This window comes from Triticum dicoccoides, chromosome 1B, assembly GCF_002162155.2.
Source record: "Triticum dicoccoides isolate Atlit2015 ecotype Zavitan chromosome 1B, WEW_v2.0, whole genome shotgun sequence".
Classification (NCBI taxonomy): domain Eukaryota; kingdom Viridiplantae; phylum Streptophyta; class Magnoliopsida; order Poales; family Poaceae; genus Triticum; species Triticum dicoccoides.
In genome coordinates this window covers 254,909,396-254,981,484 of record NC_041381.1, presented here as the reverse complement: position 1 = coordinate 254,981,484, position 72,089 = coordinate 254,909,396, and positions in this window count along the sequence as shown.

Sequence of the window (72,089 nt, the reverse complement as noted above, 5' to 3'; positions counted from 1 at the left end):
AGTCCGAGTCGGAATAGCCGACAAGATCGAAAGAGGCCCTCTTAGGATACCAAACGCCAAAATTTGGTCTATGGATTAAGTATCTCACTATCCTTTTCACGGCCTTAAGATGACATTCTTTAGGAGCAGCTTGATATCGTGCACACATGCACACACTTAGCATGATATCGAGACGTGAAGCACATAGATATAATAATGAACCAATCATAGAGCGATAAACCTTTTGATCAACCGGTTCACTATCTTTGGTCAAGTCAATATGTCCACTAGTAGGCATGGGTGTAGACATACCTTTGCATTCTTGCATGTTGAACTTCTTGAACAAGTCCTTGGTGTACTTCGTTTGAGAAACAAAGGTACCTTCCTTAGTTTGCTTGATTTGCAACCCAAGGAAGAATTTGAGTTCACTCATCATAGACATCTCAAACTTCTCTGACATTAGCTTCCCAAACTTTTCACTAAAATGAGGGTTAGTTGAACCAAATATAATATCATCAACATAGATTTGGCACACAAATAGTTCTCCATTAATCCTTTTAGTAAAAAGAGTAGAATCAATTTTCCCAATTTCAAAGCCTTTTTCAATAAGGAACTTGGTCAAGCATTTATACCATGCTCTAGGAGCATAGTCCATACCTTCGTCTTGTGTGTAGCTTTGGGCGAGGAGACATGCTTTGTTGCGAACTACTTGTCCATCTTCATCTTGCTTGTTGCAGAACACCCATTTGGCACCGATGACGTTGTGGTTGTTGTCGGGCTTCTCATCCAATGTCCAAACTTGGTTCCTCTCAAAGTTATGTAGCTCTTCATGCATAGCATTTATCCAATCCGGATCTTCCAATGCTTCTTCAACCTTCATAGGTTCAATGCTAGAGATGAAAGAATAGTTTTCACAAAAGTTAGCTAAACGAGTTTTAGAGCGAGTGATTCTCCCGGTTTAAATGTCATTGTAGATTTGCTCGATGGGATGATCTTTAGCAATTTTTGCTCGAACTCGTGAAAGCTTTTGCTTGGGTCTTTGTTGAACATCTTCTTCATCTTGTTCTTCTTCTTGGCCTTCTTCATTGTTGGCGTTATCGTTCTCTTGTCGTGGTGGAGAAGGAGGTTGTTGACGTTCATCTTAATGCACTTCCTCGTTTTCTTCATCTTGGTGTGTCCCACTTGTGGATGCTTCCGTATCAACTATTGGTTCACCTTATCGTGAAGTTGAAGCTTCCACTTGGACGGACGAGGTACTCTCCTTCACCTCCGTTGGACGAACCTTGCCAATAGACAAGTCTTGGATTGCTTTCAAAGGATCTTTGTCACCTACATCAATTGGCAATTGCTCTACTTGTGAGCCGTTAGATTCATCAAACTTCACATCTACCGTCTCTTCAACCTTTCGGGTGAAATTGTTGTAGACACGGTAAGTGTGAGAGTTTGAGCCATAACCTAGTAGGAAACCTTCATGAGACTTGGGAGCAAATTTAGAGTGATGATGCTTATCAAGAATGTAGCACTTTGAGCCGAATACTCGAAAGTATCCAACTTGGGGTTTGTTATAGGTGAGGAGCTCGTATGCCGTCTTGCCGAATAGCTTGTGAAGATACAAGCGATTTGTTGCATGACAAGCTGTCTCAACCGCTTCTGCCCAAAACTGCTTCGGCGTCTTGTACTCATCAAGCATCGTTCTCGCCATTTCAATGAGCGTCTGGTTCTTCCTCTCAACAACTCCGTTTTGTTGAGGTGTGTACGTAGCCGAGAACTCATGTGAAATCCATTCTTCGTCAAGAAAGGTGTCCACATTTGCATTCTTGAACTCCGTTCCGTTGTCGCTGCGAACCTTCTTGATCTTCACTTCAAATTGATTTTGGGTCTTCCTAGCGAAATTTTTGAAGATCTTTTGGACCTGCGATTTATCATCAAGAAAGAACACCCACGTAAATCTTGAAAAATCATCAACTATGACTAGACCAAAAGAATTTCCACCGAGACTCTTGTAAGAGTTGGGACCAAAGAGATCCATGTGAAGTAGCTCAAGTGGCCTCCTTGTGGTCATGATGTTCTTCACGGGATGCCTTCCTCCAACCTGTTTACCTGCCTGACAAGCACTGCAAAGTCTATCCTTATCAAATATGACATCGTTAACACCAAGGATATGATTTCCTTTAATAAGCTTGTCAAAGTTTCGCATACCAACATGACTTAGTCGTCTATGCCATAACCAACCTTTTGAGGATTTAGCAATGAAGCAAGTTTTAGGTTGGGCCTTTTTAGTGAAATCAACAATGTATAGATCACCTCTACGCACACCGGTAAAGACCATTTTATGATTGTATCGATGAAACACTTGGTGATCTACTTCAGTAAATAAGACATTGAAACCGAAATCACCAAGTCTAGATACTGAAAGTAAGTTGTATCCAAGAGATTCAACGAGCATAACATTTTGTATGGAGCTATCATGTGATATGGCCACCTTACCGAGGCCAACCACCTTAACCTTTGAGTTGTCACTGAAAGTGACATACTTTTGAGGACTATCATTATCAGCAAGCTCACGAAACATGTCTTTATCTCCGGTCATGTGATCGGTACATCCACTATCAAGAACCCATTCCTTTCCTCCTGACATATATCCCCGAAGATTTGCCATAAGACAAAAATGTCTCATTGCATCATCAAGATCGAAGTCACTATCATCATCCTCATCATAGTATCCATGTTCAACATCGTCATGTGGTGGATCAAGTCCTAGAGAGGGTAATTCATTAGAATGAGTTTGACAATGATCTTGCTTATGAATTTTTATAGCTTCGGAAATAATATTACTAATAATACCAACATTTCCTTTGGCATGCATAAGGTTTGTAAGCTCAAATAGACGATCACCAAACATAGGATCACTAGAATTCATCTTACTCAAAGCAATAGACTTATGGAGAATTTCATCTAGATTTTTCAAGGAATAATCTAGAAATCGTTCCACAAGAAATTTCCATATGGTGTAGGCACACTTAAAAGTAGGCAAGCATCCAATCAAGTTTCTAGGCAATCCTCTAATGATAAGTTCGGTAGTTCTAAGATTCCTAATCATGTCAATTGACTCATCATGGGTAGGATGCATAGGATCAACATAAGGAGCACAAGGGCTAGCAATGTACTTGTTCAAATGATATTGATTGAAAATAACAAGCATCTCATTTTTTTCACTCATGAAAATACTCTCCATCAAGAATAGGCACTCTATGTCTCAGACTCCCAATAGTAGACTCATCCATCTTCCTCCAATGGTGATTAAACCAAAGCAAGGGAGACCAATGCTCTGATGCCACTTGTAGGACCTTGAGAAGAGGCGTCTAGAGGGGGGGTGATTAGACACTAAGTACCAAAGTTGCAGTTTTTAAGTTTTCTTAAGTTTAAGTGGAGATTAGTCACAAGTTTAACATTAACAATACATATCAAGCAAGCATGCAAAGAGTGTATGTGCAGCGGAAAGTAAAGCATGCAATTTGCAAGAATGTAAAGGGAAGGGTTTGGAGGATTCAAACGCAATTGGAGACATGGATGTTTTTGGCGTGGTTCCGATAGGTGGTGCTATCGTACATCCATGTTGATGGAGACTTCAACCCACGAAGGGTAACGGTTGCACGAGTCCACGGAGGGCTCCACCCACGAAGGGTCCATGAAGAAGCAACCTTGTCTATCCCACCATGGCCATCGCCCACGAAGGACTTGCCTCACTAGCGATAGATCTTCACGAAGTAGGCTATCTCCTTGCCCTTACAAACTCCTTGGTTCAACTCCACAATCTTGTTGGAGGCTCCCAAGTGACACCTAGCCAATCTATGAGACACCACTCTCCAAGAAGTAACAAATGGTGCATTGATGATGAACTCCTTGCTCTTGTGCTTCAAACGATAGTCTCCCCAACACTCAACTCTCTCTCATAGGTTTTGGATCTGGTGGAAAGAAGATTTGAGTGGAAAGCAACTTGGGGAAGGCTAGAGATCAAGATTCATATGGTAGGAATGGAATATCTTGGCCTCAACACATGAGTAGGTAGTTCTCTCTCAGAAAATGTATGATGGAAGTGTAGGTTCAGTCTGATGGCTCTCTCCACGAATGAAGAGGAGGTGGAGGGGTGTATATAGCCTCCACACGAAATCTAACCGTTACACACAATCTACCAAACTCGGTGGGACCGAATTGTTAAACTCGGTCAGACCGATTTAGCAAATAATGTTGACCATTAGGATTTTCAGTGGGACCAAAATGCAACTCGGTGAGACCGATATGGTTAGGGTTAGGGCATAACGTAATCTCGGTAAGACCGATTACACAAACTCGGTGAGACCGATTTTGGTAATAAGCTTTCCAGAGAGTTGGTCAGGCAAACTCGGTTTGACCGATTACACAAACTCGGTGAGACCAATTTTGGTAATAAGTTATCCAAAGAATTTGCATTGTAATCCCGGTAGTACCGATTGCTCAAACTCGGTGAGACCGATTTTGGTAATGGACATACACAGAGAGATTACAATCCCATCTTGGTGAGACCGAGATCCCTATCGGTGAGAACAATTTGCTTAGGGTTTGTGGCAGTGGCTATGACTTTTGGAATCGGTGGCGCTGGATAGGAAGAATCGGTGTGACCGATTTTGGATTTGGGTTTAGGTCATTTGTGGATGTGAGTAAGTAGTTGAGGGTTTTGGAGCATATCACTAAGCACGTGAAGCAAGAGGCTCATTAAGCAACACCTCATCCCTCCTTAATAGTATTGGCTTTTCCTATAGACTCAGTGTGGTCTTGGACCACTAAAATATGAAATGAAGAGTCTTGAGCTTGAAGCTTGAGCCAATCCTTTGTCCTTAGCATCTTGAAGGAGTTCCCACATCCTTTAGTCCATGCCACTCCATTGTTGAACTTATCTGAAACATACTAGATAATAGTGTTCGTCCAACAAGAGATATGTTGACATTAATTACCAAAACCACCTAGGGAGCACTTGTGCTTTCAGAAGGCACCGGCGAGAGGCATGACAATAGACCCAGCTAGGGCCTCCCATAAGGCAAATGTGGTTGCACTGGAGAAAGCTCGATTTGGTGGCACCATGACCCGATCCCATCGATGACGGAGGAGGTTTCTTATTAAGTCAGGTTATTAACTTCTCCACCATCATCAACATTATGAGCATATTTAACAAGGATGCAACAATGAACATGCATCTAACAAATGCATAAACAAATATAAAGCTTCTCAAGTGAACCATTATAGCATAAGAAACATTACAATACCAGATACTAGCTTATTAACGGTGTAACAGAATCATCATAGCATCAATACTACTGGCATGAAGCTAACCAAAACACAGGTATGATATTATCAACAACAATATAACTAGCTTGGCAAAAGTTATCATGAAAGGTAAGCATGAAGTGACAAACAATACTAGCATATAGCACAACTGAAATAACGACAGATGAAACAGACAAAAACTACTTCAACTAAGCACACACACAAGGTACCAGCAAAGTCAATGTGCAAGTTCGGGGCTCATGATAAGAGGTTGGCTTGCTTGGCGGTCGAGGAATACTCCAGAAATGAGTGAGGTCACTTCTCGGAAAAAATTGCGAGAGAGGGGTTCGCTCTTAGAGGGGTTGAATTAGGGAAAGGGAAAAATGGGTATTTTTAGAATGTTCAAACATAAATAAAATAATCCCATCGAAAAGAGCTTAACGAACAGAGAATGTGAGTGTTGTAAACACCTTAATCAGAGTTATGGTTGCAAAGTTGTGGCCGTTCACTTTTTTGGCAGAAAACTGGCTTAAACAGTGAACATTCACAAATTAGCCTTTTCGGCAGGCGGGGCTGAAAAACAGAAAGTGCACATGAGAAAATACGTTCGAGAGAATAGAAAGCGTGTTTCCAGGCAATATGTTTTCAGTTACAGAAAATGCACTACTGAGAATACGTCTCCCAAGAAACGAAAGTGCACTACGGGGGGTACGTTTCCAGTTACGCTGACTGGGTAGCTTCGGTCTATGGTAGGTGGGGTCGCGCAGGGGTGGGGCCCGCTCACTTATCCACGCTTGCAGGACCAGGTCAACGCCCCTTGATCGCTGCCAGGTGGGGCCCATGGCGGCTTCTCTCTCCTCCCAACCGGTCTTCTTCTTGCTCCCGACTGGAGGCAAAGGAGGGCGTGGCTGCCGGCGTAGCGGACGACTGGCAGCACGGGTGGGCTGGGCGGTGCATGCAGGAGCTCCGCCACTCCACACCGCGCCCGTGGGTGGTCTCGTAGTGCTTGGGGTGGACTACAGCACCGGGGCCATGGAGGTCGGTGGCGCCCGAGAGCTTCAATGGGGAGGCACGCCGGAGCGGCACTTCCGTCGGAGTTGGGAGGGGCTCATGGAGATGTGCGGCTCCAGGGAAGGCTATGGTCTCTGAAGAAACGAAGGGGGAGGGCCAGGTGGCTAGAATGGTCAAGGGGGATCAGCGGCGGCCATTCGGACATGGAGCGAACAGAGGAGCTCCAAGGTGAGAGGAAAGGCTACGGGAGGCTCGGGGAGGAGTGAAGGACTGCGAGCGAGCTCGAGGTCTACTTATAGACGCTGGAGAGAGCTCAAGAAGGGGGCGAGGTGGCACTCGGCTGGCGACGTGTCCGTGCTCTGGCGACGGGCACACACGACAAAGGCTCACGGGAAGCTGCAAGAAGGCGACGAGGGGGACGCGGACGAGCGCCAAGGGGTCACGGAGTCGAGCTGCGCTCGAAGACGAAAGGAAGAAGAGGACAGGAGCGAGGAAGACGACGGTGCTCACAGACACGCACTGTTCGGTCGTTGGCACGGCTTGTCGGAGAAGAAAATGGAGGGGGAAAGGGGTCCAGGCGCACAGCAACGACGAAGCTGAGCTGGGTGACAAGCTGGGACGAGCCAGGGCTGGTCGGAACAGCTCTACTATGGCCAACAGTGTGCAGACCACTGATTTGGTCGACTTCACTCGTGATCACCACAGGCACTGCACGCTCTGGCCTCCTACCTAGTGCCAAACCTTGTCAGCAGAGGAGTCCTTCCAAGGCTCATTAAGAATGAGGTGATGGCACAGGAAGAAGTGTACGGAGCAGAGGGAAACAGGCTCGACAAGTTTGATGTTGCAAACTTGGCCACATCTTGGTGATCAACACGATGAGCTTAAGGACTAAACTTGATGTCTGGGATGCTTAGGGAAGCAAAGACTATAGTCCTCAAAAGTTGGAAGGGATTTGGCCAAGTATTTAATATAGTTGTAGTGCAAGTGTCAAATATGGCCCAGAAAACAAATGAGGAGGAAGTACTCACTAGGAGTGTTGGATAGGGCTACCACTTGTAAAATCTCCATGATTTGGTCATATGTAGATGCTTCAAAAAGATCATACCAAATGGACTTGCCAAATTGGTACTTGCTTCACAAGCATCACATCTGACCAGAAACTTGGAAAAAATCTAGGAAAATATTGGCTACATGAAATGAGCCAAACTCTTGTGTAGGTGGGTTATATGTATAGGAGAAGGCTTGGAAATATTTTCAGCCATAATGAAGAAAGATAAAATATACTTGCTTCACAAACTGGAAATTTGGACAGAAAACAAGAATTGCTCCTGTCCTCACATAGATCAATGAAATGAGCTTAATTTAGGTGGAGGCTAATGATTTGGAATACTTGAGAGGATGGAAAAGTTTCATCCCATTTGGAAACTCGATGAAGGTACTTCCTTCACAAAATTGAAATCTAGTCAGAAACTTTGAAAAATTGCACAAGGAGCTAGGATGAAGTGATTGAGCTCATCGTTGTTATCCATGGGTTATTTATCAATGTTAATCACCCTGCAGAATGGCAGCTCAATTGGAATTAGGAATAAAGCACTTCCTTTGCAAATTTTAGAGAAGGCAGAAACTTGCATTGGATCATGTGCCCAACTTTTGATCTGTGGAACATGAGATAAGGATGGAACTAGTGATTATATAGCAAGGACAAGCTCCACAATTTATGTGGGAATTTTATCTGCTAGAAAAATAATAGTTCCTTTAGAAAATGGCAGAAATGCAATATTGGCATTAGATAGGAAAAGGCAATTTTCCATCTTTAATTATGGCCAATATATTTGCCAGGGCTTGGATTAGGCATAATTATCAACTCCACCAATCCTCATGAAATTAGGAGATGGCTAGCTATACCTTTGGATTTTATTCCTCGGAAATGCAAGAAAAGTAATAAATCATAATTCAAAAATATTGCATGGGACTTGGCAATATTTTTGCATATCCAAGGGTTAGGAGGATAGGAGGGTCTCTGGGAACAGATGGGATGATCAACAGATCAAGGAAAATTATAGCTCCTTTGTAATCACAAAGGCCACATTTAAATTCCAACAATTTGGAATCAGGGTTTGAAAGGGTTTGAGATGATGCAACTGAGGTCTTGCCCACTGACAAAGACATGAGCAAGGTTTTGAAAGGTTGGAAATGAAAAAAAATCTCAGAGTCACCCACCAAACTCAGCAGAAAGATTTTGAAATTGAGTGCAAGGAAGGAATAACAGCACAAAAATTGATAACCCAATTTTGGGGCTGTTACAGTCCCAGACGTTCTACCTCCATGGTGGTTATAATACAACAAAGTTTTCCCTTTTTTCTCTATAGAGAAGGACCAATTTGGAAACTCGGGATGAGGTAAGCTGTGCTAATACCTCTGCTATCTTCAAGAATGCTCGGTGGCAATATAAGAATTACCTGAAGAAATCGTACTTCACTTGCAAAGAAACTCATCAAATTCCCTTATGTTCTCCTGACACACATTTACAGGATGATAACTGGCAACACCTTGTTCTGTACTAGTTCCAAACTAAGAATGTGGTAAGGTCTATGAGCTCTTTTTTTATTTTTAAGTACTATATGCCTCCATCTTACTATACTCTGTTCGTGTAGAACAAGTGCTTAAACATGAAGAATAATTGTTCTCATTTAGGATTCCATTGCTATCGTGCATACTGCTTTGCTCTTGTATAACTGTATTTACTCATACAAAGTTACTTCTAAATTGAAGGATCCAATCGAAACTTCAATGGCACAACATGTATGTATAAGCATGTTTCTTTAACAGGTTTGCTCTTATAAATAGCTCTGTCGATTTCAATTTCAATTGTGTATAGACTTGACTTCTCATATCATGCACATTACTAGCATCACAACAGATCCAATAGTGTTGTTGTACATGTAGACCCATGGTACCCATCTGAAATCTTTTTGTGCTATGTAGTTTCCCACGCTTTGTATTCTTTCAATGTTGCTTTGTCTTGAACTGATATGATTTGAACCGTGTCTCTATTTTGATTTGGCAAGAAAATGCAGTGACCATAGGACATAGATATATGTTTGTTTGATGCTTTTATTATGTACTACTTGGTAATAGAAGACTTGTTAGTTTAATCATGTCCACCTTACTAATGAACTGGTTCACCAAAATGAGTTTCATATACTGCATGCTAAACCTGTTATGTGTCTGCTTGTTTCTTCTTTTAGAATGCTCATAGAATATTGGGGAAGAGTGCCTTATTAAGCAATGGTAAAGGAAGTAACGCAGATAAGGTTCAGGATAGTGAGACATCCTTGTTGGTCTCCAACAAAGCTGATAAAATAGCTAGGAAAACTATCTTGAAGACAACGAGACAACCCCAAAGTCCTGTCTTGGTGTAGTGTTCGAGTTACTGGCCACTACCGCTGGCACAAGCTATTCAAATTCTCTGTGTGAATCAGTCTGGTTTATTGAGTCTCAACTACAAGATGAAAGACACTGATCAGTTGTGTTGCGACAAGAAGCCGAAGGAACGCGGAAGTCCCTGGAGCATTCAGATGCATACTTTCTGGTGCAACATCAAGCATTGGAGGATTTTAGTGCCAAACAGGAGAAAGCTAATAAGCTTGCTAGGCTTATTACCAGCATGGTGGATACCCAGGATAATGTTTCTTGAGCTCTTCTGAACTTGTTTCAGTTATGGACTTGTTTTGCTGTCGTGTTTATCTGCACTGATGGCCAATTTAGACGGCTAGTGTATGTAATATGCTGCTTTGTTCCCTATATTTGCAATGGTGGCGAACTTTGATGCCTAGTGGATGTAATATGTGTAATAGCATAGCGTTAGTTGCTTGCTTATTTTTTTCCTTATTGTCTTGTTTAGTTGTTTGCTTGTAGTCACTGCGGTTCTTTTTCCATGTTTTTCTAGTGGCCACAATAACCTATTTTTATAACTAGGCCACAATAACTATGGCAACACATGGACTGTTGTAACCATGGTCCTGCTACCTACTGTAGTGACCATGGGCCTCCTACAGGCCGTAGGATCCATGGGCCTTCTACGGGCCATAGGATCCATGGGCCTTGTACGGGCCGTAGGATCCATGGGCCTTCTATGGGTCTATGGGCCTTCTATGGGCGGTCTAATCATTTCGCCAAACATGGGTCGTACTATTCGTGGACCAATACCGGTCCGCAAAATGGGTCGTAAATGGGCTAGAGTGGAAATTTTCTATCTTATGGCCCGACCATAATGGGCTATTAATAGGCCATATTTGATGACACTATGAAAACAGCCCAACGGGTTAACGGGACACAAATGAGCCGACTGCAACCACAGGCTGAATTTGGCCCACAAGTAGAACAGGCCAGTAACGGACCATAAGTAACCGAATACTAGAAATGAGCCCAAGAATAAATGGGCCCTTAGAAGGCCGAAAGTTAACACGGGTTGGAAACGGCCGACGGGATAACGGGTCGTTAATGGGTATAAAGCGATACACTGTTCATTATGGGCCAGTTTCCCCTCGTGTCTTTAATGGGCCCAGAGTTACAAAAGGCCTCGTATGGGCCAAAAGGCATCATGGGCCATACATGGGATGGAAGTTACAACGGGCAGGAATCATATTGGACGGCCCAGATGACGCTACTGGGCCTAATTCGGATAGGCCATAACGGGTCATGAGTTAGCGGGCTGTAAATGGGCTATATGCAAACATGTCGTTAACAGGCTTTTCATGGGCCGCCCGCTGCCTTTTGACCAAGTCAAATGGGTCGGCCTTTTCACCGGAATGGGCCTCTATTGGGTCGTGCCACTTGTCGACGTATAATAGGCGCCTTCGGTCCAATGAGTGGATGACATCTGTCCCAACGGTGAGCTGACACGTGGTTCCTCTAGCCATGGAGAATTTTACACGTGGAAAAGCCCCATTGGTCCTGGCTATCAACGGGTTATCGGATCCAATCCGGAACCTGATAGCTTAACAGCGACCCATTACGGTGGATGCCACGTGTCGATTACCCTTCACGAAAGCACTTCCATGACTCGCCATTTATCGTCATGGAAGTGGACACTTCCATGATGATAACTTTGGTATTGTCATGGAACACTTGTACCACAACACAGGTATGACTATCTTGATTCTATCATAAAATCGTCATGGATGTACATGCATGACAGAAAACATGACCTGCTGTGACAAACACGTATCATCACGGAAGTGTATTTTTTGTAGTGAGAAGACCACGATGAAAATGATGAGTGGCTTTCATATGCATTATTGTTGATCTAACAAGGAGCGCATATTACCTTGTCTTCTCCTTTGATTAAATGCTTGTAGATTCCAGCTTAGTCCAATGCACATGCATGCTTTTTATTATTCACACCGCTCGGTTGTGCAAGTGAAAGGCAATAATGATGATATGGGATGAAATGATCGTGATGAGGAAAAGCGGGTATGAATGACCTATTTTTTTCTAAATATGATTAGTTCATTGTTCTTGATTCAGCCCATTATGAATGAAACATGTTTGCAATGACAATTAGAGATTATAATTACTCATGCCATGCTTAATTAGCTAGGAGTCTATAATGGTTTACCGTGCGTGCCAACATGCTTTTAAAATGAATGGTTGTGATGTAGTATGATAGGATGGTATCCTCCTATGAATGATTCGAGTGGCTTGACTTGGCACATATTTGGGCATGTAGTTGAAACAAAATCAACATAGCCTTCACAATATTTATGTTCATGGTGATTTATATCCTACTCATGCTTGCACTCAATGTTGGTTAATCTCAATGCATGTTTCTGACTGTTGTCGCTCTCTAGTTGGTGGCTCCTCAATCTTTTACTAGCCTTCACTTGTACTAAGCGGGAATACTGCTTGTTCATCCAATTCCATAAACCCAAAGTTATTCCATATTAGTCCACCATACCTACCTATATGCGGTATTTACCTGTCGTTCCAAGCAAATTTGCATGTGCCGAACTCTTAACCTTCAAATGATATTCTGTTTTTGTATGCCCGATTTGCTCATGTAGCGACTGGGGGCTGTCAGTATCTTCCATTCTAGGTGGGTTATTCTCACGATGAGTGTTGTCATTCACGAGAAAGTGGCTGGTAATCAGAATGCCCAGTTCCATGCTCAAATCAAATCAAAATATAATTTCAAACAAAACTCCCCCAGGACTGTTGCTGGTATGGACGGTACCTGTTGTTTCGGACAAGCTATGGAGTGTGATTGTTGGTGGAGGGAGAGTAAAAACGTTACCATTCTGTTTGGGAACCGCCTATAATGTATCTAGTATGGAAGATACTAAGATCTCTTGGTTGTTATGTTGACAATGAAAGCATGCCGCTCAAAATTATATCCATCTCTATTTTAAAGCTAGAGCTGTGGCACCTCTGCAAATCCCTGCTTCCCTGTGCGAAGGGCCTATCTATTTACTTTTATTGTTGAGTCATCATCATCTTATAAAAAGCACCAGTTAGAGAGTACCACTGTCATTTGTGTGCTTTGCTATTAATTGATACCGAGTATGAATATGACTAGATCTCTTTTACCCTGAATTACAGTGTCTAATCAGTCCTTGATCTTCAGGGGTGCTCTGCATTTATGTTTTGCGGTCTCAGAAAGGGCTATGAGATACCATCTTGTTATATCATATCATGATTGTTTTGAAAAAGTGTTGTCATCCGAGATTTATTATTATTGCTCGCTAGTTGATTATGCCATTGATATGAGTAAATGTGAGACCTAAATGTTTTTGTGAATATGATTAGTTTATAATCTTTGCTGAAAACCTGAATGCTGGCTACACATATTTGCAACAACAAGATCAAACAGAGTTTGTAAAAGTTTTTCTTCATCATTTTCAATTTGTCAACTGAATTGCTTGAGGATAAGCAATGGGTTAAGCTTGGAGGAGTTGATACGTCTTCATTGTATCTACTTTTCCAAACTCTTTTGCCCTTCTTTTGGACTCTAATTTGCATGATTTGAACGTAACTAACCCGGACATGCACTATTATCAGCAGATTTGCCTTGGTGTTATTTTTGTGCAGAAAAAGAACTTCTCGGATTGACCTGAAAATTTATGGGGATTATATTTGGAATAAATAAATAATATTGGCGAAAGAATCAACCAGAGGGGACCCACCACGTGTCCACAAGGGTGGAGGGCGCGCCCCAGGGGGGCGCACCCCCTGCCTGTGGGTCCCCTGGACCTCCTCCGACCCTAACTCCAACTCTATATATTCACGTTCGGGGAGAAAAAAATCAGAGAGAAGGATTCATCGCGTTTTACGATACCGAGCCGCCGCCGCCTCCCGTTCTTCATCGGGAGGGCTGATCTGGAGTCCGTTCGGGGCTCCAGAGAGGGGGATCCATCATGATCATCATCAACCTTCCTCCATCACCAATTTCATGATGCTCATCGCCATGCATGATTAATTTTGTCATAGGCTTGCTGGACGGTGATCGGTTGGATGAGATTTATCATGTAATCGAGTTACTTTTGTTATGTTTGATCCCTAGTATCCACTATGTTCTGAGATTGATGTTGCTATGACTTTGCTATGCTTAATGCTTGTCACTAAGGCCCGAGTGCCATGAATTCAGATCTGAACCCTTTATGTTTCCACGAATATATTTGTGTTCTTGATACGATCTTGCAAGTTGTAGACACCTATTACGAGTTATGATCCGCATACCCCAAGGTGACAGTAATTGGGATTCCTTCCGGTAATTACCATAGTTTGAGGAGTTCATGTATTCACTAAGTTCTAATGCTTTGGTATGGTTCTCCACTAAAAGGAGGCCTTAACATCCCTTAGTTTCCTTATGGACCCCGTTGCCACGGAAGGGTAGGACAAAAGATGTCATGCAAGTTCTTTTCCATAAGCATGTATGACTATATTTGGAATACATGCCTACATTATATGGATGCATTGGAGCTAGTTCTGTGTCACCCTAGGTTATAACTGTTGAATGATGAATGCCATCCAACATAATTATCCATAACTCATCCATTGCCTATGAGCTTTTCACATATTGATCTTTGCTACATTACATTTCCGTTGCCATTCTTACAATTGCTACAAAACTGCTACTGTTACTTTTGCCACAGTTATCGTTACTTCCATACTACTTTGCTACTAAATACTTTGCTACAGATATTAAGTGTTTCGGGTGTGGTTGAATTGAAAATTCAGCTACTAATACTTGAGAATATTCTTTGGCTCCTCTTGTGTCAAATCAATAAATTTGGGTTGAATACTCTACCCTCGAAAACCGTTGTGATCCCCTATACTTGTGGGTTATCACGCCCCAGCAAGCCTTACCACACATGGTGGTTCATTGTGACCCTGTTGCGAAGAAGTTGAGCATTGCCATCCATATGTGGGGCTTACAGGGAAGAGTGGGACTGGCGCCCCTGCAACAACAATTGAGAAATTAAGAGAAGATAAGTTGGAGAACCCTCTTCCAATTTTGAGGGTCTTTTTTTAGGGTATCCTTTGCGACTCCTTTTGTTTAGACCCTGATGTTCTGTACGGGACATCCTATCGCGAAGGGAATCTTCTGTTGTTGGTTGGGTCCTCGTTTGTTTCAAAGTCCGCTCAACAGACCTGGCAGCCGCATCGATAATGTTGAAGGGTAACTTGTCGGTGGCACCTATGCAAGCAAGAACACTAAGGGCCTGTCCCCAAGGCAACATAGCTAGTGTTTGCCCCAGCAGGCTCCCAGCATGCATAAGATTTGCTATCATACAAGAATGATGGGCAAGATAAACTTAAAGGATAGCATTGGTCCACACAACTACTTAAGAGTACTATGACATCATGGAAAGTAGCAAGATCTGACATAAAGACGAAATATGTCTTTTTGTCTGGCAGCATTATAGCACGCGAAGCAGGAGAATTCAATCCTGGTGGCCTCCTTGGACCCGGGGAACTCAAAGAACTTTTTCGGCTAAGGGCCCGACAACTTGAGCGGCAGCAGAGGTATCCGTCCCTGGCGGCAGCCTCTTGAAAGCATCAGAGAGGTCGACGTGGATGGCGCTGCACATAATTAACAAGAAGAGTGAAGATGGCGTCCCAAGCAAATTTCCAAGACTCACTGGCGAAGCAAGCTGATCTGTCGTCTTCATACATCTTCAGCCCTTCAATGAGACCCTCAAAGAAATATATCAGCTTGACGCTCGGGACCTCATGCTCATTGACGGAGAAAGTCCAGATCTTCATGTTCATCTTGGCAATCTGGGAGGATATACACTCGACTATGTTCACCAGACTCTACGACCAGAGGTTGTACAGTTCAACCTGCTCCGTGAGCTTGTGCTCTGCATCCTTACGAAGAGTTCCGACAGTATTGACCTCTTCCGCCAAGGCCCTCTCACGGTTTTTGGCCTGTTCAAGGTCCTTCTCAAGGGTGGTGAGCTTGGTGTTCAGACCCTCGATGGTGTTGGAGGCAATATTCAGATCCTGGTCCTTGGATGTAAGCTACGATTGCAGCCCCTCCAACATGGAGGTTGTTTTCAGCGCCTCTTCCCAGAGAGCCTCGATCTCTTTCTTGTTCCTGGCAAGCTCTTTCTCCGGTTTCCCCATTACGGCCTCAAGCTCTGTCTTGGCTCTAGAGATTGTGGCGAGGCTGTCGGAGACCTCTTTGAGTTTCGCTGCCGCATCTTGAGCCTGCGAGTCGGTGGCCCTTTTGTGGCTGTCCTCCAGGTCCTTTGTGCGCTACTGAACAAGGTTTTCTAATTTGTCATCTTTGGCACAGAGGGCGTCGTATAGGGCCTAGTCACGAGTGGCAATATCTCTGGCTTAGGCATTGAGCTGCCTCTCGCACTCTGTTAGCCTGGCATCACGAGGTCTTGTCTCCCTCTCTCTCTGTGTGGCGGCCATCATTTTCTCCTCTAGAGCCCTGAGCTCGGTGGATCGAGCATTATACCAAGAGCGCAGTTCTTCTGCCTTATCTTTTAGTTGCTGGGTGGCTGCGACCTAGGCCCGGTGCTCATCTTGGACTGCCTGCCACATCCGGTCATACCTCTCCTGCACTTCCTTAATCCGAGTGGCCACTGTCTCCAAGAAGACCAGGTCCTTGGAGCTGTCATCGGGGTCACTCACTTTTTTGGCCCTCTGGGTCAGGGGAGCCAAGATGTGGCCGATTTCTTCATGAAAGTTTACCCCAGCAAGAACTGAGGGGCCGGGGGCTGTCGGGGTGGGATGAGCAACAATCATCTCAAAACTGCTTGCCGGAATAGTCACCTCCGCATACGAAGAGTCACTTTGAAGAGGTGCTTTCTCTTCAACTTCCATGATGGGGCCAGAGATGCTGCCGGGGATCCCCCATGTCCGTTTCGCGGCTATGTGGGTACCCCTGGGGGCTTTTGTGTGTCCCTCGTCAGTGGTGATCTTGAGGGCCTCCGCGGTGGAATCCTTCCCTATGTCAGCCACTTCCTCCAAGAGCTCCTTCTCTTTAAGCACGGGGGCTGCAAGGAAGATTGGAGGCAAGAAAGGCATAAGATCCAAAAGCTCGCTCCCAAAGAATCAAGAGAGCAAAGATTTTTCGAATAAATGCTCAAAAATAATTGATTTACCTGCCGGCGGTAGCTGGGAAGAAACTTCTCTTTCCCTGGCAGTGCTGGTTGGAGGGCGTCTACCGCCCTCTTCCCCTATGGGGGTGGCCTCCACGTGGGCAGACCCGGCAGAAGGAGGCCTTGCCGGAGACCCCCTTCGTTGGGTGTCGCTTGCAAAAGGAGTTGAAGTGGTCACCGCTTGCTGCCAAACTTCCCTCTGGGGGCTCCCGCCAGTTTCCTTGGCGGGAGACATGAGGACTTCAAAATGGCCACCGGCTGATGCGGTCTGACCCATGCCTTCGCTCAAAGGTCTAGCCCGGGGACTAGGTACGGGGTCACCTCCGACGTCCCTTGCTAGTTCAATGTTTGACACAGATCTTAACCCCTTCGTCGTCTTGGCCTGCTTGGCTCGTTGAGCTAGAGTCTCTTCGTCCTTGTCAGAGCCAACAGCGTAAGGTCAGTTGAGAATCAAATAAAAGCAGAAGAGAAATCGTAATTAAGAAAACAAGGTTCTTCCTTACTCTGGGTCATCCAGAATGGCGTCCATCTCCTATACTAGAGGCGGGGGTGATTCCCTGGCCCTTTTAAGTGGTGGAGAGGTTCGCCTCGCTAACAGTGTCGGGCTTGATGGTGGTGTGGGGTCACCACCCTTCACGACATGCTACCAAGAAGGTGGTGTCGGGGCTTGGGTGAGTCGAGCTGAATGACAACGGGTGGTCCCTCGCCTTGGCGCTCTTGGCGGTCGTCTTCTTCACCTTGGGCCCAGCCCATCACGAAGAAGCGACCATTGGCTTTCGGCTACCTCTCTTGTGGAGTCAGCGCTTCTGCTCTAGATCGTGTGGACCCTCCTCATGTCCTTCCTCCTCTTCAGGCATTGTGGCCCCCTCTGCCCCGACAGCCTCTTCCTCGGCAGCCTCGGTCCCGGCAGCCTCAGACCCGGCAGCTCTTGTCCCAGCAACCGTGCCTCCTAGAGCCACAAGCTCAGTGATCTCTTCATCAACATGCTCCTCCTCTAAGGAGTTCACCTCATCATCATCACCAGCTTTCGTGACAGCCTTGAGCCTTCGGGCTTCCTCAAGCCTACTGCGGATGTACTTCTGCTCCTCCTCGGTGGTGCCCTTGGTGAAATCCGTCTCCTTCCTAGTGGCCCTCTCCTCTAAGCTGGAGGCCCAGTTCATCTCATCCTCCAAGCTGGGCAGCTCCCAATCTTCCTTGACCCATTAGCATTGCAATCTGGCATCCACTTGATGATCTGGTCCAATGCAGAGTAGATGTGCAATGGAACAATCCTTGCTGGCAAGTGGAAGGTCTGTGCCTTGTGGAATAGTTGCTCGCACAGCTAGGCATGACTCATGACGGTTAGATTGTTGGCAACACCAGGATACAGCTGCATCCAGTCCGCGACATTCTTGTACCCCCAAGTAAAGCGACCTCGTTGCTACAACGAGGCAATGTAGCACTGGAGGAAATCTTCCCCCACATGTTCAATGGTGTGCCCGACAGCCTTGAGGAGGGCAAACCCTATTCAGCATGGTGCAAAGTCTCTCGCCAGTTTCTCCCATGTTACTCCAATCCTAGCCGTGCACCATGCACTTGGTCCGTGGCAGGCAAAACGGAGGGGCTTCTAGGTCCTTGATCCAGCACCAATCCCCTCTCCACTCGTTCCACTTGCCATGCAATTGCCCTCCAAGGTAATCCCAATCTTCTCTCCTCCCCCGTGGAATCCATGATATGTTTCACGAAAGGGATTTATCCTCGATACAAGGGATGTAGAAATGGTGGAACAGATCCACATTAGGGGCAACTCCGATGAAATTTTCGCAGAAATTGGCAAATACCGCCATGCACATCAGTGCATTGGGCATGAAATCTAGCAAGTGAAATCCAAAAGCATACATCATTGCACTGAAGAAATCGAAGAAAGGCGGAGAGAGCCCGTAGTAAAAATAGGTGTAGAAGAATGGATATGAGTCACTCGGAACCTTGGATCCATCGGGATGAGAATTGTGTCGGCGTTCTGGGAACGGGGGTCCCCAGACTTGCCTGCCTGCGGCGTGGCTCAAGTGGCGGCCCAGTACGGCCCATCTTCATCAACTCACACTCAAGGCCCTCGCGAGGGGCCAAGCCTCATAGGGCGGACGACGCAAGGCTTCCTCAGGAGCAGCCTCACCAGGCAGGCTCACGAGAAGGCGGAGAGATCAAGGCAGGGGTACCTCGCGAGGTGCTCGTGACGCAAGCCATGACGACCGAGACCAGGCGGGCGCCGGCCTGCACTGTGTCCTTGTTTCCTCTTTGGTGCAAAGGGGGCAAGCACAGGTGCGGAGTACCGAGGCATCAGGCACATGTTACCATTCCGGTGCAACAACACCAAGACCAGCAGAGTGGCAGGACAGAGGTCACCGTGGAGCCCAAGACGGCATCATCGCCAGTGCCTTTGGCAGCCGAAGACCAACTTTAGTCAGGATAACTTGTACTAGATGTTCCCCTTCAAAATGGCCGTTGTTGGCGCCCTTCCCGCTCAATATTTGGGAAGAGGACCAAGGCCTCTATAAATAGGGCTAGCCACCACAGTAGAAGGCATCTCATCTAGAGCCATCGAGAGCGGATCAAATCCTTCTCGAGCGACCGCCACCACAAGAACACCTCTTGCGAGGCTGTTCTTCCCTTGTGTTTTTCATCATCAGCCCCTGAGGCAATCCACCACACCACACATTGGAGTAGGGTATTACACCACAACGGTGGCCCGAACTAGTATAAATCTTGCGTCCCCTGCGTTGTTCATCGTTTAGCTTAGATTCTCAGCGAGGCGTTCAGACGTGGGTCAGTAGGGGAAAGATCTTCACGCGCACCCCAGAGTTCGAACCTTAAGGGTTTTGCCGGAACCCGATATCCGACAAACTGGTTCTCCATGGCCCTTGGTTCGCCTCCCCCACATATAGGCGTATCTTTGGATCAAGGCATTACCACGTTCTCTTGCCGCCACCAGACCAAAGCTTCCTCCTCCTTCTTCTTCTCTGCCCTCAGGTCTTCTAGATCGGCCGCTTGCTTTCCCTTCACGGCTCTCTTCTTGCACCCCATTTCCTATGGGCGGTGGGAAGGGGAAGATCTAGAGGTAAAGAGAAGAGGGAATCGCAGCGGAGGCAGTTTCCATCGGAAGGAAGAAGATGAAGCGAGAGGGGCGAAAGGTGTGAATGAGCAACGCTCCTTTGCGTCTGCCCTATTTTATTGGGACCACACGAGGAGGGGTTGGTTCTCCACTATTCCCCTACAAAACCGACTTTTTACAGGCGCACTCCCCCAATAACAGCTGCAAAACCATGATTGCACGACTCATAGTAACTGCGCGGAACGGATGTGCGATTGACACGACAGTAAGATCATTACATGTGGGCAGAGGATTTCTGCCGCGTGTCTGTGCACTGCTTGGGGCCTAAGCCAATGCACCTGCAGGCCCATTTTTGCTCAGGCCCGGGGGCTACTATCGATGTACACAAACAGGGGTGCTTGTTCCCCCTAACTCGTGCACAGACAGGCAGGGCCTCGAGGTAAACCGCCCTTGTTGGGCGTATTAAAACCCAAGAAGAACAGGATAGCAGAAGGCCACCTTAGGAAGGCCTCCCTTGCCGGGAAGGAGAGTCTGGCCAGGTCTAGGTCGCACCTAGGGACAAGTCCAGTTCGCCGTGGCAGGCTTGCCGGGACCACCCAGATCAGGACCCGCCAAGCCCCTTCGCCGGGGAACCTTCACCAAGACGCCACTGCTCCACATCGCACCTCGACCGATAATCCGTGCGGTGTCAAGGTATCAGGCGACCATGTGGATCCTATCAAGCATGTGGCATCATGATAAAGAAGAGATTAGCTTTATTGACACCCATCCAGAGGGCGTGTCACGCTGCTAAGAAGAGGCAGATAACCGGCGCGGCAAGCTTGTCGGGCTTTGACCTTCGCGCGACACCTAGTAGTGCATTAAATGCGCTTTACCCTAACTGTAGGAGTTAGGGATGATAGCACGGTTAGCTATCTAATCACACTCAAATGACTGTTTTGCCATTGTGGTCGCCCCTTCAGCTATAAAAGGAAGACCAAGGCAACCTAGCAAACGGTTCGAACCTTTCAACCCCCACACTTGTACACACGCAGTTGCACTCCCCTAGGCATCCTTGCCGGGCTAGCGCACCTCGTGTCTTCACCTTCCTCAAGCGTAATCCACCATAGCAGGAGCAGGGTTTTATGCTGCAGAGCGGCCTGAACCTGGGTAAAGAGAGCTGTCCATCGCCGAGTTGTCTCCTGCTATTTCTGCTCTTTGTGCAATGTGACCGTCCCCTTGCCGAACCACAAAGGGGCATCCATGCCCCATAGGTGATCGTGCTTCCACGCCAACATAGGGTCAACCAAGCTAGAGCACATAGTGACTTGTGGCTGCACAGGTAAGCTTCCCGTCAAGGTATATCCATTCGTCTCTTCGTGCCTGGGTAAAGCTTCCGGCAACATGTCATGGCGCCTCTTGATACGCCTCCATCATATCTACTTTTCCTAACGCTTTTGCTCTTGTTTTAGACTCTAATTTGCAGAATTTGAATGAAACTAACCTGGACTGACACTATTTTTAGCAGAACTACCATGGTGTTGTTTTTGTGCAGAAATAAAAATTCTCGGGATCGGACGAAACTTTTTGGAGAATTATTTTGGAGTAAATAAAAAATACTGGAACCAAGACCCACTAGAGGGGGGGCCTAGCTACCCACTAAGCACCAGGCACCCTGGTGAGTAGTGGGGCCCACGAGGCTCCGCTGACCCTGATTCCAACACTATAAATTCCTAATTCGGAGAAAAAATAAGAGAGGAAGTTTCATCGCGTTTTACGATACGAAAAGCCGCTGCCACCTCCTGCTCTTCATCAAGAGGCCAGATCTGGAGTCCGTTCGGGGCTCCAGCGAGGGGGATCTTCGGTCGTTGTCATCATCAACCATCCTCCATCACAAATTTCATGATGCTCACCATCAGGAGTGAATAATTCCTTCGTAGGCTTGCTGGACGGTGGTGGGTTGGATGAGATTCATCATGTAATCGAGTTAGTTTTGTTAGGGCTGGATCCCTAGTATGCACTATGTTCTGAGATTGATGTTGCTATGACATTGCTATGCTTAATGCTTGCCACTAGGGCCCGAGTGCCATGATTTCAAATATGAACCATTTATGTTTTCACCATTATATCGATGTACATGATCTGATCTTGCAAGTTATATGCAGCTATTATGTGTTATTGTCCATAAACCCCAAGGTGACAATAATTGTTATACTTTCCAGTGATGACCGTAGTTTGAGGAGTTCATGTATTCACTATGTGTTAATGCTTTATTCCGGTTCTCCACTAAAAGGAGGCCTTAACATCCCTTAGTTTCCTTATGGACCCCGCTGCCACGGGAGGGTAGGACAAAAGATGTCATGCAAGTTCTTTTCCATAAGCACGTATGACTATATATGGAATACATGCCTACATTATATTTATGAACTGGAGCTAGTTCTGTGTCTCCCTAGGCTATGACTGTTATATGATGAATATCATCCAACAAAATAACCGATCCAATGCCTACGAGATTTTCACATATTTTTCATGCTAAGTTACTGTTGCTATTGCTATAGTTACAACCGCTACAAAACTGTTACTGCTATTACCATTACCACTGCTATCATTACTACTACTATCAAACTATCATACTACCATGCTACTGATCACTTTGCTCCAGATATTAAATCTGCAGGTGTGGTTGAATTGACAACTCAACTGATAATACTTACAGATATTCTTTGGCTCCCCTTGTGTTGAATCAATAAATATGGGTCGAATACTCTACCCTGGAAAATTGTTGTGATCCTCTATACTTGTGGGTTATCAAGACCTTTTTCCGGCGCCGTTGCCGAGGAGCATAGCTATATTTGTTGATTCACTTGGGACTTATATATATTGCTCACTATGAGTAATATGAAAGATACCAGAACCAAGATCGTTCCCTCTAATACGAGGGGAGGTAAGGAATTGCCATGACACTCCGCACTTGATTCACCTTCTGTTTTGAGTTAGCTTGCAACACCACCACATGCTATTAACGTGATATGTCACAAGTAATTGATGATGATACTTTTGCTATGAATGATGCTTATGATGATGCTAGTACCTTGTGTGACGCCCACGATTCAATCGTACACTAATCATACATGCAAATGTGTACGATCAAGATCAGGGACTCACGGGAAGATATCACAACACAACTCTAGACACAAATCAAAATAATACAAGCTTCATATTACAAGCCAGGGGCCTCGAGGGCTCGAATACAAGCTCGAAACATAAGAGTCAACGGAAGCAACAATATCTTAGTACAGACATAAGTTAAACAAGGATGCCTTAAGAAGGAAAACACAAAAGCAACAACGATTGAAGATGCAAGGCCTCCTGCCTGGTACCTCATAACTACTCCTGGTCGTCGGTGGTCTCCACGTAGTAGTACCCGTCGGCGGAGGCATCTGGCTCCAGGGATCCACCATCTGGTTGCAGCAACCAGAAATAAGAGAGAAGGGGGGAAAGGGGTAGCAAAGCAACCGTGAGTACTCATCCAAAGTACTCGCAAGCATGAGATCTATACTAAAAATGCATTGGTATTAAATGGAAGGGTTGTATATGTGGACTGAACTGCAGAATGTCAGAATAGAGGGGGAAGGCCTAGCCTATCGAAGACTAGCATCTTCAAACGGCTCCAAGCATCTTGCAGCATGTAGAAGAGTAAAGAGTAGCATTTTAATATTTAACAAGCATGTTGTAGAATCAATGCCCAGAGATCCTTCTCCAACTCCCTGCGGAAAAGCAATCTCGGAGCCACATATCCATCACATATCTCAAGTATCCATTTCTAGTTATATAAGATCAGGTTTAAGTCTGAATATCCATTACCTTGGACACGGTATTCGAATATATAACTTCCATGCAAGGGTGTACCACATTACCCAACACGCTTGATTACTCTGGTCGGACACACTTTACTGGGTCAATGCCTGGCCTCAGAAGATCAACACGTTGCAGCCCTACCTAGGCTCAACAGAGAGGTCCCCGCCAGTCTACATCCTAAGTGCTCTCGGGCCTCGGGCCCATTGCCTGAAGCACTCCGGGTCGTTGCGAGCAGGGTGGATACCAGCACCGCCTCGGATGGCCAGCACGATCCGACCGTGCCGCACTGCTGAACTAGACATCTGACAAAGCTTCGGCTAATACTGCAACATCGAGGCCCATAACTATTTTCGCGTGGTGGTTAGTGTGTAAAGGCCGGAGGCCAACTCAGAACAAATACCCAAATCTGTTAGTGCATTGGGGGCTCGCGGAAACGAGCAGACTCACGATAATGTGACCCCGTCGCCCCGTCTCATGGACTTACGGCAAGGGCCCAGACTGCCCGTCTGTGCCGCATAGAAAACTCACCGGTGCTCTACGGGCTTGCCAGACTTTCACATCAACTCACGGGTACCCACCAGGGCCGACCTGACTTCGATAATGGTCTCAAGTAAATTCAAGGTAACCGTGTGTCCAATCAAGGAGGAAAACCTGAGGAATCACCCCCGGTGGATTCCACTCGATATAATAATCAAGGTGAACGTAAGAGGAACCACCCTCGAGGTTCACACTTGAGGGGTTGCACGAAGAGTCGTATCGGGAGTGGTCAAGGAGGAATCACACTCGATAACCATGCCCGAATAGCTACACTACAAAGTCATCATCAGGAGTGTGTTGCGAGGTATCACCCCCGGCACTTGATAGTAGCTCTGCAGAGTCGAGCAACAAAAGGGGCATGATGTGATGTGATGTGAGGTGTCGGGCTCTGGTCGTCGATCACGTTGATCGAGTCATCGATGATGAAGCAGGGGCAACTAGGACAAGGTGGGGGTCAATGATGGATCACTAACCAACCTATACTAAGTAGTTTAAAATAAGCAGGTAGGTAACAAAAGCAGGTACAAAAGCAGGCTATGCATCAGAATAGGAGCAATAAATTACAGTATCAAAATCTATTGCAGGCATGAGGGAATAGAATGGGAGATATCAGGATGATCAAAGGGGGGGCTTGCCTGGAAGCTCTGCTGAAACGATAGAAGGGTCGCCGTCGACGTAGTCGATCACAGGGGCATCAGCAGCGGTCTCGGGGTCTACCGGAGATAAGAGGGGGAAGAAACAATAAATAAAGAGCAAAAAAGAGCAATACTATGCATTGCTAGGCAATAAGCAGCGCTAGGGGTGATCTATCGCAGCCCTAGTCGATTCGGCGAAGGGGATAATATCCGGGAAAGTTTTCCCGGTTCCGGACGTCTGTCAGACAGATGAACCGAAGGAGAAAGGTTTGATGTTCGGTATGCTAGGGACGTCAGACAGACGAATGGAGGGCGTATGCGGATTCATCTCGTCGTTCTGAGCAACTTTCATGTATAATACTTTTTCATCCGAGTTACAGATTATTTTATATGAATTTTCTAAGTTTTATTGTTGGTTTTATTTTATTTTGATTTAATCCAAATTAACCAAGTCAAACCAACTAGTCAAAAGGGGTAGGTTTGGCCCACATGTCATTGTCATAGGTGTAGATTACTTAGTCTAACTTAATTTAAACTAGGGGGGCACATGCCATTGTTTATAAAGACTAATTAGCACTAAATTAGTTCCTACCTAAACAAGTCCTAATTAATCCTAGATTAATTAAGCCAGGGACCGGCCGGTGGCTGTGGTTGTGCACACACACGAACATACGCACAAGACACACACACGCTGCACACACACACACACGGCAATAGCCATGGTCGTGGCAAGCGGCGGCAGTAGGCACACGCGCGGCGAGCAACGGCAGCAGGCGAGCGCACGCAGCAGGTAGGAGCGGCAGTAGCTGTGGCTAGGAGCAAGCGGGCACGCTGAGCAGCGGCAGCAGCACTACTAGGAGTACGCAAAGGAGCAGCTAGCACAGCAGCAATGGGAGCGCGCGGGGTGCAGCCGAAGAGCGGCAGGGCGTGGTTCGGTCATGGGCGGCCGAGCGCGCGCGTTGGCTTGGTGGGCGCACGACGCGAGCGCCTCGATGGAGCTGCAACCATGTTGACCACAGACGAACGCGGGAGCGATGGCAAACAGCACAGATCGAAAGGGGAAAGCAAAGGGATCGGTAGAGGGGCTCACCCCGGTACTTGTGGATGAGGTTGGGAGGTCGGGGGCGGCCCGGAGCAGTGGCAACCGGCGACGAGATGCGACGGCCGCAGGCGAGGAATGGCTCGATGCCAAACGTATGGTGTGGCCCAGCTTGTCCTGGTGCTAGGAGAAGGAGTCGTTGATGGCGGTCCTCCTAGACATCTTCTCACGGCGCGGGGAGCACGGTAGCCGCGGCATCGATGGCAACATGTCGACGGCGGAGCTAGGACGTGGTTCAGATCGAGGGAGAGAAACGAGAAAGAAGAATGAGGGGATTAGGGTTCGGGGCGCCGCGAAGCAGGCCCTGTAGGCGTCGGGGAGGCCGCAGGATGGCCGGCACGTTGCCCCGCCGTGTCCAAGGCGGTTGGATGGCCTCCACGCGCTCCCATTCCTCCTATAGCAGGAGCAAGGAGATGAGTGGGGTGTGGGCCTCCCAGCCCAATTGGGCCTTTTTTCCTTTCTTTTCTTTTGTTCCGCCTCTATTTCCTATGTAAAAGAGCTACTGAAATATTTTGTTAAATGTGGCACTTTGCACAAAAATAGATAGGAACACAGTGAAGCTGCATAAAAAGTTTGTGGTCGGAAGGAGTTGGCTAACCATTTTTAGAAATTGGAATGGCCAATTTAATTATTGTTGGACCACAAAATGAAAGGGTCATTTTGGGAACTCAACTGAGGTTGGTTTCAACATGAAAATGACCAGGGAAATTTATAGCATAATATGAACATTTAAGTTTTACTGATCGAAGAAAATAAATATTTTACTTGCACTTTAAATTTGAATTTGGACCGGATTCAAACCAGCGCGAGTTTAACAACAGTAATCATGATGACGTGGCATCATTACCGGGGGCATTACTGTAGTTTAATTATCCGAGCGTCACAATTCTCCTCCACTACAAGAAATCTCGTCCCGAGATTTAAGGAGTGGGATAAGGGGAAAGCTATAAGGACGGATGTCTGAAAAGATCGGCATCCGGTAGTTATCTCAAGGAAGGAGATTTTAGTAGCACCAGGAAACGTATCGAGAGTGATGTGAGGAGGTCCAACAGGTTTCAACCGGGTAGGCATCCAGCTGATTCCTAAAACAGGTGATGAAGGGGTTCAAAGCAATGAATGATAATGTTTCCTCTGATACCGGAATGAAACATGATGATGAAGTTAGCTCGTGAATTACATACAAAGCCAAGTGCAAAGAATATTTTGGAATGAAGGTTGTACAGGTGAGTCAGGTCTCGATCTTGTGGAACTGTGGATTATGGGCCCACCATGTGGGTTAACAATAGGAAGGCGCTAATCACTTTGTACGGTCATGATAGCAAGGCAGGTCAGAGGATATATAGCCTGTCAATTATGTTGGCACCAATGTTGGTACCAAGGGCGAGGGACGAAGAGAACCATTTTCCTGCTTGTTAAGACGAGGTGGACCAATAGGCAAAGTTCTCATCCATCAGCGGCTACCGGAATGTCATCAACAATGGTAACAAGGTCTTACTGACAGAGTTTGTACACCGAGGTGTTACATAAGCAGGGAACTATCACTGCTGAAATATGTTAGGTTACAAGAAAGGTTAAACAAAACAATGGAAAGGAAAGTGTAGACTCGAATCAGTTATCCGCGTTCTTGAGTGTCTAACCACTCGAAACCCGTGGAAACTTGGAATCGGCGAGAAATAATAGTTGAGGAAGAACTCATAAGTTACGTAGTTCCGTGACATTCTCGAGATAATAGAGGGCAATACTTGAAGGTATATCAAAGTAGAGGTTGAATAGGTGAAATTATCTGAAGAAGACAAGTACTTTAACTTGTCTGAGAAATGGAACCAAAGAAGATCAATATGGTTGGAACCACAGTTGCAAAGGACCAAACATAGATACAAGATGAACTTATCCCAAGGGGATTATTATTATTACCAGAAGCTTCCATGATAAGTTCCACATCGGGTCCATGGGCATGAACACAAAGGTTCAAGGCCGACTCCCACTTCTCTAATGCACAACTTTCCATTCACTTCTCGCATCCGAAGAAGTTGTAGTGTTGAAATGTTATCCGAAGAAACGCTAGTAGATATAACCCGCATAATCTTCGAGTTCACACGGATTTAGGGAAGGCATAGATTAAACCCATATGGGCATTAGGAACATATACCACAACTTCACGAGTAAAAACTCAAGCCCAAAGCAGAGTATGGTTGAGGAAGCAGAAGATATAATTTACCAAAGCCATTATGTATTCGAAGAAAGGCTCACGAGGTTATTGAAATGGAAGACGCTGTCGGATAAAATCCAACAAAGGTTCTGGTGGTCCACAAGGAATCTGATGTGAGCAACGGTACTCAACTAGAAGAAGAAAGAATGCAAGGAGATCAGACTATAGGAACAACTGACTAATGCAAGCTCAAATGCAAAGGAATTATGATTTCCAAATCAAGGGACCAGAAGCAAATGCTCTAGTTAAGGATGGATAAGTTGAATAGACTCAGAATGACAATCAATCAAGGCTTGATTCATTGAACACCAGCTCATGTCCGGAGTGACGTCTGAACCAAGGGAAGAAATTTAAATAGGACTGATGATCGCGAGCATTCACAAACAAATTGAACCAAATGCTTGAAATTGTGATGACAAAGGATGCTAATGAGTATTGCTAGACATATGGAAGTAACCATAACACAAGCAGATAAGTATTTGCAGAGCAATAGTTGGAGAGGATTATCGGAAGCTCGGGTAGTACTTCAAAGTATCTTGTGAATCACTTGATTAACTAGGAATGAACAAATCCTTGAAAAGTGTGAGGAATTATTTAGAGTATTCATGTGGCAAGGAACTGTAGGGCAGTAAGCAAAAAGGATTCTCGGAACATCGGAGAGTATTTCAGGACATCTTGTAATAACAAGAGTAAGAGGGTATGAACGACAATGTAGGTAGTTACCCAAAAGGATTATCGATGTAGGGATCGCAATGGCGAAGGGTACAAGGGTCTTAGGAAAACATTGGAGAGTATCTTTAGAATCTTCTGGTGAAGCAGGCTGATACGTCTCCGTCGTATCTATAATTTTTGATTGTTCCATGCCAATATTCTTCAACTTTCATATACTTTTGGCAACTTTTTATACTATTTTTGGGACTAACATATTGATCCAGTGCCCAGTGCCAGTTCCTGTCTGTTGCATGTTTTTTTGTTTCGCAGAAACCCAATATCAAACAGAGTCCAAATGGGATAAAAACAGACGGAGATTTTTTTGGAATATTTATGATTTTTGGGAAGTAAAATCAACGTGAAACGGTGTTCGGGGTGGCCACGAGACAGGGGGGCACGCCCTCCCCTCCTGGGCGCGCCCTGGACTCTCGTGGGCCACCGGTAAGGCGGTTGACGCTCTTCTTTTGGTGCAAGAAAGCTAATTTTACGAGAAAAATCTGGGCGAAAGATTCACCCCAATCGGAGTTACGGATCTCCGGATATTTAAGAAACGGTGAAGGGGTAGAATCTGAGAACGCAGAAACAGAGAGATAGATCCAATCTCGGAGGGGCTCTCGCCCCTCCCAAGCCATGGGAGCCAAGGACCAAAGGGGAAACCCTTCTCCCATCTAGGGAGGAGGTCAAGGAAGAAGAAGAAGAAGGGGACCTCTTTCCCCCTTGCTTCCAGTGGCGCCGAAGCGCTGCCGGGGGCCATCATCATCACCGCGATCTTCACCAACACCTCCATCATCTTCACCAACATCTCCATCACCTTCCCCCATCTATATCCAGCGGTCCACTCTCCCGCAACCCGCTGTACCCTCTACTTAAACATGATGCTTTATGCTTCATATTATTTTCTAATGATGTGTTGCAATCTTATGATGTCTGAGTAGATTTTCTTTGTCCTACCGGTGATTGATGAATTGCTATGATTGGTTTGAGTTGCATGTTTTATTATTGGTGCTGTCCTATTGTGCCCTCCGTGTCGCGCAAGCGTGAGGGATTCCTGCTATAGGGTTTGCAATATGTTTATGATTTGCTTATGGTGGGTTGCGTGAGTGACTGAAACACAAACCCGAGTAAGGGGATTGTTCCGTATGGGATAAAGGGGACTTGATGCTTTAATGGTATGGTTGGGTTTTACCTTAATGAATCTTTAGTAGTTGCGGATGCTTGCTAGAGTTCCAATCATAAGTGCATATGATCCAAGTAGAGAAAGTATGTTAGCTTATGCCTCTCCCTCAAATAGAATTGCAATAGTGATTACCGGTCTAGTAACGTAGTCAATTGCTTCGGGACAATTTCACAAACTCCTACCACCACTTTTCCACACTCGCTATATTTACTTTATTGCTTCTTTATCTAAACAGCCCCTACTTTTTATTTATGTGTTCTTTATTATCTTGCAAATCTATCCTATCACACCTACAAAGTACTTCTAGTTTCATACTTGTTCTAGGTAAAGTGAACGTCAAGCGTGCGTAGAGTCGTATCAGTGCCCGATAGGACATGAGAAAGTATTTGTTCTACCTTTAGCTCCTCGTTGGGTTCGACACTCTTACTTATCGAAAGAGGCTACACCTATCCCGTATACTTGCGGGTTATCACAGGCCATCACCTAGAATGAAGGGGCTCCCCGGGTGAAAGTATTTACGAGAAACTAGAGTTATTGTTAGCAAAACCATTTGACCCGAATAGAAGAGAGATCAGATTCCCAGAGTATAGATGAGGAATAAAAGATACTAACACCACCAAATGGTGACGTGGGCCCGTAAGCCACACAGCCATGTTAGTAAATCAGTTTTTCAAAGACTAGACTCAACTTTGGCCAAGGATTTGGAAAGGGGGGTTCCTACAGGCAGTCGGCTCTGATACCAACTTGTGACGCCCCCGATTCAATCGTACACTAATCATACACGCAAATGTGTACGGTCAAGATCAGGGACTCATGGGAAGATATCACAACACAACTCTAAACACAAATCAAAATAATACAAGCTTCATATTACTAGCCAGGGGCCTCAGGGCTCGAATACATGCTCGAAACACAAGAGTCAGCGGAAGCAACAATATCTGAGTACACACATAAGTTAAACAAGTATGCCTTAAGAAGGCAAACACAAAAGCAACAACGATCGAAGAGGCAAGGCCTCCTACATGGGACTTCCTAGCTACTCCTGGTCGTCGGCTGTCTCCAAGTAGTAGCACCCGTCGGCGGTGGCATCTGGCTCCAGGGATCCACCATCTGGTTGCAATAACAGGAAAGAAGAGAGAAGGGGGGAAAGTGGTAGCAAAGTGATACGGCTCCAATGTATCTATAATTTTTGATTGTTCCATGCAATTATATTACCTGTTTTGGATGTTTATGGGCTTTACTTTACACTTCTATATCATTTTTGGGACTAACCTACTAACCGGAGGCCCAGCCCGAATTGCTATTTTTTTGCCTATTTCAGTGTTTTGAAGAAAAGGAATATCAAACGGAGTCCAAACGGAATGAAACATTTGGGAGCGATCTTTTTGGAACAAACGCAATCCAGGGGACTTGGAGTGGACGTCAAGCAACAAACGAGGCGGCCACGAGGGTGCCTGACGCCCCCTAGGGGTGGGCGCGCCCCCCACCCTCGTGGGCTCCTCGAGCGTCAACCAACCTACTTCTTCCTCCTATATATATCCACGTACCCTGAAAACATCCGGGAGCACCATGAAAAACTATTTCCACCGCCGCAACCTTCTGTATCCGCGAGATCCCATCTTGGAGCCTTTGTCGGTGTTCCGCCGGAGGTGGAATCGACTGATGCGTCCATTTTGCATCATGCTTTTATATCTATATTTATTGCATTATGGGCTGTTATTACACGTTATGTCACAATACTTATGGCTATTCTCTCTTATTTTACAAGGTTTACCATGGAGAGGGAGAATGTCGGCAACTGGGATTCTGGCTGGAAAAGGAGCAAATATTGGAAACCTATTCTGCACAGCTCGAAAAGTCGTGAAACTCCATGAAAGTCATTTTTGGAATTAATAAGAATTATTGAGCGAAGAAAGTACCAGAGGGGCCCCACACGCTCGCCACGAGGGTGGGGGCATGCCCACCCCTACTGGGCGCGCCCCCCTGCCTCATGGGCCCCCTGGTGGCCCTCCGGTGCCCATCTTCTGCTATATGAAGTCTTCTACCCTGGAAAAAATCATAAGCAAGCTTACGGGACGAAACTCCGCTGCCACGAGGCGGAACTTTAGCGGAACCAATCCAGGGCTCGGGCGGAGCTGTTCTGCCGGGGAAACCTACCTCCGGGAGGGGGAAATCATCACCATAGTCATCACCAACGATCCTCTCATCGGGAGGGGGTCAATCTCCATCAACATCTTCACTAACACCATCTCCTCTCAAACCCTAGTTCATCTCTTGTATCCAATCTTTGTATCAAAACCACAAATTGGTACCTGTGGGTTGCTTGTAGTGTTGATTACTCCTTGTAGTTGATGCTAGTTGGTTTATTTGGTGGAAGATCATATGTTCAGATCCTTAATGCATATTAATACTCCTCTGATCATGAACATGAATATGCTTTGTGAGTGTTTGTTCCTGAGGACATGGTGAAGTCTTGCTATTAGTAGTCATGTGAATTTGGTATTCGTTCGATATTTTGATGAGATGTATGTTGTCTCTCCTCTAGTGGTGTTATGTGAATGTCGACTACATGACACTTCAGCATTATTTGGGCCTAGAGGAAGGCATTGGGAAGTAATAAGTAGATGATGGGTTGCTAGAGTGACTGAAGCTTAAACCCTAGTTTATGCCTTGCTTCGTAAGGGGCTGATTTGGATCCACTAGTTTCATTCTATGGTTAGGTTTACCTTAATACTTATCTTGTAGTTGTGGATGCTTGCAATAGGGGTTAATCATAAGTGGGATGCTTGTCCAAGAAAGTAGATCACCCAAGCACCGGTCCACCCACATATCAAATTATCATAGTAACGAACGCAAATCATATGAGCATGATGAAAACTAGCTTGACGATAATTCCCAGGTGTCCTCGGGAGCGCTTTTCTCGTTATAAGAAATTGTCCAGGCTTGTCCTTTGCTAAAAAAAGGATTGGGCCACCTGGCTGCACTTTATTTACTTTCATTGCTTGTTACCCGTTGTCGGTGTCAAAACCGGCGGATCTCGGGTAGGGGGTCCCGATCTGTGCGTCAAGGCTAATGGTAACAGGAACCAAGGGACACAGATGTTTACCCAGGTTCGGGCCCTCTCGATGGAGGTAAAACCCTACTTCCTGCTTGATTAATATTGAAGATATGGGTAGTACAAGAGTAGATCTACCACGAGATCGTAGAGGCTAAACCCTAGAAGCTAGCCTATGATGGTATGATTGTAATTGTGATCGGCCTTCTAAGGACCAACCTCTCCGGTTTATATAGACACCGGAGAGGACTAGGGTTTACATGGAGTCGGTTACAAGGAAGGAAACACAATATCCGGATCGCCAAGCTTGCCTTCCACGCAAAGGAGAGTCCCATCCGGACACGGGTCGAAGTCTTGAGTCTTGTATCTTCACGCTTCAATAGTCCGGACGTTGTACACAGTCCGGCTGTCCGGATACCCCCTAATCCAGGACTCCCTCAGTAGCCCCTGAACCAGGCTTCAATGACGATGAGTTCGGTGTGCAGTATTGTCTTCGGCATTGCAAGGCAGGTTCCTTCTCCGAATACTCCAAAGTAATTATCGAACACGTAGACCGTGTCCGGATCTGCAAGATGATCTTCACATAGCATAAATTTGATCCGCTGGCAATCTTCGTGCGTCGTGCCCATGCATCATGGCCTGGTCCAACGCGAACCGGCGTTTCTTACCCCACCTCGACTCGTGTTATGTGGCGGTTTTATTGGCACGTCCCATCAAGGCAGAGATCATGTTCCTCTTATTACGGGATTTTCCATTAATATGGGCGTGCGTGACCCCACGACGGCCGTTGGTATAACTCTGTGCGTTTTTAGATAAGCCTCAAACGGTCACACCGAGGACTCTTGATATTCACCCTCTTTATAAAGGGGTCGAGGCCTATGCCTTTTTTCTACCTTCCTCTCGCCTTCTCGGACCTCGAATTCTAACACCCGAAACCCAAGCTTCAACACCCCAGATCCTCCAATATGTCCAGATCCGTCCCTCAAGGCCGGTGGGTGGCCTCCTCGATTCAAAAGGAAGACATTGCGAAGCTTAGGGAGGTCAGATACCTGACTGCCGACATCCAGCACAGGCTTCCTGCTCCAGGGCAGGTCATCCCCACAGCAGAGCCTAATGAGTGTGTCGTTTTTGTCCCGCACTTCCTCCGCGGCTTTGGCTTGACCCTCGACCCCTTTGTGAGGGGCCTCATGTTCTACTATGGGTTGGATTTTCAGGATCTGGATCCAGACGCTATCCTTCATATCTAGTCGTTCATTATCGTGTGCGAGGCTTTTCTCCACATCACCCCACACTTTGGCTTTTGGCTTAAGACCTTCAATGTGAAGCCAAAGATGATTGAGGGGCGACATGTGGAGTGCGGAGGTGCCGTAATAAGCAGGAACGCCAATGCCCCATGGCCAGAGGGTTCTTTCCCAGAAGTATCCTGTATGGCAACGGAGGTGGTTTTATGTCACGGCTCCCAGAGGCACAAAGTGGGCAGCCGCCCCCAAGTTCCGCTCGGGCCCTCCGTCACAGTTGGCGTCTTGGAAAGACGTATGACGGAATTGGGTGCCCGCTGGTGATGTACCACTACTGCAGAATCGCATCCGGAGCTTCTTGAGAGGGACATTAACCTCGTCAGCATAATGCAAGTGATGTTAATCTGACGGATGTTGCCGTGCCAACGCCGGCCTCTCCGGATGTGGGAGTTCAATCCGGAGGGTCCGAGGGCTGTCAAGCACTTCTTCGGCCTGAAGATCGAAGAAATGTGCAAATTATTCTTCGGACAGAAAGTAGAGTGTCCGGACACCACCGAGGATCCAGGCCTAAGTTGCAATCGCCTAGATACCCAAGTAAGTAATCTTGACACCGGACACCTTGTTTTGCGTTTGTCATAATTGTTTATTCTAAAAATCATCCGTGGCCAGGAATGGCTCAGCAAGGCGGAGAGAATCAGGTGTCCGGCGCCACTTCCCGAAGGCTCGCCTGGCCCTACTATGGCCAAGATGCTTGACCGGGTACTCAGCGGAATGCCTTCAGGGAAGGACAAGGGGAAGAACGAAGAAACCAAACTCCACACGCTAGGCATCCGAACCAGGGGAATTGTTACCTTCCCTAAGGAGGATAGTCGGGGAGGGGAGGCTAAGGCCTCCTCCCCGTGCGGGAAGAAAAGGGCCGCCTCTGAAGACTTGGAGGCGGAGACGCCCAATCCAGGGGAAAAGGTACCCCCGGGGGGCCTTGCCCCGACGGACACCCTCATCGCGTCGTGCACGCCAATGGGCCAGCCCTCCACCGAGTTGTAAGTCAATCATTAATTTGAAGGTACTATGTTTCTCCTAGATCAATAACTAGGATTCGTCTTTTGCAGTCCGGCTAGCAGCTCTTCTCAATAGAGTTCGTATTTGGGGGATCTTCCTCCGGAGATGATGGAGAGCGAGACCCCACCTACCTCTCCGGCTCATGAAGCGGGCGACACCGAGGTGTCGTCACGGAGGAGTCTGGATCTGCCTAAGCCGGAAGTCAATGCGTCAGCCGCCCTGAGCCCGGAGTGTTTGGCTCCCACGAGGGGCGATGCGAAGGGTCCGACGCAGTTCAATGTCCGGCCGGACGTACTGACGGGCTTACTAGAGCGAGCTGTGCTCTCGGAGGAGCACCGCTCATTAATGAGAGCGGTGCTCAAGAAGATTTCATCCTCTACAAGCGGTTTGAACGAAGCATTCACAAGCCTGCTCAGAGGCTTTGAGGTATGTAGTGAAAAATACACCATTTTATGGCTGAGTGGCACGCGCTAGGTGTGCTCCATATAGATAGTAGCCCTTGAGACTTTGGTTGCCCGCCCTAGGCGGCAAACGGGGGATCATAGACCAATGATTGTGCTGTAAATATGTGTAGGTACCTGTGGGTCCGGCCACTGACTAGTCCATTGATGTTGCCGAACTAACGAGGCAGATTCGATCGATTGATGCCGATATCACGCTGGTGAATGAGCGACCGGACAAATCACAAGGTATGTGCCCTGCCTTCCCTTGTATAGGAAAATATGAAGGTGGCATGATATTAATGTAATATGTTTGGACTGCAGATGGTGCTGCTGCCGTGGAGGCCCTGAGGGCGGAACTTGCTCAAGCCAAGGAACAAGCTCGGGTGAGCAATGCGGCTGCCCTAAAGGCGGCCGAGGAATTGAGGGCCGAACAGGCTGCTCATCGCCGAAGCGAGGAAAAGATAGCCGAAATGGCTGTTGATTTAAAAAATGCCGCCGACCGATATGAGCTCCTTAAAAAGGAGCATGAGGATAATTCGTCCGACCTGAACAAGGCACTTAATGCCACCAAGGAAATACGGACCGAGCTCAGGGGTGCGCGGGAGGAGCTTCAATAGGCCGGTAAAATCGCGGCTGGGGGCTCCTATTTGCTGCGGACGAAGTTTTTTGATCCGAAGTACGCTCCCCTGGACGAATGCTGGAGTCCTGCGGATGCATATGAGGATTTGGCGAAGAGTATGGCTGACGCTGCCGAGTTCGTCAAAGATCAAGGTGATAAGGAAGTGGAGAAGCTTTTCTGGTCGCAATTCCATGCTCCCACTCGCCCGCTGCCGTTAAGTGACAAAATGGCTGCTGTAGCGGAGCTTCACAGGCTGTCCGGGCTTGCAATGCGGTCTGTAATAGACCATCTTTGGCCAAAGGGGCCTAAGCCAGACAGTTACTTTGGTTTGGTGCAACAGTTCCTTGGGGCCGTGCCTCGGATCGATGCCATGAGGAGGTCGACGTGTATAGAGGGTGCACGGCTGGCTCTTGCCCGCCTTAAAGCCTATCGGACGGATATGGATACCACATTATAGCGGCCCAGGATCCGGTGGGGGGCCAATATCCGGCCGAGCACTACTTGGCACAGGTCACAGAAGGTGCCCGCCTAATAGAGGCGCAGTGCTCGAAGAATGTATTGTTCGAATGATGAATTGAATCATTGTAAAAACAATGTTTATTTTGGTTATGAGGCTATATTTATACTATTTGCCTGAAAATATGATTGTGTCCCCTGTGCGGCCGTTTATATATATGTATATATAAATATGTAATCCGAAAGTTAGCAGTGGTTGGCTTCAGCCCCCACGCATACAATGCGGGGGTGTTCATGAAAAATATGCTTAATCACACTTGATCCAACGTCTTGGTCCATTAAGGAGGTGATCGCACGTCGAACTAGGCAACCGGACTATATAGCTGCAACAATTTCGCTTAGCCGTGGGAGTCTAACGTTGGGGCTACTATGTAGCCCCTGGTACCTTCGCGTCCATCCGAATATGGCGCGTATGTACATGAGCGGGAAATGGCCCTTCGTTAATGCGGAGGAATCCTAAAGATTCCGGTGAGTCTTCGAGTGGTTGAACAGTCTCTCGCTGCACCATGACAGTCAGTTTTTGGCTTTCCCTACTAAGGTGCTCATCCGGAATAACCAGGGCACAATCGCAGTAGTTCTCCTTTGGCCACATTAGCCGATAATAACGGAACGTAAGGCGGCAAACCCAGGAGCCGGGCAAACCCAACATTTGACCAAAGACATGATTCGGAGCTGATGCATATAAGGCCAAACTCGTGACGCCGAACACTCCCGAAGGTATTCGGACTTTATAACAGATGATGGGCTCAAGAATGCCCATTCGTTATAAACCCTATGTTTCCAGGTACGTCCGTTAATCTGTCGTGGCGAAATGCCAAAAACGGCAGTATCCTCTGTGGGTATGGAACCCATGGGATGGTTAAACAACAAGAGGCAATAGAAAAGGTTTACACGGGAGCTTAATCTAAAAAGAAACCTGTTGAACGGGGCCCTGCTGCACGTCTGTGCCTTTGTCTCCGTTGTGCCGTATCCTGGAAGGGTATCGCGCGAACGTTGCCTGTGGAAAAGGAAAACTCATAGGAGAGTACAACGTAAGTATGCGATGGATAGTAAAAGTGTAAGATGTTGGCTTGCCAATAAGGTTGAGCCAAGTGTGGGGCTTTATTAAGTATTTATAGCCCCTGTTATCCGCTATGGGATTACATATACGGTTCCCTGGTTTGATCTGGGCTACCAGACTCGTCTAACCGTGTCCATGGTCTTAGCGACCAGTCATGTTTTTTTTTATATTGGAGGCCGCTTATAGTCCGGCCGCTAGGGCCGTCGCGTGGTTCTCTGCGCGTGAAGAGCGCTCTGTTATTCCGCTAATAGTGATGACGCCACTGGACCGGGCATCTTGAGTGTAAGGTAGCCATAGTGCGGCAGTGCGTTGAAGCGGGCGAAGGCCGTTCTTCCGAGCACTACGTGATAGTCGCTTTGGAAGGGTGCGATGATGAAGAGTAGTTCTTCACTTCTGGAGTTGCCTGGAAAGCCGAATGTTACCTCCAGTATGACGGAGCCCCTGCTATAGGCTTCAACTCCTGGTATCACCCCTTCAAAGGTGGTGTTGTTTTGGCTGATTCTGGATGGGCTTATCCCCGTCCTGCGGACAGTGTCCTCGTATATTAAATTGAGACTGCTGCCGCCGTCCATGAGGACCCAGGTGAGACGGTATCCATTGATTATTGGGTCAAGCACCAAGGCCTTTGATCCTCCGCGCCGAATACTAGTTCGACCGTCCAAGTGATTGAAAGTGATCGGATAAGACATCCAGTAGTTAGATGTGGGTATGATGGGCTCTATATCGTGCGCGTCTCTATGCGCGCGTTCGTGCCTTCTCATGGATGTACGAGTTGTGTGGATCATGTTCACTGTTTTAACCTCTGGCGGGAATTTTTTATGTCCCCCAGTGTTCGGCTGGCGAGGTTCATCCTCGTCCTCACTTGGTGTTTCCCTTCCCTTGTGTTCGGCATTTAATTTGCCGGCCTGCTTGAAGACCCAGCACTCTCTGTGTGTGTGGTTCGCTGGTTTGTCAAGGGTGCCATGAATTTGGCATAGTCTGTCCAGGACTCTGTTCAGACCGGACGGTCCCTCTTTGCTGCCTTTAGATGGCTTATTTTGCTGATTAGGTCGAGAGCCCCTGAATCCAGTGTTAACCGTCGTGTTATCCAGGCACTCTTCCTTGTTTTGGCGTTTGTTTTTATGACGCCGTGGCTTCCTGTTGCCATCCCTTATTTCGGATGTGCTGGGGTTGCTGGTGCCTTTACGGGCTAGCCAGCTATCTTCGCCCGCGCAAAAGCGGGTCATAAGGCTTGTTAGGGCTGCCATTGTCCTTGGCTTTTCTTGGCCGAGGTGTCTGGCGAGCCACTCGTCGCGGATGTTGTGTTTGAATGCCGCTAAGGCTTCGGCATCCTGACAATCGACAATTTGATTCTTCTTAGTGAGGAATCTGTTCCAAAGCTTGCGGGCAGACTCTCCGTGTTGTTGGATTATGTGACTTAAATCGTCAGCATCCGGAGGCCGGACATAAGTCCCTTGAAAATTCTCCCTGAAAGCGTCCTCAAGTTCCTCCCAACTCCCAATTAAATTTTCTGGGAGGCTTTTCAACCAGTGCCTAGCTGGTCCCTTTAGTTTAAGGGGAAGGTATTTGATGGCGTGGAGGTCATCCCCACGAGCCATATGTATATGTAAGATAAAGTCCTCGATCCAGACCCCTGGGTCTGTCGTTCCGTCATATGCCTCTATGTTCACAGGTTTAAAGCCCTGTGGGAATTCATGGTCCAGTACCTCTTCGATAAAGCACAGGAGGTGAGCAGCCCCTCTGTATCTGAACGTGTTGTGGCATGCCATCGGCTATTGTTGTGTCCGGTGTTTATTCCAAACTGGTATTTGATTGGCATAATCGTTTTGATGACCATAGTCCCCCGCCGGGGTGTGTCCTTTCGATCCGTAGATGGACCTAGCTGCGCCAGCTTTCTTATCCAGGTGCTCACGTAGATCATGCGCGTCTTTGGTAGCTGCTTTGTTGCGGTTATGAAGTGGTACGTCTGGCCTCCTGGTCGTGTTACTCTTTGGTGAAACGGCCTCATCATTTAATTCTGGCAGTAGCTTGTGTTTTGGGTAGCTCTTTGTATGGCGATCGTCGCCATATCTTTCTTCAGTGTCTAGCACTTTGTTCCATCTGTGGTTGAGCGTTTCCTGTGCGGTTTTAAGCCATTGCTTCTACTTCTTCAGACTTCTCGTTGTGGCCATAAGCTTTCTGTGGAGGTTATCTCATTCCACGCGTTCTTCCAGAATGATGAATGCATCATCGTCCGGACTGTCTTCTTGTCCTGGGCCGGTTTGATGAACTCGTCCCTCTAGATCATTGTCTTCGGGCGTCTGCTCCGAACTGTGTTCGGCATGACCTGGCTCGTCCTGCTCCATCGCTGGTTCCATATGGTCATTGTTGCCTTCGGGGATGGCCGGAGTGTCGATCCTTCTGGCGCTCTTACTGCTATTTTTACTGTTGCTGGACTTGGAACGGTGTCTGCGCCGTCGCTTTGGCTTTTGCCCGGGGGTTTTATCTTCTGGATTGTCACCGTTGTCCTCCTTGGGTGTATCCACCATGTATATGTCGTGTGACGAGGCGGAAGTCCGGTACCCCATAGATTCTGAATCTTCTCCTGCATCGTCGTCCATACCGTCGATGCCTTCGGAGTTGAAGTCAAGCACGTCGGTTAAATCATCAACCGTGGCTATGAAGTGGGTGGTGGGTGGGTAACGAATTTCTTCGTCGCCTGCTTCCCACTCGAGCCGGACATAGTTCGGCCCGGACTTTTCTGTCAAAGAGAGAGTTTTTAACGAATTCAGCATGTCGCCAAAGGGTGAGTGCTGGAAGATATCCGCAGCGGTGAATTCCATTACCGGAGCCCAACCAGGCTCAGCAAGCTTGGGAGCGCGCGGACAGGAACCAACATCTGGATGCGAATCCTGGGGTTCGAAGTCACAGGCCCCCACAGAGATGAGACCCATGTTCGGCTCCATCGCCGATAAGTGTGCGGCCTGCAGGGCAAGTTCCACCCCTCCGTCCTTAGGCAACGCAACTTGCTCCGGGTTTAGATCCTGAGCTTTGTCCGACAGCGGGTTTAAGCCATGCTCGTCGTGACTGTTCGGTGATCCTCGCATAGGCTCGAATCCGTCGAAGATCAAGTCTTCGCGGATGTGTGCCGTGTAGTTCAGGTTTCCAAGCCTGATCTGATGGCCAGGGGCGTAGCTGCTGATCTGCTCCAGATGGCCAAAGCGAATTGGCCCGCAGGGCGAAGCCGCCGAACACGAAGATCTGTCCGGGGAGAAAAGTATCACCCTGGACCGTGTTGTTGATGATTGAAGGAGCCATCGAGCTTTGAGGTGATGAAACAGAGGAACTCTCAATGAAAGCACCAATGTCGGTGTCAAAACTGGTGGATCTCGGGTAGGGGGTCCCGATCTGTGCGTCAAGGCTGATGGTAACAGGAAGCAAGGGACATAGATGTTACCCAGGTTTGGGCCCTCTCGATGGAGGTAAAACCCTACTTCCTGCTTGATTAATATTGAAGATATGGGTAGTACAAGAGTAGATCTACCACGAGATCGTAGAGGCTAAACCCTAGAAGCTAGCCTATGATGGTATGATTGTAATTGTGATCGGCCTTCTAAGGACCAACCTCTCCGGTTTATATAGACATCATAGAGGGCTAGGGTTTACATGGAGTCGGTTACAAGGAAGGAAACACAATATCCGGATCGCCAAGCTTGCCTTCCACACAAAAGAGAGTCCCATCCGGACACGGGCCGAAGTCTTGAGTCTTGTATCTTCACGCTTCAATAGTCCGGACGTTGTACACAGTCCGGCTGTCCGGATACCCCCTAATCTAGGACTCCCTCACCCGTTACAAATTATCGTATCACAAAACTATCTGTTACCTACAATTTCAGTGCTGGCAGAGAATACCTTACTGAAAACCGCTTGTCATTTCCTTCTGCTCCTCGTTGGGTTCGACACTCTTACTTATTGAAAGGACTAGGATAGATCCCCTATACTTGTGGCTCATCAAGATTCTTTTCTGGCACCGCTTCTAGGGAGTGAAGCGCCTTTGGTGAGTGGAACTTTGTAAGGAAACATTTATATAGTGTGCTGAAATTTTCTGTCACTTGTTACTATGGAAACTAATCCTTTGAGGGGCTTGTTCGGGGCATCTTCGCCCCTACCTTTAGAGAAAAGAATTGCTCCTCAACCAACTGAACCTACTAAAAATGTTTACTTTGAGATTCCTTCGGGTGTGATAGAGAAACTGCTAGCTAATCTCTTTGCAGGAGATGGAACATTGCATCCTGATTTACACCTTATCTATGTGGATGAAGTTTGTGGATTATTTAAGCTTGCACGTATACCCGATGATGTTGTTAAGAGGAAGGTCTTCCCTTTATCTTTGAAGGGAGATGCATTGACATGGTATAGGCTATGTCATGATACGGGATCTTGGGACTATAAACGATTGAAATTGGAATTTCACCAGAAGTTTTATCCTATGCATCTTGTTCATCGTGATCGTAACTATATATATAATTTTTGGCCTCGCGAAGGAGAAAGCATCGCTCAAGCTTGGGGGAGGCTTAAGTCAATGTTATATTCATGCCCCAATAATGAGCTCTCAAGAGATATGATTATTCAAAAAATTTATGCTCGGCTTTCTCTCAATGATCGCACCATGCTTGAGACTTCCTGTGCTGGTTCTTATATGCGGAAGACTATTGAATTCAAGTTGGATTTATTGGAAAGAATTAAACGCAACTCTGAAGATTGGGGTTCCGACGATGGTAAGGAGTCAGGTATGACACCTAAGTTTGATTGTGGTAAATCTTTTATGGATACCGATGCTTTTCGTGGATTTAGCGCTAAATATGGACTTGACTCTGAGATAGTGGCTTCTTTCTGTGAATCTTTTGCTACTCACATTGATCTCCCTAAGGAGAAGTGGTTTAAATATAACCCTCCCATTGAAGTAAAAGTAGTTGCACCTGTTACAGTTGAAGAAAAGACTATCACTTATAATGATCCTATTGTTCCTACTACTTATGTTGAGAAACCACCTTTCCCTGTTAGGATAAAGGATCATGTTAAAGCTTCAACCGTGGTTTGTAAGAGTAATACTAGAACATATACACCTCCTAAGCAAATTAAAGTTGAACCTAGTATTGCTATGGTTAAAGATCTCTTGGCTGATAATATTGATGGGCATGTTATTTACTTATGTGAGGAAGCTGCTAATATTGCTAAACCCGATGCTAAGATACATAGACCTGTTGTAGGCATGCCTATTATTTCTGTTAAAATAGGAGATCATTGTTACCATGGCTTATGTGATATGGGCGCTAGTGCTAGTGCAATACCTATTTCCTTATATAATGAAATTATGCATGATATTGCACCCGCTGAAATAGAAGATATTGATGTTACTATTAAGCTTGCCAATAGGGATACTATTTCACCATTTGGGATTGTTAGATATGTTGAAGTCTTGTGTGGGAAAGTTAAATATCCTGCTGATTTTCTTGTTCTTGGTTCCCCACAAGATAGCTTTTGTCCCATTATATTTGGTAGACCCTTCTTGAATACTATTAATGCTAAGATTGATTGTGAAAAGGATGTTGTTACAATTGGCTTGGGGGATATGAAACATGAGTTTAATTTTGCTAAGTTCCATAGACAACCCCATGATAAAGAATTGCCTAGTAAGGATGAGATTATTGGTCTTGCTTCTATTGCCGTGCCTCCTACTGATCCGTTAGAACAATATTTGCTAGACCATGAAATGATATGTTTAGGAATGAAAGAAGGGAGATAGATGAAGTATTCTTTCAACAGGGTCCTATTATGAAACACAACCTGCCTGTTGAAATCCTAGGGAATCCCCCTCCACCCAAGGGTGATCCCGTGTTTGAGCTTAAACCTTTACCTGATAATGTTAAATATGCTTATCTTGATGAAAATAAGATATATCATGTTATTATTAGTGCTAACCTTTCAGAACAGGAAGAGGAAAGATTATTGAAAACTCTGAAGAAGCACCATGTTGCTATTGGATATACTCTTGATGATCTTAAGGGCATTAGTCCCACTCTATGCCAACCCAAAATTAAATTGGACGAAGGCTCCAAACCAGTTAGAGATCATCAACGACGGTTAAATCCTAAGATGAAAGAAGTGGTAAGAAAGGAGATACTAAAGCTCCTTAAGGCAGGTATAATTTATCCCGTTGCTGGTAGTGATTGGGTAAGTCCTGTCCATTGTGTCCCCAATAAGGGAGGTATTACTGTTGTTCGTAATGATAAAGATGAATTGATTCCGCAAATAATTATTATAGGTTATAGGATGGTAATTGATTTTTGTAAATTAAATAAAGCTACTAAGAAAGATCATTACCCTTTACCTTTTATTGATCAAATAATAGAAAGACTATCCAAACATACAAATTTCTGCTTTCTAGATGGTTATTCTGGTTTCTCTCAAATACCTGTGTCAGTGGACGATCAATCAAAAACTACCTTTACTTGCCCTTTTGGTACTTTTGCTTATAGACGTATGCCGTTTGGTTTATGTAATGCACCTGCTACCTTTCAAAGATGCATGATGGCTATATTCTCTGGCTTTTGTGAAAAGATTTGTGAGGTATTCATGGATGACTTCTCCGTTTATGGATCCTCTTTTGATGATTGCTTGAGCAACCTTGATCGAGTTTTGCAGAGATGTGAAGACACTAGTCTCGTCTTGAATTGGGAAAAGTGCCACTTTATGGTTAATGAAGGCATTGTCTTGGGGCATAAAATTTCTGAAAGAGGGATTGAAGTTGATAAAGCTAAAACTGATGCTATTGAAAAGATGACATGTCCCAAGGACATTAAAGGTATAAGAAGTTTCCTTGGTCATGCCGGTTTTTATAGGAGGTTCATTAAAGACTTTTCTAAAATCTCTAGGCCTTTGACTAATCTATTACAAAAAGATATTCCTTTTGTCTTTGATGATTATTGTGTAGAAGCATTTTAAATACTTAATAAAGCTTTGATCACTGCACCTATTGTTCAGCCACCTGATTGGAATTTACCCTTTGAAATTATGTGTGATGCCAGTGATTATGTCGTAGGTGCTGTTCTAGGGCAAAGAGTTGATAAGAAATTAAATGTTATTCAATATGCTAGTAAAACTCTTGACACTGCAAAGAGAAATTATGCTACCACTGAAAAAGGATTCTTAGCAGTTGTATTTGCATGTGATAAGTTCGGACCTTATATTGTTGATTCTAAAGTAACTATTCACATTGATCATGCTGCTATTTAATATCTTATGGAAAAGAAAGATGCTAAACCTAGACTTATTAGATGGGTCCCCTTGCTCCAAAAATTTGATTTGCATATTATTGATAGAAAGGGAGCTGAGAACCCCGTTGCAGACAACTTGTCTAGGTTAGAGAATGTTCTTGATGACCCACTACCTATAGACGATAGCTTTCCTGATGAACAATTAGCTGTCATAAATGCTTCTCGTACTGCTCCATGGTATGCTGATTATGCCAATTACATTGTTGCTAAATTTATACCACCTAGTTTCACATATCAACAAAAGAAAAAAGTTCTTTTATGATTTAAGACATTACTTCTGGGATGACCCACACCTTTATAAAGGAGTAGATGGTGTTATTAGATGTTGTGTACCTGAGCATGAACAAGAACAGATCCTACGCAAGTGTCACTCCGAACCATATGGAGGATGCCACGTTGGAGATAGAACTGCACATAAGGTATTGCAATCCTGTTTTTATTGGCCTACTCTCTTCAAAGATGCCCGTAAGTTTGTCTTGTCTTGTGATGAATGTCAAAGAATTGGTAATATTAGTAGACGTCAAGAAATGCCTATGAACTATTCTCTTGTTATTGAACCGTTTGATGTTTGGGGCTTTCATTATATGGGACCTTTTCCTACCTCTAACGGATACACACATATTTTAGTTGTTGTTGATTATGTTACTAAGTGGGTAGAAGCTATCCAACTAGTAGTGCTGATCATAAAACCTCTATTAAGATGCTTAAAGAAGTTATTTTTCCGAGGTTTGGAGTCCCTAGATATCCAACTAGTAAGTGTGACGCCATGAGACCGACGCTTCAGACGCCTTCCATGTTTTCGTTGTCGCCGTTGTTTGTTGCATTTCATCATGGCATCATCCGCATTGCATCGGCACTCGTTGCCACAATTGTTTTTAAAAAAAAAACTTGCATCCGCTCGTAGTTGTCGCGTTCCCCCTTGCTTTTGTTGACCGTTCCAAGATCAACCTTGTTCGTCATTTTCCCTCTTGCCTAAACCGGAGTCTCTCTGGACAATGCTCAAACCTCTCGGGCGCGCGTCCGAAAGTTGTCCCGAACCCGACCCGGGCTGTCGTGACCGATGGGTCCGGATCATCCTCAAACATCTATAAAACATCTCTATTTTCTTTTTTGGACTCCCTTGCCAATTTATTCTCAACCGCCCGATTATGATCGGACGGACCGAATAACCCTAACCTAATCCTCCAGCATATATAAACTGGGCAACCCTAAAATCTAGGAGAGCTGTCCCATCCTTCCTCCTCGCCGCCGCCACCCTCTCCAAAAATCCTCCTCGAATTCCACATCGAGCCAACCAGCGTCCTTCCTTCCTCGTTTTTAGATCCAGCCAATCCACCACAGCCTCGCTCCCAGCCTCCCGCAAGCAGAGCCCCGCTTGTCCCGTGCGCCTCCTCTGCTCGCACCTCGTCGGAGTTACGAGCACCACCGCAGCAAGCCAGCAACAACTCCAGGCCGGCAAACCTTAACACCGAGCGCCAGCAGGAACTGCTCATCGCGCCCCCTCGTTTTCCTTTCTCTCCCTTCCCCTGGTTCTTCTCTTTGTTGTGCGTGATGTCTCCCTCTTCTCTGGTTCACAGGAATGCCATGGCCTTGGAGCTTCACCACCGTCCCGTCTCCTGGATCTGTTGCGCCTCGGGTCGTCCAAGGCCTTCCTCGCCCAGATACGCCCAACTCCGGCCTCCCTCGCCTTTCCCCGCGTCACCGGAGCCCCGCGTCGAAGCTCCACAAGTCCCACGCCTTCAGCAGCGAGCACCTGCGCTTTGGGTTGCCTTCGCCCCCTGCCGCCGCATGATCCGGCAAGTTCAGTGCTTCCCCGACCTCGTTGCATCTCCAACCGCAAGCCCCGTCGTGACATCTGTCTTCTTCATCGACTAACAGCGCCGCCATCCTCTGCGTCAGGAGGACGGTTGAACCTCCTCTACTTCCTGCTCACCCACACGTGACTGCATCGACCTCCTCTGCTCCGTTCATCGCCGTCTCTGCCAGATCCGGTGAGTCCCCGCACCCTCGGCCTCGTCCCTGGCTCCAGGTCACCGCGCCGCCCCACCGGAGACTGCCAAGTCCACCGCCGACCTCCCCTGCTTCTGCCTGTGAGCACGTGAGGACGACGACCAGCGCCAAGTCCTGCTCGTTCTGGAGCGTTGACCGCGCCCCTCCACCTCGTTCGATCCCGCCAGTGTATACGAGCACCACGGCCTCGCCTGGGCCCAGCTGGATCTGCCTGCCGCAAGCCTCTACACCGACTGGGCCTTGGCCCATGGTGAGCAGCCTAGCCACCTAGCAGTTTTGGCCCACGTAGTGTTTTTAAATGTCTGCGATTTTAGCATTATCCAGGAGTTTACAGTTTTGCAGAAAACACCTCCATGTTCATGCATATAATAACTAATTAACCGTGCATCGGATTAAAATGTTTTATATATGAAAAATACTTAGTTTTTCATCTAGTTTGATAATCTGCTACTTTCATCCATGTTAAACATGTTTAAGCTGTTGTTTGATCATATTTGCTTAAATGCCATGTTAAAATGCTTTATTTCATAACTAAATAACCGTAGCTCCATTGTTAATAAACTTTATATGTAAATGGAGTGGAAAAATGCATAGATTAACATGGCGCACTTTGTTTTATTGTTTAACAACACTAAAATATGGTTTAGGGCAGAACAGTACCAAATTCGAAATATGGACATGAGGATTTTACGGAATTGTTGTTTGTTGTTCCGGCCTCATTTAAACTTGCCTAGATAGGTAGTTTAATTATGCTTCACCTTTTGCCATGTTTAACAACATTTAATATTGTTGGGTAGCTTAAACGAGAGAGAACTAAATAATTTAATGTGGTGTTCCGTCAATATGCAACCCGTTGCATATTGAGCTCCACTTAATTTGTAGTATTGTTTGTGCACTTTACGAAGCCATGCCTCATTAAACCGGACATCCATCATACTTGATTGTCCATCATGCCATGTTTATGTGATGGTTGTTTACCATGTTGTATGCTTCTTTCCGGTTGCGCTTTTCCTTGATAGTTTCGGTAATGTTGCGTTTGTGAGGATTCGTTCGACTACGTTGGTTCATCTACTTCATGGTTTCGTTCTTCTTCCTTGCGGGATTTCAGGCAAGATGACCATTACCCTCGATATCACTTCTATCTTTGCTTGCTAGTTGCTTCGTTCTATCGCTATGCTGCACTACCTATCACTTGCTTTTCAAGCCTCCCAAATTGCCATGTCAACCTCTAACCTTTTCACCCTTCCTAGCAAACCATTGCTTGGCTATGTTACCGCTTTGCTTAGCCCCTCTTCTAGCATTGTTAGTTGCAGGTGAAGTTGAAGATTGCTCCATGAGGGACAGGATTATGTTGGGATATCACAATATCTCTTATTTAATTAATGCACCTATATACTTGGTAAAGGGTGGAAGGCTTGGCCTTATGCCTGGTGTTTTGTTCCACTCTTGCGGCCCTAGTTTCCATCATACCGGTGTTATGTTCCTTGATTTTGCATTCCTTACGCGGTTGGGTGATTTATGGGACCCCCTTGACAGTTCGCTTTGAATAAAACTCCTCCAGCAAGGCCCAACCTTGGTTTTACCATTTGCCTACCTAAGCCTTTTTCCCTTGGGTTCCATGGACTCAAGGGTCATCTTTATTTACCCCCCGGGCCAGTGCTCCTCTGAGTGTTGGTCCAAACTAGAGCCATTTGCAGCTCCCCCTCAGGGAAATTTGAGGTCTGGTTGTAGTTGTACGGATTGCTCATCCGGTGCGCCCTGAGAACGAGATATGTGCAGCTCCTATCGGGATTTGTCGGCACATCCGGGCGGTCTTGCTGGTCTTGTTTTACCATTGTCGAAATGTCTTGTAACCGGGATTCCGAGACTGATCGGGTCTTCCTGGGAGAAGGAATATCCTTCATTGACCGTGATAGCTTGTGATGGGCTAAGTTGGGACACCCCTGCAGGGTATAGACTTTCGAGAGCTGTGCCCGCGGTTATGTGGCAGATGGGAATTTGTTAATATCCGATTGTAGAGAACTTAACACCAGATTCGAATTAAAACGCATCAACCGCGTGTATAGCCGTGATGGTCACTTTTCGGCGGAGTCCGGGAAGTGAACATGGTCTTTGTGTTATGATTGGGCGTAAGTAGTTTCAGGATCACTTCTAGCTTCTCGACTGTTCCGTTGCTTCTCTTCTCACTCTTATTTGCGTATGTTAGCCACCATATTTTCTTAGTGTTTGCTGCCACTCCACCTCATTACCACTTCCTACCCATAAGCTTAAATAGTCTTCATCTCATGGGTTTTGAGATTGCTGAGTCCTCGTGACTCACCAGATACTATCACAACAGTTGCAGGTGTCGATGATACCAGTGCAGGTGTTGCAACTGAGCTCGGATGGGAGCTCAATGAAGATCTTGGTCATTGCTATGTTTCATTTCATGTTGATCAGTAGTGGAGCCTAGTTGGGATGATCGGGGATCTAGCAGTTGGGTTATCTTCTTTTCTTTTGGCTTCGTCCATAGTCGGACTATGTGTGTACTTTGAATGATGTATGAATTATATGTTCATTGTGTGAAGTGGCGATTGTAAGCCAACTCTTTATCCCATTCTTGTTCATTACATGGGATTGTGTGAACATGACCCTTCTTACGACAAAACCACCATGCGGTTATGCCTCTAAGTCGTGCTTCGACACATGGGAGATATAGCCGCATCGTGGGTGTTACAAGTTGGTAATGAGAGCCATCCCCGACTTAGGAGCCCCCTGCTTGATCGAATCGCTGGCATTGTTGAGTCTACAATAGAAATGTTTTGAGTCTTAGGATTATATATATCGGAGAGTAGGATTCTTTTTACTCCTCAGTCCCTTCGTCGCTCTAGTGAGGCCTCCTGACGTAGATGTTTTGTCTTTCCTTGCCTCAAATTTCACTAAAAAAATTTAGGATCACGCGGGTATCTTGGGATCGTTCCAATATTCTTATGACAAGAACATTATTCTTGGTGCCTCCCGACATTTAGGGGTTGTGGCAGTGTCCCGGGGACTTGAGCTCCGAGGTGTTGTCGTCATAATTTTATCGTTGCGGTTCTGGAATACATGAGTTTCGCCGACATCGAAAATCTCTTTTATGCAGCTAGTGGTAAGATAACCTCGATGCCGCCCAGTACTGGGGAGTTCGGGAGTATTGCCATAGCTCGTATAACAGATGCTTTTTGAAGGTTGAGGTACATGATTTCCGGAGTTTTCTTGGTTATGTGTTGACGGATGGATACATCTGGATGTAGGGATTGTTAGTTTGGGTGAGATATATTGCTTCCCCTGTATCCCCAACACCAGATTGGATAACCAAAAAGTTTCGAGAGTTTTTAGGTGGGAATTCAAGTATCTCGTAGGATATCTTTCCAACAGGCACATGATACGATATGGGATCTATCATATGTTTGTTTCCGGCTTATTCTGCAAGCCAAATCCTTTGTTTTATTTTATTTGTGGTATTCAAGTTGCTTCAGTGTCAAGTGTTGATTCCATACCTTTCCTAAGCGGTGTTCTCATATTCCTATGTGAATACTAATCCTTCTTGTTTACCGAGTTTGTCATCCCAATTCTATTTCCAACCGGTGCGCTTCTCTTCGAGATGATCCCATCATTCTCCCCATCTGCAAGATCATTTCTAAGTTTTCTCAATGGTGTTTCTTCCATCCGTCCCAAGTTGCCTTTGTTTCCCGCCCTCCCACCCTTTTTTTTCTTCAAGGACCTAGATTTCTTAATCAAGTATCCTTTTATTGATGGGAAGTTTCTTCATTCTTTTCTTTCAATGTTCTTATCCGGTGATTTCCCATGAAAATGCTCAACAGTTTCAAGTTTATTATTCTTCGTTCTCTTTTCTTCTTCGGTGGATTCAATTCAAGCTTTGTCGATCATATCCTTTCCCCATTTCAAATGATTTCTCATGCCAATGCACCTCTTAATCATTCACTTCTCGCTATTCATTTGTCCCGGAGTGCTCAAGATATCTCAGAAGATTCGTGCTTTCCATTCTTAATCATATGGGAGCTCAATGAAGATCTTGGTCATTGCTATGTTTCGTTTCATGTTGATCAGTAGTGGAGCCCAGTTGGGATGATCGCGGATCTAGCAGTTGGGTTATCTTCTTTTCTTTTGGCTTCGTCCGTAGTCGGACTATGTGTGTACTTTGAATGATGTATGAATTATATGTTCATTGTGTGAAGTGGCGATTGTAAGCCAACTCTTTATCCCATTCTTGTTCGTTACATGGGATTGTGTGAAGATGACCCTTCTTGCGACAAAACCACCATGCGGTTATGCCTCTAAGTCGTGCTTCGACACGTGGGAGATATAGCTGCATCGTGGGTGTTACAATAAGGGACACTTTCCAGAATGTTTCAGACTCCGAAAAGGAATCGGTATGTGGTACGGTAAGTAAACCGACTCCAAAAAAATTCTAATAGCAATTTTTCTCCGTTTTGGAATATTTAAGAATTTAGGAAAATAAGAAGTAGTCCGGGAAGGACACGCGGCCTCCACGAGGGTGGAGGGCGCGCGCACCCTTACTGGGCGCGCCCCCCTGCCTCGTGGGCACCTCGTGTGCCTTTCGGACTCCGTTTTCTTGCACGTTACTTCTTTTGGTCGGTAAAAATTCATTATATAATCTCCCGAAGGTTTTTACCACCATATCACGCAAATATCCTCTGTTTTTGTTTCGAGCTGTTTTTCTGACAGATCTAGAGCACCATGATGTCTCCAGGCGCTCCCAAGGACAAGTTTTTCGAGAGGGTCATCAACCCCTATGTCATGGAGGTGCTGCAGCACCCTCAAACCATTGAGATGCGGGAGGGTGTGCTGCACATCCGCGATGTAGAGGGACCAAGGCATACAGGAAGCGTGGAGACAAAGCTCGAAGCTATGGAACAACAAGTTTTCAAGTGCCAAGGGATGGTGGAGCGTGGACTTAACGCCAACCGGATGATGATCGTGGAGTTCACCAACAACCACAAGCTGGACGCCAAGAACATTGGGGAGACCATCTTCAAGCTTCATGAGAAAATCGAGCACCTCCAAGCCCAGATCTATGACCTGTAAAACCAAAATTGTGAGTATGAATATAGATTCAGGAGGATGAGTTTGGCTGCAGATTTGAGGATTCCGGAGACTCGATCATCCTTCTATGATGGTGAGCCTATGCCTTGGAAGACGGACGACAAGCCTACATCATCAACAACTCCTTCTTCACCACCTTCGAGGACATAATCACATGGGTATGGGCACTCCCCTTGGTAACTGCCAAGCTTGGGGGAGGTGCCCCAGTATCATATCACCATCACACTCCTATCTTTACCGTTTTATTTAGTTCGATCCTTTTGGTAATATCTAGATCTAGTAGAATAAAGTTTTGATATGAATTAGTTTTGAGCTTTGCTTTGTGATCCCTCAATGTAATCGAGTCCGTGAGCTATATAATAAAGATTAGTGTTGAGTCAAGGGCTTTTGCTATCTCGCTATGATCTTGAGAAAATAGAAAGAATAAAAGGAAATAAAAGAGTTCATATTGATCTTATGGATAGTAATGACTTCACATATAAAGAGTATGAGGCTTAAAAGTTGTTGAGAGTTGGCAAACATAGTTTTGGTCATCGTTGCAATTAATATGAAGTAATAAAGAAAGAGAGGTTTTCACATATAAATATACTATCTTGGACATCTTTTATGATTGTGAGCACTCATTAAAGTATGACATGCTAAAGAGTTGATGTTGGACAAGGAAGACAACATAATGGGTTATGTTTTCTCACATCTTAGTGAAAGTATATTGTCATGGATCGTCCAACATGTTGAGCTTGCCTTTCCCCCTCATGCTATCCAAATTCCTTGCACCAAGTAGAGATAGAGATACTACTTGTGCTTCCAAATATCCTTAAACCAAGTTTTGCCATGAGAGTCCACCATACCTACCTATGGATTGAGTAGGATCCTTCAAGTAAGTTGTCATGTTGCAAGCAATAAAAATTGCTCTCTAAATATGTTTGACTTATTAGTGCGGAGAAAATAAGCTTTATACGATCGTGTGATATGGAAGTAATAAAAGCGACGGACTACATAATAAAGGTTCATATCACAAGTGGCAATATAAAGTAAAGTTCTTTTGCATTAAGATTTAGTGCATCCAACCCTAAAACCACATGACAACCTCTATTCCCTCTACAAAGGGCCTATCTTTTAGATCATGCAAGAGTCAAGGTGATCTTTACCTTTTCCTTTTTCATTTTATCATTTGGCAAGCACCTCGTGTTGGAAAGATCCTGATATATATATCCAATTGGATGTAAGTTAGCATGAACTATTATTGTTGACATTACCCTTGAGGTAAGACGTTGGGAGGCAACACTATAAGCCCCTATCTTTCTCTGTGTCCGATTAAAACTCCAGAACCATAAGTATTGCGTGAGTGTTAGCAATTGTAGAAGACTAAATGATAGTTGAGTATGTGGACTTGCTGAAAAGCTCTATTCTTGACTCTTTCCGATGTTATGATAAATTGCAATTGCTTCAATGACTGACATTATAGTTTGTCAGTTCCCAATGAAGTTTCTTATTCATACTTGACATTGTGAATAGATTGTTACTTGAGCATAAGAAATCATATGACAAAATCTATATATGTTGCTGTTATAATAATGATCATGATGCCCTCATGTCCGTATTTTATTTTTATCAACACCTCTATCTCTAAACATGTGGACATATTTTTCGATATCGGCTTCCGCTTGAGGACAAGCGAGGTCTAAGCTTGGGGGAGTTGATACGTCCATTTTGCACCATGCTTTATATCGATATTTATTGCATTATGGGATGTTATTACACATTATGTCACCATACTTATGGCTATTCTCTCTTATTTTACAAGGTTTACCATGAAGAGGGAGAATGCCGGCAGCTGGGATTCTGGCTGGAAAAGGAGAAAATATTGGAAACCTATTCTGCACAGCTCCAATAGTCCTGAAACTCCACGAAAGTCATTTTTGGAATTAATAAGAATCATTGAGCGAAGAAAGTACCAGTGGGGGCCCACACCCTGGCCACGAGGGTGGGGGGCGCGCCCACCCCTACTAAGCGCGCCCCCTGCCTCGTGGGCCCCCTGGTGGCCCTCCGGTGCCCATCTTTTGCTATATGAAGTCTTCTACCCTGGAAAAAATCACAAGCAAGCTTACGGGACGGAACTCTGCCGCCATGAGGCGGAACCTTGGCGGAACCAATCTAGGGCTCCGGCGGAGCTGTTCTGCCGGGGAAACTTCCCTCCGGGAGGGGGAAATCATCACCAATGATCCTCTCATTGGGAGGGGGTCAATCTCCATCAACATCTTCACCAGTACCATCTCCTCTCAAACCCCAGTTCATCTCTTGTATCCAATCTTTGTATCGAAACCACAAATTGGTACCCATGGGTTGCTAGTAGTGTTGATTACTCCTTGTAGTTGATTCTAGATGGTTTATTTTGTGGAAGATCATATGTTTAGATCCTTAATGCATATTAATACTCCTCTGATCATGAACATGAATATGCTTTTTGATTAGTTACATTTGTTCTTGAGGACATGGGTGAAGTCTTGCTATTAGTAGTCATGTGAATTTGGTATTCGTTCGATATTTTGATGAGATGTATGTTCTCTCTCCTCTAGTGGTGTGATGTGAACGTCGACTACATGACACTTCACCATTATTTGGGCCTAGAGGAAGGCATTGGGAAGTAATAAGTAGATGATGGGTTGCTAGAGTGACAGAAGCTTAAACCCTAGTTTATGTGTTGCTTCGTAAGGGGCTGATTTGGATCCACTAGTTTCATGCTATGGTTAGGTTTACCTTAACACTTCTTTTGTAGTTGCGGATGCTTGCAATAGGGGTTAATCATAAGTGGGATGGTTGTCCAAGAAAGGATAGCACCCAAGCACCGGTCCACCCACATATCAAATTACCAAAGTAACGAACGCGAATCATATGAGCATGATGAAAACTAGCTTGACGATAATTCCCATGTGTCCTCGAGAGCGCTTTTCTCATTATAAGGAATTATCTAGGCTTGTCCTTTGCTACAAAAAGGATTGGGCCACCTTGCTGCACTTTATTTACTTTCATTGCTTGTTACCCGTTACAAATTATCTTATCACAAAACTATTTGTTACCTCCAATTTCCTTGCAGAGAATACCTTACTGAAAACCGCTTGTCATTTCCTTCTGCTCCTCGTTGGGTTCGACACTCTTACTTATCGAAAGGATTACGATAGATTCCCTATACTTGTGGCTCATCATCGACCATGGAGGGCCTCTACATCATCTCCAAGGCCTCTCCGATGAGTTGTGAGTAGTTTACCACAGACCTTCGGGTCCATAGTTATTAGCTAGATGGCTTCTTCTCCCTCTTTGAATCTCAATACAAAGTTCTCCTCGATCTTCTTGGAGATCTATTCGATGTAACGCTTTTTGCGGTGTGTTTGTCGAGATCCGATGAATTGTGGGTTTATGATCAAGTTTATCTATGAGAAATATTTGAATCTCCTATGAATTCTTTTATGTATGATTTGTTATCTTTGCAAGTCTCTTAGAATTATCAGTTTGGTACGGCCTACTAGATTGATCTTTTTTGCAATGGGAGAAGTGCTTAGCTTTGGGTTCAATCTTGCGGTGTCCTTTCCCAGTGACAATAGGGGCATGAAAGCACGTATTGTATTGTTGCCATTAAGGATAAAAAGATGGGGTTTATGTCATATTGCATGAGTTTATCCCTCTACATCATGTCATCTTTCTTAATGCGTTACTCTGTTCTTATGAACTTAATACTCTAGATGCAGGCAGGAGTCGGTCGAAGTAATAGTAGTAGATGCAGAATCGTTTCGATCTACTTGTCATGGACGTGATGCCTATATACATGATCATGCCTAGATATTCTCATAACTATGCACTTTTCTATCAATTGCTCGACAGTAATTTGTTCACCCACCGTAATACTTATGCTATCTTGAGAGAAGCCACTAGTGAAACCTATGGCTACCGGGTCTATCCTTTATCATACAAGTTTTCCATCTACTTTTATTTGCATATTTTATTTTCCAATCTATATCATAAAAATACCAAAAATATTATCTTATCTTATTATCTCTATCAGATCTCACTTTTGCAAGTTACCGTGAAGGGATTGACAACCCCTTTATCATGTTGGTTGCGAGGTTCTTGTTTGTTTGTGTAGGTGCGTGGGACTTTTGAGGAGCCTCCTACTGGATTGATACCTTGGTTCTCAAAAACTGAGGGAAATACTTACACTACTTTGCTGCATCACCCTTTCCTCTTCAAGGGAAAAACCAACGCATGCTCAAGAGGTAGCAAGAAGGATTTCTGGTGCCGTTGTCGGGGATGTCTTCGCTCAAGTCAAGACATACCAAGTACCCATCACACACTCATCTCCCTCGCATTACATTATTTGCCATTTACCTCTCATTTTCATCTCCCCCACTTCACCCTTGCCATTTTATTCACCCTCTCTTTACCGTTTGCCTTCTCTTTGCCATGGCCGAATCGAAAAGAACTAAGGGTTCTTTCTAGGGTTTTAGTTCCTTTGATAGTCCATCTATCCTCTCTAAGCTCATAAAAAATGATGCTACGGAAAGACCTACCGGGGTTATCGATGAAACTTTGAGAAATCTCGATGAAGATGACTCCGGAATTTTTCGTTATTTACTTGATGAGACTTTAAAATATGCTTGGGATAGGCTATTAAGGATTCGAGCTAGCTATGTGCCACAATATCAAATTGAGATTTACTTAAAAAGCTCTTATATTGGATTACCTGCTTCTTTCAAGCAAGTTCTAGATTCTATTTTTGAGGGAGGTTTTCTTGAAGGGGATGCTATAGATACCTATGAAAAAATGAAAACTATATTTGGACACCCCGTGAATGATAAAGTTGAATCCACTACTCTCTTATGCTTTTATCAAAACGAAATTATCAAAGAGATGAAGGCTAGCTTAGAAGTAAATTTTCGTAACGTGCTTAATCTTACTTTCTCCATTAATGTCAATGTGCTTTCCCAAAATACAAGGATGAATGCTATAGAAAGGAAGTTTTCCCTTTTCTTTCCCAATGCCAAAGATGGCACTACTTAGATCTATCCTCGCGTTTATGCCTAGCTAGGGGCGTTAAACGATAGCGCTAGTTGGGAGGCAACCCAATTGTTTCTTACTTTTTGCTTCTGTTTAGTAATAAATATTTCGTCTAGCTTATCTTTAGATGTGTTTTCATGTTTCAATTAGTGTTTGTGCCAAGTGGAACCTATAGGATAACCTATGCTGATAGTTAATTTGATTCTGCTAAAAAACAGAAACTTTTGCATGCACGAAAATAATTTAGTAAATCACAGAAACATGATTTTGCGTTGATTTTTTTATGTAGATCAATAGAAAAATTGCCTAGGACTTCCTATTTTTGTAGGATTTTTAGAGTTCCAGAAGTATTCAAACCTTACAGATTTCTAAATACTGTTCTGTTTTTGACACATTCTGTTTTTCATGTGTTGTTTGCTTATTTTGATGCATCTATGGCTAGTATCGGGGGGTATGAACCATATAGAAGTTGGAATACAGTAGGTTTAACACCAATATAAATAAAGAATGAGTTCATTACAGTACCTTATGTGTTGGTTTTTCTTTCTTGCACTAACGGAGCTTATGAGATTTCCTGTTTAGTTTTGTGTTGTGAAGTTTTCAAGTTTTGGGTAAAGATTTGATGGACTATGGAATAAGGAGTGGCAAGAGCCTAAGCTTGGGGATTCCCATGGCACCCCAAGATATTCAAGGATAATCAAAAGCCTAAGCTTGGGGAGGCCCTAGAAGGCATCCCCTCTTTCGTCTTCGTCTATCGGTAACTTTACTTGGAGCTATATTTTTATTCACCAGATGATATGTGTTTTGCTTGGAGCGCCTTGTATGATATGAGTCTTTGCTTTTTAGTTTACCACAATCATCCTTTCTGTAACACCTTTTGGGAGAGACCCACTTGATTTGGAATTTATTAGAATACTCTATGTGCTTCACTTATATCTTTTGAGCTAGATAATTTTGCTCTAGTGCTTCACTTATACCTTTTAGAGCACGGCGGTGGCTTTATTTTGTAGAAATTGTTGATATCTCATGCTTCACTTGTACTATTTTGAGAGTCTTTTAGAACAGCATAGTATTCGCTATGGTTACAAAATTGGTCCTAGAATGATGGGCATCCAAGTTGGGTATAATAAAAACTATCATATAAAGTGAATTGGATGCTTTGATCAATTTGATGCTTGATAATTGTTTTGAGATATGAGGATGGTGATATTAAAGTCATTCTAGTTGGGTAATTATGAATTTAAAGAATACTTGTGTTGAAATTTGTGATTCCCGTAGCATGCACGTATGGTGAACCGCTTTGTGATGAAGTTGGAGCATAATTTATTTATTGATTGTCTTCCTTATGAGTGGCGGTCGGGGATGAGCGATGGTCTTTTCCTACCAATCTATCCCCCTAGGAGCATGCGCGTAGTACTTTGTTTTCAAAGACTTGTAGATTTTGCCAATAAGTATATGAGTTCTTTATGACTCATGTTGATTCCATGGATAATACGCACTCTCATCCTTCCACCATCGCTAGCCTCTCTTGTGCCGCGCAACTTTCGCCGGTACCATACACCCACCATATACCTTCCTAAAAACATCCACCATACCTACCTATTATGGCATTTCCATTGCCATTCCGAGATATATTGCCATGCAACTTTCCACCATTCCGTTTATTATGACACGCATCATCATTGTCATACTGCTCTTTGCATGATCATGTAGTTGACATTGTATTGTGGCAAAGACACCTTCATAAGTCCATACATGTCACTCTTGATTCATTGCATATCCCAGTACACCGTCGGAGGCATTCATATAGAGTCATATTTTGTTCTAAGTATCGATTTGTAATCTTGAGTTGTAAGTAAATAAAAGTGTGATGATCTTCATTATTAGAGCATTGTCCCAAGTGAGGAAAGGATGATGGAGACTATGATTCCCCCACAAGTCGGGATGAGACTTCGGACTTTATAAAAAAAAAGTGAAAGGCCAAATAAAAAAAGAGAAAGGCTAAATAAAAAAATGAGAGAAAAAGAGAGAAGGGACAATGCTACTATCCTTTTTACCACACTTGTGCTTCAAAGTAGCACCATGATCTTCATGTTAGAGAGTCTCCTATGTTGTCACTTTTATATACTAGTGGGAATTTTTCATTATAGAACTTGGCTTGTATATTCCAATGATGGGCTTCCTCAAAGTGCCCTAAGTCTTCGTGAGCAAGCAAGTTGGATGCACATCCACTTAGTTTCTTTTGTTGAGCTTTCATACATTTATAGCTCTAGTGCATCCGTTGCATGGCAATCCCTACTCACTCACATTGATATCTATTAATGGGCATCTCCATAGCCCATTGATACGCCTTGTTGATGTGAGACCATCTTCTCCTTTTTTTGTCTTCTCCACAACCACCATTCTATTCCACATATAGTGCTATATCCATGGCTCATGCTCATGTATTGCGTGAAAGTTGAAAAAGTTTGAGAATACTAAAGTATGAAACAATTGCTTGGCTTGTCATCGGGTTGTGCATGGTTAAATACTTTGTGTGATGAAGATAGAGCATAGCCAGACTATATGATTTTGTAGGGATAACTTTCTTTAGCCATGTTATTTTGAGAAGACATGATTGCTTTGTTAGTATGCTTGAAGTATTACTATTTCTTATGTCAATATGAATTTTTATTTTGAATCATTTGGATATGAACATTCATGCCACAAAAAAATTTACATTGAGAATTATGCTGGGTAGCATTCCACATCAAAAATTCTGTTTTTATCATTTACCTACTCGAGGACGAGCAGAAGTTAAGCTTGGGGATGCTTGATACATATCCAACGTATCTATAATTTTTTATTGTTCCATGCTATTATATTACCTGTTTTGGATGTTTATGGGCTTTACTTTACCCTTTTATATCATTTTTGGGACTAACCTACTAACCGGAGGCCCAGCCCAAATTGTTGTTTTTTGCCTATTTCAGTGTTTCGAAGAAAAGGAATATCAAACGGAGTCCAAACGGAATGAAACCTTCGGGAGCGATCTTTTTGGAACATACACAATCCAGGGGACTTGGGGTGGACGTCAAGCAACAAACGAGGCAGCCAAGAGGGTACCCGGTGTGCCCCCTGGGGGTGGGCGCGCCCACCACCCTCGTGGGCCCCTCGAACGTCAACCAACCTACTTCTTCCTCCTATATATCCACGTACCCCAAAAACATCCGGGAGCACCACGAAAAACTATTTCCACCGTCGCAACCTTCTTTATCCGCGAGATCCCATCTTGGAGCCTTCGTCGGTGCTTCGCCGGAGAGGGAATCAACCATGGAGGGCCTCTACATCATCTCCATGGCCTCTCCGATGAGTTGTGAGTAGTTTACCATAGACCTTCGGGTCCATAGTTATTAGCTAGATGGCTTCTTCTCTCTCTTTGAATCCCAATACAAACTTCTCCTTGATTTTCTTGGAGATCAATTCGATGTAACTTTTTTAATCTGTTGGAAAAGGCAGTGCCTAGGAGGCGCTTAGGCACGCTTTGGCGCTAGGCAATGGCCAAATGCCTCACCTAGGTCATAAATGGAGGTCTAGGCAGGGCAAGTAAGGAATTGCCTACGCAAGCAAGAAATCATGCCACATACTGCACTAATATGCCAAACTGGTTATATTCCAATGGAAGTAGACGGCAATTAACTTATTTATATGCCCTAAACTAATATCAACACCCATATAATAATAAAAAATACACCACGACTAAAAACTATATTACCGCCTAGGCCGCGCCTAGGGCGCTTAGGCACCGCCTAGGCACTAGGCGAAGGCCAACCGCCTCTCTTACGCCTACCGCTTTTTCCAACCTTGCTTTTTTTTTGCAGTGTGTTTGTCGAGATCCGATGAATTGTGGGTTTATATTCAAGTTTATCTATGAGAAATATTTGAATCTCCTCTGAATTATTTTATGTATGATTTGTTATCTTTGCAAGTCTCTTCGAATTATCAGTTTGGTTTGGCCTACTAGATTGATCTTTCTTGCAATGGGAGAAGTGCTTAGTTTTGGGTTCAGTGTCCTTTCCCAGTGACAGCAGGGGCAGTAAGGCACGTATTGTATTGTTGCCATCGAGGATAAAAAGATGGGGTTTATGTCATATTGCATGAGTTTATCCCTCTACATCATGTCATCTTTCTTAATGCATTACTCTGTTCTTATGAACTTAATACTCTAGATCCAGGCAGCAGTCGGTCGATGTGTGGAGTAATAGTAGTAGATGCAGAATCGTTTCGATCTACTTGTCACGGACGTGATGCCTATATACATGATCATGCCTAGATATTCTCATAACTATGCACTTTTCTATCAATTGCTCGACAATAATTTGTTCACCCACCGTAATGCTTATGCTATCTTGAGAGAAGCCACTAGTGAAACCTATGGCCCCTGGGTCTATCCATTATCATATAAGTTTTCCATCTACTTTTATTTGCATCTTTTATTTTACAATCTATATCATAAAAATACCAAAAATATTTATATTATCTTATTATCTCTATCAGATCTCACTTTCGCAAGTTACCGTGAAGGGATTGACAACCCCTTTATTGCGTTGGTTGTGAGGTTCTTGTTTGTTTGTGTAGGTGTGTGGGACTTTTGAGGAGCCTCCTACTGGATTGATACCTTGGTTCTCAAAACCTAAGGGAAATACTTACGCTACTTTGCTGCATCACCCTTTCCTCTTCAAGGGAAAAACCACTGCATGCTCAAGAGGTAGCACAAAGCAACCGTGAGTACTCATCCAAAGTACTCGCAAGCATCAGATCTATACTAAAAATGCATTGGTATCAAATGTAAGGGTTGTATCTGTGGGCTGAACTACAGAATGTTAGAATAGAGGGTGAAGGCCTAGCCTATCGAAGACTAGCATCTTCAAGCAGCTCCAAGCATCTTGCAACATGTAGAAGAGTAAAGAGTAACATTTTAATATTTAACAAGCATGTTGTAGAATCAACGCCCAGAGATCCTTCTCCAACTCCCTGCAGAAAAGCAATCTCGGAGCCACATATCCATCATATATCTCAAGTATCCATTTCTAGTTATATAAGATCAAGATATAAGTCTGAACGTCCATTACCGTGGACACAGTATTCAAATATATAACTTCCCTACAGGGGTGCACCACGTTACTCAACACACTTGATTACTCTGGCCGGACACACTTTACTGGGTCAATGCCCAGCCTCGGAAGATCATCACGTCGTAGCCCTACCTAGGCTTAGCAGAGAGGTCCCCGCCGGTCTACATCCTAAGCACTCTGAGGTCTTGGGCCCATCGCCCGTATCACTACAGGTCGTTGCGAGCAGGGTGGATACTAGCACTGCCTCGAATGGCCAACACGATCCGACCATGCCGCACTGCTGGACTAGACGTCTGACAAAGCTTCGGCTGATACTGCGACGTCCAGGCCCATAACTATTCTCACATGGTGGTTAGTGCATAAAGGCCAGAGGCCAACTCAGAGCAAATACCCAAATCTGTTAGTGCATTGGGGGCTCGCGGAAATGAGAAGAGACTCACGATAATGTGACCCCGTCGCCCCGTCTCGTGGACTTACGGCAAGGGCCCAGACTGCCCGGCGTGCCTCGTAGAAAACTCGCTGGTGCTCTATTGGCCCGCCCAACTTTCACATCAACTCGCGGGTACCCTCTCAGGGCTGACCCGACTTCGACAATGGTCTCAAGTAAAGTCAAGGTAACCGTGTGTCCAAAACATCAAGGAGGAAAACCCGAGGAATCACCCCCGATGGATTCCACTCCATGTAATCATCAAGGTGAACGTAAGAGGAACCACCCTCGAGGTTCACACTTGAGGGGTTGCACGACAGAGTCGTATCGGGAGTGGTCAAGGAGGAATCACCCTCGATGACCATGACCAAATAGTACACTACAGAGTCATCATCTGGAGTGCGTTGCGAGGTATCACCCCCGGCACTCAATAGTAGCTCTACAGAGTCGAGCAACAAAAGGGGCGTGATGTGATGTGAGGTGTCGGGCTTTGGTCGTAGATCACGTTGATCGAGTCGACGATGATGAAGCAGGGGCAATGAGGACAAGGTGGGGGTTACTGATGGATCACTAACCAACCTATACTAAGCAGTTTAGGATAAGCAGGTAGGTAACAAAAGCAGGTACAAAAGTAGGCTATGCATCAGAATAGGAGCAATCAATTATAGTAGCAAAATCTAATGCAAACTTGAGAGAATAGAATGGGCGATATCGGGATGATCAAAGGGGGGCTTGCCTGGAAGCTCCACTAAAAGGGTAGAAGGGTTGTTGTCGACGTAGTCGATCACAGGGGCATCAACAGTAGTCTCGGGGTCTACCGGAGAGACGAGGGGGAAGAAATAGTAAATACAAAGAAAACAAGAGCAATACTATGCATGGCTAGACAATAAGCAATGGTAGGGGTGATCTATCGCGGTGCTAGTCGATACCGGCGAAGGGGATAACATCCGGGAAAGTTTTCCCGCTTCTGGATGTTTGTCAGACAGATGAACCAGAGGAGAAAGGTATGATGTTCGGTATGCTAGGGACGTGTGACAGATGAACGGAGGGCGTATGCAGATTCGTCTCGTCGTTCTGAGCAACTTTCATGTATAATACTTTTTCATCTGACTTACATATTTTTTTAGATGAATTTTCTAAGTTCTATTGTTTTTTGAGATTCCTGGTTTTATTTTATTTTGAGTTAATCCTAGCTGACCAAGTCAAACTGACTAGTCAAAAGGGGTAGGTTTGGCCCACATGTCATTGTCATAGGTGTAGATTACTTAGCCTAACTTAATTTAAACTAGGGGGCCACATGTCATTGTTTGTAAAGACTAATTAGCACTAAATTAGTTCCTACCTAAACTAGTCCTAATTAAATCCTAGATTAATTAAGCCAGGGACCGGACGGTGGCTGTGGTTGTGCACACACACGGACATACGCACACGACACACACACGCTGCACACACACACACGGCAATAGTCATGGCTGTGGCAAGCAGCAGCAAGCGGCGACAGTAGGCACACGCGCGGGCGAGGAGCGGCAGCATGCGAGCGTGTGCAGCAGGTAGGAGCGGCAGCAGCTGTGGCTAGCAGCAAGAGGGCACGCAGAGCAGCGGCAGCAGCACTACTAGCAGTACGCAAAGCAGCAGCTAGCACAACAGCAATGGGAGCGCGTGGGGAGCAGCCGGAGAGCGGCAGGGCACGGTGTGGTCACGGGCGGCCGAGCACGCACATTGGCTCGGTGGGCGCGCGACGCTAGCGCCTCGACGGAGCTGCAGCCATGTTGACCACGGACGAACATGGGAGCGATGGCAAACAACGCAGATCAAAAGGGGAAAGCGAGGGGATCGGTAGAGGGGCTCACCCCGGTGCTTGTGGACGAGGTTGGGAGGTCGGGGGTGGCCCGAAGCAGTGGCAACCAGCAAAGAGATGCAACGGCCTCAAGCGAGGAATGGCTCGATGCCGAGCATACGGTGCGTCTCGGCTTGTCCTGGTGCTAGGAGAAGAAGGAGTCGTTGATGATGGTCCTCCTAGACATCTTCTCACGGCGCGGGGAGCATGGTGGCCGCAACATCGACGGCAACATGTCGACGGCGGAGCTTGGGCGTGGTTCAGATCGAGGGAGAGAGACGAGAAAGAAGAATGAGGGGATTAGGGTTCGGGGCGCCGCAAGGAAGGGCTTGTAGGCGTCAGGGAGGCCGCGGGATGGCCTGCACGTCGCCTCGCCTTGGCCAAGGCGGTTGGATGGCCTCCACTCACTCCCATTCCTCCTGTAGCAGGAGCAAGGAGATGAGTGGGGTGTGGGCCTCCCAGCCCACTTGGGCCTCTTTTCCTTTCTTTTCTTTTGGTCCGCCTCTGTTTCCTATTTAAAAGAGCTACTGAAATATTTTTGTTAACAAAAATAGATTGGAACAAAGTGAAGTTGCATAAAAAGTTTGGGATCGGAAGGAGTTGGTTAACCATTTTTAGAAATTGGAATGGCCAATTTAATTATTGTTGGACCACAAAATAAAATTCCAGGGGAATTTTGGGAACTCAATTGAGGTAGGTTTCAACATGAAAATGATCAGAGGAATTTATAGGATAATATGAACATTTAAGTTTAACTGATCAAAGAAAATAAATATTTTACTTGCATTTGAAATTTGAATTTGGACCGGATTCGAACCAGCACGAGTTTAACGACAACAATCATGATGACGTGGCATCATTAGCGGGGACATTACTATAGTTTAAGTATTCGAGCGTCACACCTTGCTTGATGATAATGTGCCACTAGCTGAATTTCTTGATGAACAACTTGCTAGAGCTAAAGAAATAGAGAATGCTGAAACCGATGAAGTCTTTGGAACTGAGAAGTATGAAACACCTATTAGAACTAGCTATCCTAGATTTGAAATGCCTACGATACCTGAGGGTTATGTTATGGATGGAGAGGTAGCTAGATACTTTGTTGCTTGCAAGGATAGAGACGATCTCAAGAAATTATTATGCAAGTTGAAAGAAAAAACTTTGAATGCTAGAATGAAATGTGATCCTAAGTTTGCTACTTCACCTATCTTTGTTATTGACGATGATTATGAATTCTCTGTTGACCCAGAGTTAATTACTTTAGTTGAATCTGATATTTCCATGGCAATGCAATTGAAAATGTTGTGGCACATCTTACTAAATTAAATGATATAGCCACCCTATTTGCTCATGATGACAAAGTTCATTATTACTATATCCTTAAGTTATTTCCATTCTCATTAAAGGGTGATGCTAAGATATGGTAAAATACTCTTGCTCCTGGTTGTGCGCATAGTCCCCATGATATGATTTACTACTTCTCTGAAAAATATTTTCCTGCTCATAAGAAACAAGCTGCCTTACAGGAAATATTTAACTTCGTGCAAATTAAAGAAGAGAGTCTACCAAAAGTTTGGGGGAGGCTTCTCCAATTACTTAATGTTTTGTCTGATCATCCTCTTAAGAATAATCAAATACTTTATATCTTTTATAATGGACTAACTGATGCGTCTAGGGACTTCCTAGATAGTTGTGCTGGTTGTGTTTTCAGGGAACAAACTATTGAACAAGCTGAGGAGTTATTGAATAATATATTGAAGAACTATGATGATTGGACACATCCTGGACCACCGCCTAAACCCACTCGAAAGAACAGGGGTATTTTATTTCTCATTCCCGAAGATATGCAAGAGGCAAAGAAATATATGAAAGAAAAAGGTATTAAAGCTAAAGATGTTAAGAATTTACCACCTATTGAGGAAATACATGGTCTTGACACACCACCACAGGTAATAGAGGTAAATTCTCTTTTAAAGTTTGATGACGATGAAATCCTTCACAATAAACCTCCTACTCAATGCTTATATGAATTTGATAACTACATTATGAAGCAAGATCACTTCAATGCTTATGTTATGAAACAATTGAAGCAAAATTCTGATATGATTGCTCGCTTGAGTGACTTGTTATAGAATCACTAATGATGTTAGAGGAGTAGGAAAACATGCTTCTATGGTCCAAACTAAGTTAGAACAAGGTGCTAAATCTCAAAGTGAGTTACTCAATGAAATGAACAATAACATGAATGATTATGCTGTTAGAGTAGCGACTAGAGGAGGTAAAATGACTAAGGAGCCCCTTTATCTTAAAGGTCACCCTAAAATAATTGAACAAGACTCTCAAAGAATTAATATTGATGCACCTAGTCCTTCTAAATGGAAGAAGAAAAAGAAAAATAATAGGACTTTGCATACTTCTAGTGAACCTGAGGTAGAAAAACCTTCTGAAGATAATAATGATGTTTCTATTTCTGATGCTAAAACTCAATCTAGTAATGAACATTCACCTAGTGATAATGAAAATGATAATGATGATATTCATGTATATGCTGAATTGGACAATGATAAAGAACCAGATAATGATGTGGTAATAGAACCGCTGTTGATCTTGATAACCCACAACCTAAGAATAAACGATCTGATAAAAGAGACTTTGTTGCAAGAAAATATGGCAAGGAAAGAGAACCATGGGTTCAAAAACCCATGCCCTTTCCACCTAAACAATCTAAGAAAAAAGGTGACGCGTACTCGTTTGACTGATATTTTAAAGATGGCCCCTTATGCTAAATATATGAAAGACATTGTCACTAATAAAAAAAAATACCTGAATATGAAATCTCCACCATGCTTGCTTATTATTCTTTTAAGGATGGAGTACCTAAGAAACTAGGAGATCCAGGAATACCAACTATACCATGCACCATTAAAAGAAACTATGTCCAAACTGCCTTATGTGATTTGGGAGCCAGTGCTAGTGTTATGCCTTTCTCTTTATATAGAAGACTTGATTTGAATAAACTCACAACTACTGAAATATCATTGCAAATGGCTATAAAATCAATTGCCATACCTATCGGTATTTTTGAGGATGTGCCCGTTGTTGTTGCAACTGTTACTATGCTAACATACTTTGTTATACTTGAGATGCCCGGAGATGATAACATGTCGATTATCCTTGGTAGACCCTTTTTAAACACTGCAGGGTATGTTATTGATTGCAATAAAATCAAAGTCACTTTTCATATCAATGGTAATGAGCATACAGTGCACTTTCCGAAGAAACAATTCCAAGTGAATGGTATTAATGTTATTGAAAACTCTCCGACAATTACTATTGGAAGTTTTCAACTCCCTGTACCTAATATCAAAAAGAAATATGAAATACTTATTCTTGAGGATATGCATACCCCCGTTGAGGTAATTTAGTGTTTTACTTCTTCGGGTTCATGCTAATCGAAAGTGGTTGTTAATAAGACTTGATCAACCTTATTACTGGAATATTTTCGAGAGGCATGTGGTCGATGAATTTAGTAAGCACAACTTTCTGTCCCCAGTTTTTGTTTTCTATTACTTTTAGTTAAATACAATAAAATGCCATGTTTATCCTGTTTTCTAAATTTTTCGTGCAATAAAAATTGCCCACAAATATAAGTGCTCAGAATGACCTGAAATTTTGACACGGATTTTTTCTGAATAATTAAGAATTTTTGACACAAAAAACATCACAGGGGGTGCCCCTGGTGCCCTCTAGGCACTAGGGCACGCCCTGGTGGGTAGTGGGCCCCACAAGTCTCCCCTCACTTATCCCTTTTGCTCACTTCACCACCTACCTCCAAAAAAATCACTCCAGCTCTCTCTACCGTGTTCTTGCTCTCAAACCCGCGGTATTCGATCTCTTTGCTCGAAGCTCCATTTCTGAAACTATTTTGGGGGATTGCTAGTTGATATGTGACTCCTCGATTGCTTCAATTAGTTTTTGTTCTAGTGGTTTATATTTGAGTAATTAGCTACTCTTGGTGCTGTTGTAAATGAGCTTGCATGTTCAATTCTAGGAGTTCCAAGTAGTTTGAATGCTTGATATAGCCTCCAGACATACATACGAGTAGTTGTTATCAACCTTGTGAAGTTTTGTTGAAGAAATTTTGTGGCCCAAAAATTTCAGAAATTTGTTCTTAGGAAGATGGACCTTTTTCAATGGAGTTCATTTAAGAAGAATGCCAAGGGAGTCACTGGTGAATCATCAACTGGTGACATCAACACTCTGCGATAGACGGAAGTCTGGCCATGCAAATGGCCACACATTTCCTTCATGGAAGAAGCCGGATTCCACCAAGAGTTCACACAATTTATTGCAAATGTTGGACTTACTGACTTCCTTGCAGATGAGTGTGACCAACACCACACCCTCACGATCTCCTTTGTGCAAAAAATTTATTTTTTGAATAGGCATGAACCTCCTGCAGTGCAATTTAATTTATATTCTGAAACCCGTCAGATACCGCTCACTGAATTTTGTGAGATATGTCTAATTCCCTCTGATGGGGAATTAAGATAGCCCAGGACAGCAGAGTTTCAGGACTTTTTACTCACTTTGACAATGGGTGAGGAAAGGGGCATGTCGAAAGCCACTGCCACTAGTTTGCAGTTTCCTTTTGTGTTGCTTTGCCTTATTTATCACGAAGTGTTGACTCCTAGATAGAAGGACAGTATAATTAGTGCCCCTGTCCTTGCCATTTTACGGCATGCACTTCACAATGATCGCACCTTTAACCTAGGAGTTATTATTGCACACCGTCTGCACCTTATCAAAACTAAGGGGAAAATCCATGGTGGTATTTATGCCACACGCCTAGTGAGACGTTTTAATGTTCAGATACGCCACCATGACTATCCTTTTCCCCAAGTTTATCTAGATCATCGGGCGATGGTGGCTCACCAATTTATCGATGCTGCCGATTCTTTTAACAACATTCATTACAACTTGGTTTTCAGTGAGAAAACCCGTGATATTATCCCGTTGCCTGCACCTGACTTGTTTGATTCTATTGCCAAGAACGGATACACCATCCTACCAGCGTACATTATTGCCTACCGGAACAACCTGGCAGTGGCAGAGGAGGAGCCCCAGGAGTGGGACGCTTAGGTGCCACCGCCTCAGCACTTTCACATGGGACCGGACGGCTACTAGGGATGTTTATTACCAAGCTAGGCCAAAATCCTAAGCTTGGGGGAGTACGTATTTCCACCAACATTATATTCATATTCACACACTTCATTCTAGTTGTCGGTGTTAATACTTTTTCATTGTATTATCCATGTCAGCTTTTTTTCTTGCTTTCTTCTTGTGTGTTTGAAAAACTTTGAGAAAATCCAAAAATATTTCTTGCTTCTTTTCGGTTCTTCTTTCTAGTTTAATTTAGTTGTATTATTAAAAGAAAACACCAAAAGATTTCTCATTACTTCTTGTGTGTTGATTCAGCATATTATGATTAAACATGTTTGTAATGACAATTATAGATTATAGTTGCTCATGCCATGCTTAAGTAGCTAGGAGTGGATAATGATTTATATTAGATGTCAACATGCATTAAAATGGTTGTGATTTAGTATGATAATATAGTATCCTCCTCTGAATGTTTGAAGTGGCTTGACTTGGCACATGTTCACGCATGTAGTTGATTCAAAACCAACATAGCCTCCATGATATTTATGTTCATGGTGTTTATATCCTACTCATGCTAGTATTCAATGTTGATTATTCATAATGCATGTTCATGACCGCTTTCACTCTCTAGCTAGCCGCTTCTCAATCTATTTGCTAGCATCCGCCTGTACTGAGCGGGAATACTGCTTGTGCATCAAAATCCTTAAACCAAAGTTATTCTAGATGAGTCCACTATATCTACCTACGTACGAAATTACCCTGTCGTTCCAAGTAAATTTGCATGTGCAACCTCTAAAATTCCAAACAAACATCTGCTTTGTGTGCCTGGACCACTCATGGAGCGACAGGGGGTGGTCAGTATCTTCCATGCTAAGCGGATCATTCTCATGATGAGTGTTTATTCACTCGTCCTTGCACGAGCGGGGATGGTAATAGGGATGCCTAGTCCCGAAGTCAAAAATTACAAATAATTAGACAAAACTCCCCTGGAATGTTGTTGGTATGGAGGGCACCCGAGGATTCGGCTAGCCATGGTTTGCGTTTGTTGGTGGAGGGGGAGTAAACTTTACTTTTATTTCTTGGGAACCGCCACTAATGTGTTTAGCATGGAAGATATTGAAAACTCTTGGTTGTAACGTTGATAGGAAGGGTGTACCTCCCAAAATTTTATTTATCTCTGATATGAGCTTCGAGCTCTGGCACCTCTGCAAATCCCTGCTTCCCTCTGCGAAGGGCCTATCTATTTACTTTGATGTTATTTTGTTTTTATTTTGAGTCCTCACCTTCTCAAAACAAGAACCGGACCTGAGAGCACTATTGTCATCCTCATGCATTGTGTATAGTTAATGATGAATGAATCATGGCTTAATCGCTTCTACCTTGAATTACAATGTTTAGTCGCTGCTTGAACTTTGGACATGCTTTGCATTAATGTTTTGCAGTCTCATAAAGGGCTAGCGAGATACCATTATTATCATATTATATCAGGATCGTTTTGATAAAGTGTTGGCATTTGAGGTATCTTATTATTACTCGCTAGTTGATTATGCCATTGATATGAGTGAATATAATCTCTAAGATTTATTATTTGCATGGTTAGTGATGATTTTTGCTGAAAACCTGGGTGCTATTTAAGCATATATATGGACACAAGAACAAAAGAGTTCGTAAAAGTTTTTCTTTATTACTTTCAGCTTGTCAATTGAATTGCTTGAGGACAAGTAATGGGTTAAGATAACTTCAAAGGAAAACTCAATCCATTACTAGAGAGTATAGGGGGAGAAACATCATAAGATCCAACTATGATAGCAATGCTCGCGATACATCAAGATCATGCCGAATCAAGAAAACGAGAGAGAGATCAAACACATAGC